Below are 72,089 nucleotides of genomic sequence, written 5' to 3' on the forward strand. Positions count from 1 at the left end.
ATCATGGTGTAAATTCCTGCACATTGTCTGTTGTGTGTGCTCACTGCGGTGACAAGACCCACACAATAGAAGACTGTGACAGTAATTACAAGAAATGCACCAATTGTTCAGGAGACCATTCCTCTTTTGGAAAAGAGTGTCCGATTTGGAAGTACCAGATGGAAATAAACAAGATAAAATTTACTAAAAATGTTAGCTTTGCCGAAGCGAAACAACTTGTTCAAAGATGCGACCCACAAGTAACATATGCTTCTAAAACCAAAATACCATCTGAACCATCCTCTAAAGCTTCTAAATCTTCTTCAGCTGTTCAGACAAATTTGACTCGGCTGCACACTGATTCCCCAGATAGTTTTTTCACCTAGTATATCCACTCAGACTGCTGCGCCGCTTCCTCGCATGTCACAAAGTCAGTCTGGGTCAGCTTCGGATCATGATTCATCATCACAGCCATCTGCAAGGTCTCAGTCGGTGTCAAATGTACAACAAGTTCCTAAAGGAAAAACTAAACCTATGCCTGATTCTTCAAAAAGGCAAAGTGGCAGAGCCACAAAAGTATCTGAAAACAGAATTAAGCTTTAAAGCAAATACGGATCACTTGAGGACACGGATGTGTTCAATTAAAGTCGCATAGCTTGTCGCCCCCAAACACCTGCCGGGTAGATCCACTATCAACCCGCCCAAACGGTAATCCATTCAAAAATATTGTACAGTGGAACTGTAGAGGATTAAGGACTAATTTCAGCGAGTTACAGCTACTTGTCCAGGATCGCACCATCGGCTTTCTGTCTCCAGGAAACCTATAAGAAGTAGATAGATACTTTTGATTTACGTCAGTTCATTGCATATAATTATTTTTCACCTCCAGGTGACAGAGCCACTGGAGGGTTTCAGTTCTTGTATAGCAGGATGTTATCCATAGTCCTGTAACACTCACAACTAGTCTCCAAGCTATTGTAGTGAGAATACACGTTCACGTTGCCTTTACACTATACTCTTTATATATTTCACCTTCTTCAGCACTCCAGCAGTCTGATCGTCAAGCTCTCTATGACCAACTTCCTAAACCTTGTATTATAATGTGTGATCTCAGTGGCCATAACCCGATTTGGGGTGGTACCAATACAAACTCTAAAGGTAAAATGCTGGAAGAATTTATAGCCAATTTGGGGTGGTACCAATACAAACTCTAAAGGTAAAATGCTGGAAGAATTTATAGCCAATAATGACTTGTGTTTATACAATGATGATTCAAGCACGTATCTGCACCTTGCAACTGGCACCTAATCTTCTCTGGGTCTGTCTCTTGCCTCTGTAGAAGTTACCACTTCCCAACTATATTATCAGAAATTAATCCATCTGATTCTCCTCTTAGACAAGATGGAATTTTTCAAAGGCAGACTGGTCGTTATATAAAACCTTATGTACATGTAAACTAAGGCTGCAGTGTTTCAGTGATGTAACTGACCCTATTCGGCTTTTTACTGACACTTTAAATGAAATAGCTGATGAGTGTATAGTGTATACCAAGGCCCTGTACTTCTCCACATGTACGGAAACCATGGTTCAGGTCCGACTGTAGGCAAGCCAGAAATGCGAGGAAAAAGGCAGAAAATTATTTCCGCCTTCATCCAACTGCCCACAACTTACTCAGTGCGGAAACCCGTCGTACCTTTAAGCAAAACAAACGGCAGTCTTGGAGAAACAATGTGTCCAGGATTAATTCACGCACGCCAGTGTCCAAGGTATGGAACATGGCTCAAAGAATTAAAGGCAAAGGTTCAAAATCTTCAGTTCACCATCTCAAAGATGGTGATAATGTAATTACTGACAAATCTCAAATTGCAAATAAAATTGGTGAAACACTTGCCAAATATTCTGCATCGGCAAAGTATGTCTCCGAGTTTCAGAAATAGAAAAAAGGAGAAGTAAAACCTAATTTTGAATCAAATAATGGTGAAGATTATAATGAAATCTTTCCAGTACATGAGTTATATACAGCTCTTGACCAAGCTCATGATATTGTAGCAGGTGATGACAATATTCATTATCAGCTACTGAAACATTTGCCTGAACCACGTCTTATGGCACTTTTAGATATATTTGACAAAATATGGACGTCTGGAAAGTTTCCTAATTCATGGCGTAATGCCATGATAGTCCCAATACCAATAACTGGCCGAGATCATACAGATCCGTCGAATTACAGACCGATATCTCTCACTAGTTGTGTCTGTAAACCATGGAATGTATGGCGAATAATAGATTAGTCTGGAACCTTGAAACCAATGAGGATATCACAAATATTTAATGTGGTTTCAGGAAAAATCTTAGTACCACTGATCATTTGGTACGTTTAGAATCCTTTGTTAAAATGCAATGGTAAATAAACAATGTGCTGTATCAAGTTCCTTTGATCTTGTGAAATCTTATGATACGACCTGGAAGCATGGTATTTTGAAGGGTTTACATGACTTTGGATTGCGAGGCTGTTTGCCTCTTTTTACATCAGAGTTTTGAAAAGTCCGAGTGGGTTCAACCCTGTCTGATCATTACAATCAGGATCAGGGTGTCCCTCAAGATAGTAGTTTGCCTGTCACTTTATATAGTATTAAGAGCAACAGTTTATCCAATGTTTTAAATGACTCAATAGATGGATCATTATTTTTTGGATGATTTTGATATTTCCTAAAGGCCTGAGACTTTGTCTTAGGTCTCGCAGAACCTCACCTGTTGCCAGTCTCTATGCTGGGTCCGATGAACCATCTCTTACACAACGCCGTATAAAATCGTCTTTGCAGTCCATTACCAAATTGTACGCTAATGATTGTGTGGTCAATCCCCTTCATGAGGATTTATACAACAAGAAATCTTCTCTTGTTCCGCCTCTGGGGCAGAGAATTTAACCATTTATTTCTGCTGCCGGCATTGAGCTGGAAAATATATCTCCTTCCTGTCTTCTTTCTTCTTCCCCTTGGCAGTTGGTTGGGCCATAGGTTGACCTAACATTGACTACATTAAAAAGTAAGAAACCAGTGAATAGCAATATAAACAAGAATCAATTGATCAATTGAAAAGAAAATATAGTAATTACAAATCATCATTTACAGATGGGTCCAAGGACGGTGGCGCAGTGGCTTGTGCCACTCCCGCTTGACCTAGGACAGTATCTAGTAGAGTACCAGCTCTAATTTAACTGCAGAGGCAAACGCCATTAACGGCTCTTAAATATATTCAAAGACACCTTAACATAAATAATATATAGTCTATTCAGACTCTCTTTCTTGCCTTCAGGCTATTAAGAATCTTTCTTGTAAACATCCACTTTTAATAGAAATTATAGAATTATATAATGATCTTGTTACTGACCAATACGACATCGTCTTTTGTTGGTTGCCCAGCCACGTTGGCATTTCTGGGAATATGATGGCCGACCCTGCTGCTGGCAACAACTCAACAAATCTGTGACAACGCGTCTTAATCCTTATTCTGACTACAAAGCTAGCATTAGAGCCTACACTGGTTATACCTACTTGGGTGTCAGTCCAGATTTGAAGAGGTCATTTTACGACGATGTCGTATTGGTCATACAAGATATACTCGTGCACACCTATTAAAAGGTGAGGATCCTCCGTTTTGTATCCCTTGTGATGAGACAGTCACGGTCAAGCATAATATGTCGAATTCTCCATCATAAGGAATAAGTATTTTACTGTAAAAACTGTTGAGTGCTCATTTAATTATTGGGTTTTTAAAGGAAATTGATTTCATGGATGCATTTTGAGTAATATGTTCTGTAGAGAGATGCATTTTAATGATTGGCATTATAGATTTGTAACTAGAATTGTTGGTGGCTGTACCCGCAAAGGGGTTTGAAATATTGTAAATTTATTGTCCTCCTGAGAGGGTACGTAAGTCCAAAAACTTTCAAGTCTATGTGAACTTACCAGGCTTTTTAAACGTAGTATTCTTGTTGTTTTAATTTTGGCTAACTTTTCCTACAATCGCAAGCAGCTGAAGGGATGGTGTAAATCCAACTGGGGTCCATGTATGTAGCAAGGTACTGTAAGTCCCCATGGTCCCTAGTGTGGTGATCTACCTTCAGTTGTTGGTGATCGATAGCCTGTTTTCATATTGTATTGTTGAAATAGTGATAATAGTTTTAACTTTCCATGCTAGTTTTAAATCAAATATTCTAATTGTTATTCTAACCTTCGTTGACAGATTTTTACAATATGCATATAAATTTATTTCATTTAAATGTTAAGTGTTCTCGTCACGATATGGCTGAGATATTGCTGATGTGACGTTAAATATTAACTCACTCACTCTCTCATTGCATGCATATTCACTAGCTTTAAAACCTTATCTTTTAGACCTCCCATAAAAGTACCGTTTTTGAGTTAACAAAATTAAAAACGGCTGATCATAGATTGAAACGGGACGATGGTAAAATGTCAGTCTGGAAAACAGAACATGTACAAGTTGTATAAAAAATGTTATGTATGACGAATTTCATGTTATTTTACCACGTACACATCTAAATTTTGACCGTAGGAAGATGCTTCCCACTTATTTTTGGTAATAACCCACACATGGACAAAATTATCTCACTTGAAACTAAACTGCTTAGAGTCATTTCTAAATGTTAATCAACATATTTCCTCATGGGCTACTGTATTATAAACGACTGTATATTCTTTATATCATTCTGTGTGACTTCCAAGAATAAAAGATTGTTCTGTTCACTGACGATTTGAGATTTCATCTGTACAGCTAAGTAAGTGTGTGTGTGTGTGTATGTGGGTGCGGGGGGGGGGGGGGGGGGGTGCAGAGGGTGAGATGAATGGTATGCTGACGTTTGTGCTGTTTGGTTCCGGAAGCATTGCGGTTTTAACTGGATACTAGCAGTATGGTACATAATTATTTCCACAATGCACACACCGTGCTCATTAGAAAATAAATCAGATTCATTCACGTAGGTGCACGGTTTTGATTGACATGTATGACAGAACAATGTTACCAAGAAAATGCCAGATGTCGTAGAATGAAATTTTAAGAGTGTCATGCTCATTACAATGGGTCTCGAAAAGCTCACTTTATTGCAAAATATAAACGAATCTTCTTGTGCTGTGCGATTGCAGCGTACTCACTATTACAGTATACACAATAATCCCTGTTCAACAAACGCATAACAGCAGAGTACATAGTCAAGCAGGAATATTTTACATATGCAAAAAGCAGTGTTCTCATCTTTTTCAGACTGAGGCAGTGACGATGCTGAAGTATCCCATGCTTGTATTACTAATTGGTGAGTTATTTGTTGTTCATAAATACATGCAATGGCTATCGCGTGATTAATTAGTTGGTTGCTTGGTCGTTTGTTTGGTTGATTTGTCGCCAACTGTTTGAACATCGTGAATATTTCTCTGTTTCAGCAATTGAAGGAAAGGGTGATGAGTGTCCCTTGGGTACATATGGCGAAAGCTGTAACAAAAAATGCAGCATTAATTGTGCCCCTTCTTCTTCTGACAAAGCCATCTACTGTGACAAACTAACTGGAAGATGTTCAGAAGGATGCAACAGAGGCTGGCATGGGGACCAGTGTAATTTCCGGTGTAGCAGGAACTGCTTCAACGATGTCTGTAACGTACAAATTGGAAGTTGCATACAGTGTAAAGCGAACTATTCAGGGGAATATTGTGAGACGTACGAAGGTGCGTGGACCGAAGAATGTGTATTTTTGTATGTGGCTTTGTTGATAATGTGTGCATTATTATTTGTCTAGCATATGAAGCCACTGTACAGTGATTACTGCATGTCACACGTTTGTAGTCATCTGAGCTTGGTTTATTCGCTTCTATGCACTGCTACTTTCGTGAAGACAACCGAGTTAGTAAGTCTCTTTAACAATACGTTATTGTTACGTCATGACTCGAAAGCTGAATCTAATGCACTAGGTTTAAAACCGGGAACAAACAACAAAGCGAGGCGGTATAATTAGCAATTCTATTCTAAAATTAACTACGATAACAACTATTGCAAAGGTATTGACATGGCAGGATAAGTTCATGGCTATAATGATACAAATATTCACATCAAAGAATGATAATATTCTATCAAAGGTAGTAAGGTGAAAAGGACAGAAATGATAATAATCACTTTTTTTAATAATTGTAGAAATCAGTCCAAGCACATGTGCACAGCAGACGGCACAAGATGTTACCTCAACACCACTGGCTGCGATACTTGTTCCAGTGATCATCTTCTTCCTCCTCATCATCATAACTCTCATCGTGTACATACATAGATTAAGGTATGAATTTCCCATGTTCATCTAAAATGTTATCATCACCGTCATCATCATCACCCTGATTATGTACATGCGTTGAAGAACTCATCACTTCATCATGTTCTCCAATTAACAAAGATGATTCATTCTCTCCCTTGAAACTTGCACACTGGCTTTAGGTATGGGTACACTGTAGGTATCTGCACATTGATGCCTCTGTGTTATATCTCCAGCTTGATACCTTGCACCATGTACCATACATCCTAGCTTAAGTGTGTGTTAAGTCGCCACCTTGACACCATTCTTCTTAGTTTTACGTGTGGAAATTCAACAGCTGTCATAATTTTTGTAACAGTGGTGACTTATCCTTTGGTAGGTGAACAACACAAATAGTTTCATCATGAACTTTCCATTCATGTCCAAATAAACTTGAAGTTGAAGTGAAATTAAAATGCCAGAAATGATTTCAAGTTTTGTTTAACATGCTTTGTGACGTTTACTTACTCCAGATCCAAATTGAACATGTTTTATGATGTTTATTTACCCCAGATGCAGGCTAAACATGTTTTGTGAAGATCAAGAACCTAGATTTCTCTTAGCGCTAAAGGGCACCCGTGGCGAGCCACCTCCTCGTGGTGGGTGCTGGGTAACGCCAAGAGCTCGCCAACACCCCCGTAGTGGACCCGGGGGGATATTTGGTCCACCAACCCGTTTGCCGTGGGTTGCGGCCCTGTGTCGGCGGAGGAGGGGATCCTGGTGGTTGAGGGCAATAGGGGCCTGCAATCGTGCTCCTGTTGCTCAATACACCACTTTGGCCCTGACTTCGCCTAGACGGGTGGTCGAATGGGCCCGGTTCGACCAATCGGCTGGTCATGCCAAGCCCTGTGCATGGAGTATTGTTATATTTTTCAATGCACACTTTAGAATTGTTATAACTTTGGACTTGGCTATATTATCTAAAACATTTTTGATTTTGACATATGTTGTTCTGAAATTTGCCTAGAGTCCTATGCCAGAAGGCGGTGGCTCATGGGCCAATCTGGTGGAACTATTAATCTTTTAATTTTTCTGCTGGAGTATATCATCCGGGTATCCTTGGTGCTGCAAGCTGGAGATCCGCTTGTTTTTAGCATTGTCCTTGTGATACTCCGTGGTGGGTGGGGAGCTCGGATGATGAAATCTCAACACTAAATATGGCTTATGAAATCCCCACAAAAAAAACCAAACGTCCTCTTGAAAATGATGTTGATGATAATGACCTTCGACCGTCCAGATCAATTGAGTTTTGGCCACGCTTTCTTGTGATCGAATCTGCTGATAAAACGCCTCTAAAATTGAACCCGTTCGCAGTTGCCAAAGGTATTCAGGGTATTGCCGGGGAAGTTAAGAGCATTAAACGGTTACGTTCAGGTGCACTGCAGGTTGAATGTGGGAAACGGCAGCAGTCAGTCAATTTGATGAGCATAGAATCGTTTGTTGGAATTCCGGTTACTGTATCTGCTCATAAGACGTTAAACACGAGCAAAGGGATCATCAGAGACCGTGATCGGTTGTTTTCTGACATGACAGAACTTGACATCATGACTGAAATGAAAGATCAAGGTGTGCTCGACGTCAAACGCTTTTCAGTCCGTAAGAACAATGAAAGTGTTCCAACCAATACGTATCTGTTCTCCTTTTCATCTCCGACAGCTCCAAAATCATTGAAGGCTGGTTACTGCAACATCAAGGTTGACGTGTACATTCCGAACCCACTGAGATGTTTTAAATGTCAGAAGTACGGCCATGGTGTAAATACTTGTACATTGTCCGTTGTGTGTGCCCACTGTGGTGAGAAGACACACACAACAGAAGATTGTACCAGTGACTTAAAAAAATGCACCAACTGCTCAGGCGACCATTCCTCATTTTCTAAACAATGTCCTGTTTGGAAAGAACAAATGGAAATAAATAAAATCAAATTCACTCAAAATATCTCTTTTTCTGAGGCCAAAAATATAGTAAAAAGAACTGATCATCCAGAAAGTTATGCTGCGGTGGCAAAAACAACATTGGAGTCACGCTCCAAAATAACAAAATCATCCACAGGCTGCCAAACTACTTTGACTTGGGTCAACTGCGATTCTCCACAGCTTTTGTACCCTGCTATATCATCACAGACTGAGGAACCACTCCCTAGTACCTCAAAGCCGTCTTCTGATCACAAATCATCATCATCTCAGTCACATTCAAGGTCTCAATCAACATCTGATAGTCAGCAAACGGTGAAAAGTAAACCAAAGCCAAAGCCTGATGCTTTAAAACAACACAGTAGCAGAGCTCCTAAGGGGTCACAAAATAAAATTCAATTGTACAATAAATATGGGTCTCTTGAAGATATGGACGTTTCTGAAAACGTCCATTCTAGGGCACATAGCTTGTCGCCCTCCAAAAGAGTGCGGGGTAGATCCCCAATAAATCCCCCAAAAGATAGTTTATACCAATAATATTGTACAGTGGAACTGCAGAGGATTGAGGACTAATTTACATGAACTACAGCTATTAGTCCAAGATTTTATACCTTCAGCGATATGTCTCCAAGAGACATATTTAAAACAAACAGATACATTTAATTTTCGTCAGTTTAATGCATATCATTGTTTTGCACCTCCGGGTGATAGAGACACTGGCGGATCATCCATTCTTGTCGGACAAAATGTTATTCAAAGCCCTGTTTCTCTTGTTACTAATATGCAGGCTGTTGCAGTAAGAATTACTTTACATGTAGCGTTTACACTTTGCTCTCTTTATATTTCGCCGTCTTCGGCGTTTGCCAAAACCGATCTTCAAGCTCTATATGATCAACTCCCGAAGCCCTGTATTATAATGGGAGATTTAAATGGGCACAACCCACTCTGGGGTAGTGTAAATACAAACACTAAAGGTAAATTGTTGGAGGACTTTTGTTCTGACAATGATTTATGTATTTATAATGATGGTTCCAACACATATTTACACCCTGGTACAGGGACTTATTCTGCTCTCGACTTGTCACTCACAAATTCAGAACTACTTAATGAATTCGAATGGTCAGTCCACGATGATCTCTGTGGAAGTGACCATTTTCCTACTATATTAAAAGCTGTTACTCCATCTGATGTTCCTCCATCATCAAGGCGGAATTTTAAAAAGGCTAACTGGGCTTTATATGAAACACTGTGTTCTGAAAAACTTAAACCCGAACGTTTTATTGACGTTCTCGATGCTATTAAATGTTTTTCTGATGAATTGAACTCCATAGCTGATGAGTGTATACCAAAGTCCTCTGCAGTTCCACATATTCGAAAACCATGGTTCAACGATGACTGCAAACAAGCTAGGAAGGCAAGGAAAAAAGCAGAACATTATTTCCGTCGCCATCCAATGGTGCATAATTTAAATAAATTTAAAATTTTAAATGCTAAAGCGCGGCGTACTTTTAAACAGAACAAACGCCAATCTTGGCAAAATTATGTATCTAAAATAAATTCTCGGACACCCATGTCCAAGGTATGGAACGTGGTCCAAAAAATTAAAGGTAAAGGTACTAAATCTACTGTCCATAATCTTAAACATGGAGATCAGTTACTTACGGATAAATCAGATATTGCAAATAGACTGGGCGAAACCCTCGCTAAACACTCTTCCTCCTCTAATTATTTACCTAAATTCCAGCAGTATCAAAAACAACAAGAAAAGAAAACTATTAATTTCAATTCTGATAACGGGGAAGATTATAATGAAACTTTTTCTATTCATGAACTCCATAGCGCTCTTGATCAGGCTCATGACACTGCTACAGGAGCTGATAACATACATTATCAACTCCTGAAGCACTTACCAGAATCCTGTTTGGAGACGCTGTTATCAATATTTGATGATATTTGGACTTCCGGGAAATTTCCTTCTTCATGGCGTGATGCCATAGTAGTACCAATACCTAAACCTGGACGTGATCATACCGATCCATCTAATTATCGTCCGATTTCATTAACTAGCTGTGTTTGCAAGACCATGGAACGCATGATAAATAATCGACTTGTTTGGTACTTGGAAACAAATAACCTTATAACAGATATACAATGTGGTTTCCGTAAAAACAGAAGTACTGTCGATCACTTAGTGCGTTTAGAATCATTTGTGAAAAATGCACTAGTCAATAAACAACATGCTGTGTCTATCTTTTTTGATCTCGAGAAGGCATATGACACAACCTGGAAGTATGGCATTCTGAGAGATTTACATGATTTCGGTTTGCGAGGTCGTTTGCCTGAATTCATAGGCAAATTTTTAAATAATAGACAATTTCAAGTCCGAGTGGGTTCTACCCTGTCTGATCATTACAATCAGGATCAGGGAGTTCCACAAGGTAGTATTTTGTCAGTCACACTTTTTAGTATAAAGATAAACAGTTTATCAAAAGTTTTAAACGATTCAATTGATGGATCGTTATTTGTGGATGATTTTAATATTTCTTGTCGTGGTAAAAATATGCATACCATTGAACGACAACTACAGTTGTGTTTAAACAAAATTAATAAATGGTGTCTTGAAAACGGCTTCAAATTTTCTAAATCGAAAACTAACTGTATACACTTTTGTCGTAAATATAAACCACATAAAGACCCTGAACTATCTCTAGATGGCACACCAATTAAAGTTGTGAAGGAAGCTAAGTTCTTGGGTCTCATTTTTGACTCACACTTAACGTTTTTACCGCATATTAAATCACTTAAGACTAAATGCCTGAAAGCACTTGACTTGTTGAAAGTGGTTTCTAATTCAAAATGGGGAGGGGATCAAGCTACCCTTCTACATCTATATCGATCTCTCGTGCGTTCGAAACTCGATTATGGCTCCATCGTCTATGGTGGAGCCTGCAAAAGCTACTTAAAACTATTAGATTCAGTCCATCATCAAGGTCTAAGACTTTGTCTTGGCTCCTTTCGAACTTCACCTGTTGACAGCCTGTATGTCGAGGCTGACGAACCATCTCTTGAGCAGCGACGTATAAAATTAGCTTTACAGTATGTAACAAAATTATATTCCAGTGAGTCAAACCCTGCATATAACTGTGTTTTCAGTCCTCTGTGTGAGGATTTATACAATATGAAATCTTCACTTGTACCGCCTCTTGGTTTAAGAATTAAACCATTCCTTGCTGCTGCGGGCATTGAGCTGGAAAATATAGCTCCTTCCCGTCTTCTTTCTTCTCCTCCTTGGCAGTTGGTTAGGCCCCAAGTGGACCTAACATTGACCACATTTAAAAAATCAGAAACTAATGAATTACAGTATAAACAAGAATATAATGAATTGAAACATAAATATAGCAGTTATAAATCCTTATTTACAGATGGGTCCAAGGACGGTGGTGCAGTAGCTTGTGCCACTGTCATTGGATCCAGAACAATATCTTCTAGATTACCAGATAACAGTTCTATTTTTACAGCAGAAGCTAACGCCATATTAACAGCTCTTAAATATATTCAAAGACGCCATAAACATAAACAATATATTATCTATTCCGACTCTCTTTCTTGCCTTCAGGCGATTAAAAATCTTTCTTGTAAACATCCACTTTTAATTGAAATATTTGAATTATATAATGATCTTGCTACTGGCCAGTACGACATCGTCTTCTGTTGGTTACCCAGCCACGTAGGCATTTCCGGTAACGCAATGGCCGATCTTGCTGCTAAGGCAGCACTCAACAAATCTGTGACACCACTTCTTATTCCTTATTCTGACTACAAAGCTAGCATTAGAGCTTACACTCGTAATCTGATGCAGAAGAAGTGGGACACCCAAGTAGGTATAAATAAACTACATGAAGTAAAACCCTACATTGGTTATACATACTTGGGTTGTCAGTCAAGATTTGAGGAAGTCATTTTGCGACGATGTCGTATTGGCCATACACGATACACTCATGCAAACCTTTTAAAAGGTGAGGATCCTCCATTTTGTATCCCTTGTGATGAGAGAGTCACGGTCAAACATATTCTGCTTGACTGTGTTGAATTCTCCATCACAAGGGATAAGTATTTTACAGTAAAAACAATGAAGGATCTTTTTACAGACATTAATTCTCATTTAATTATAGGTTTTTTAAAAGAACTTGATTTTTTGGTTGAATTTTGAATAACATATTCTGTAAATAGATGTATTTTAATTATTGGTTGTTTAGATTTGTAACTAGAATTGTTAGTGGCTGTACCCTCAAAGGGGGTTGAAGTATTGTAAAATTATTGTCCTCCTGAGAGGGTACATAAGTCCACAAACAGTGAAAGTAAATTCTCAATTTCCAGGTTTTTAATCGTAGAATAAATGTCTTTTTATTGTATGGCTAGATTTCACAAATTGCTGATGGCTGAGGGAATGATGTAAATCCAGCTAGGGTCCATGCAGGTAGCAAAGGTACTGTAAGTCCCCATGGTCCCTAGTATGGTGATCTACCTTCAGCTGTTAGCAATATATAGCCCATTTTTACATTGTATTGTCCTGTATAGATAAATTGTTTTAGGTATAGTTACTAGTTTTATATTCTAATCTGTGATATCCTAGTTGTTTTACTGTCCTTCGCTGACAGATTTTATAATAGATATATATTTCATTTTAGTATTAAATGTTCACGATATGGCTGAGATATTGCCGATGTGACGTTAAATATTAACTCACTCACTCACTCACTTAGCGCTAAAATAGTCCTAAGTGCCATACATAAACGTACAGGAGTGTGGAAATGCTTAAAATGTGTTCAAAATGCAATCATTATCAGACTGCCTATAAAGCTAGAACATTTATGAATACGAACTTACGAATACATTTAGCAAAACAAAATGACATTTGGCTTCTCGGATACAACTGATTCTTGCTCTGTTACAGATCAAGGAGTCGTAAAGACGGAATGAAACAGGGTAAGATATTAACAACAGATTAATGTAATCGGTTTTGACCTTTTTACCTATTAGTTACGTTTAAGTTGTCTTGGGTTCAAATTTACAGCAACACATTTATGTACAGTTGTGACGTTCCTGAATAGTAATTGATCATCTCTTTATTGCTTTGTTATTCACCTGAAGCTCATGTCATCAGGATGGATCAGTTTCCATACGATTTAGAGAATACTGGGGTTTTGTTTTTGTTAATTATCATTAATCAAAAAAGAAAGAAAAAAACATTAAGATTGCCTCTTTTTATCGCAATACATACACGTGGCGACATCATCACAGTTATCAGACAATGGCTTCAACTTAAACTCCTTTGTACGCTTAACCGGCATTGTGAACAACATGTTTCCATATTCGTTGAGTTAAAGTGAAATGAAGCATTATTAAAAACAGCGAAAATCAAGGATGCTGAAACAAGCCAGCACTATGTTTGATTCAAGGGTTCACGTCAAATAGCCTAATGCATGTGGAAAACAGAATTCACATGCAGCTTGTGCCATCGTTCCCTTTGAAAGAAGCTACTGACAGTATTGAAGTCTCACAACGTCTTCACCACGGCACAACGAAAATCGTTAAGTGCCCACAACATATGCAGGGCCATTGCATGGTTACATGATGGTGAATCCAAAGAAAGTGTTGCTCGTCGTCTTCAGATGTCTCCCTCTGTCATTCACAGACCGAGGAACAGGTTCCCGGCCACAAGTTGAACACGGAAGGTGTCGCTCTGGAAGGCCTAGAAAGGGGAAGATGAACGATATGTTGTGTTCCAAGCCCATCGGAACCGACTCACAACTGTGATCGACATGTACTAGGCTATATGGATTAGGCGTTTGACTAAAAGGTTTACTTCTGTGCAATGTAGCATTGTGTAGTCTAAATAGGCTGTGTTCAGAAATACTGCGATTGTCCTCAAGAGTTTCAGTTTTGAGGGCTTCCCCAAGGTAACAAGCTGAGCTACAGCATCACGGACGTTCCTCCAATAAGATGATGACACTCCATGGGCTGCACATAAACTAAACATAAAATCAATATGAACTCACAAACTGATATTTGCAGAGATTATATGGTTGAGGTGACGGAGAGTTTAAATCGGTTTATTTGATTGCAAATCTTTAAATGTGGAAAGATGAAACAGAGAAAAGAGTCCTGGTCAGTGCTAAACTTTCTGAAATGATCATAAACGTTCCTCAGACACACTTTCTCATTTCCAGACAAAGTGGATGGGAGTGAAAATGAAAATCTTATCTCTGTGGAATGTACCAACAGAGATGCAAGTAAGCTTTTCTAGCTCACCTAACTCTGAAATAACTATTTCTATCACAAACACGTTCAGGTGGTAGTAAGGACATAAGGAACAAGCAAGTGTTTAATTGAATGCTTCCATTATTCTGACCATGTGGATACTCCACCTCTAAGCAACACCCCCGTTTTCATGTGTGTCACTAAATCTGTGTAGGACATCTGTGACAAAGCAAATTACGTGGATTTTTCTGGTTTGTTTATCAACCATGTCCCATGGCAAGTGTGCTCCTTTCTGTTACAGTTCACACTAGTCACCAGATTCCGGACACTGACCTGATTGTAGCCTGCAACAAGGGGAATCTACAGACAGTCTATGATATTCTGAATGACAGCAAGGATGGTATCAACAAGAAAGATTCAAATGGTCTTACACCAGTTATGTGGGCTGCAAGGAAGGGACACATAGACGTCGTTGACTTGCTTGTCGGAAATGAAGCTGATGTGACACTTGTGGACGGTGGGGGTAACAACATCCTTCACTGGGCCTGTTATGGAGGACATATGGCAATGGTGAAACATGTCGTTTCAAAAATTAAGGTGGACATCAACAGAAAAGGACAGAATGGGAGAACTCCGCTCATGTTTTCAGCTCGGCAGGGGAAACTGGCCATGTTTCATTTTCTTGTAAGTGCTACAGGTCAACTTCCATCAGAAGTGGACAGAGATGGAAACAGCATCCTTCATCTCGCCTGTAAAGGGGGGAGTGTGACGATTGTAGACTACATCCTCTCGCACTGTGTTGACATCGATAATAGAGGAGAATCCGGGAGGACACCATTCATGGTGTCAGCATACAACGGACACAAAGAGCTGCTTGACCTGCTTGAGAGTAGAGGAGCTGATGTGACACAAACTGATGAGGATGATAACAACGCTCTCCATGTGGCCTGTCTGGGTGGACATGTGGATATAGTGAGCCATGTCACTGGGTTGGGCAAGGTAGACATAAACAGTCGCGGTCAGTTCAGGAGGACACCACTGATGATGGCAGCCAGGAATGGGGATAAAGAAATATTTCACTTACTTGTTAATGAAAAAAAAGCTGATGCAACAATAGTGGATGATGACAGAAACACCATCCTTCATCTTGCCTCTAAGGGAGGGAATCTACATATAGTGGAGTACGTCGTCGAGAGGATGAATGTACACATCAATGCCAGGAACAAGCGGAATGAAACAGCTACCATGCGTGCGACAACGGGAAGTGATGTAAGAATCTTCCTTGTGTCACGTGGTGGCCTCATACAGTAGCTGAAAGGAGAAGGACTGGTTAATGATTCTCAGCTGAAAATGGCAGAATTGTCCCGCTGCTTATCTGCCATATTGAGAGCCTTGTATTCCTCCCCATCATTTATAGGATACAGAGCAAATGAGCCAAAACTTTTCCATGACAGGCAAACATTACTGACAGGAATATAGTGCACGCATTAACAGCTGCAGCTGATTCGAGTCCATGATAGTCAAACCTTCGGCTCAAACACTGGAAAGATCCATAGATCAGATAAATGTGGAAAAGGAAGTACACCCTCCTTGTTTGTGGCATAGAACGATTTCTTATACCGTTGTCAAGCTGATTTATACATCATTACTTACTCATTGACTTCTAGAAACGTGATCAGACAACTGAAATATTTGGATTGTCAGAAAGTCATAAAATGGATACAACATTTGGAAACATCCTTTATGCAGGGGTGATGGAGGAATTCGGGGATGTACATGTGCATTCCCTCGAAATAAGAGGTGTTAAAAGACCAGGCATGAAGAGTCAAGTCCGGATAAGTACAGCCTGTAGTATGACTGGTATGTTTTGTTTTGATCCGAACATTCTGGAAACTACCTTTCATGCTCCAGATGATTAAATATCCCTTGCTCTAAATGCATTGCCCGCTAATTGAACATCCCTCAAACATAAAAACAGTTTCCAAGGTGTTGCAGAAGGGTAGATGCTGATGTCCACTGTATCAGTCGGTGCCAGGAACAGCAGGTGCTCCTCCTTCAGATGACAGTATTGCTGGTCCATCTGACCTGTATTCACTGAAAGGTTTCTCAGCTTGCATGTCCAAGCATGCATCATACCGTGTTCCATCCATGGAGACAGTTGGTGGTGTGCACATGAACACTTACAACGTGTAACGACAATGTTAGCCTGTAATGCTCCGTTACCGATTATGTAAATAGTATAGAAAATATTATATATAAAATATATATATATAACCAAAAGAAAAAAAATATATATATATATACATGGGCCACAATGTATATATATATATATATATATATATATATATATATATCCAAAAGAAAAAACAAACCAAAGAGAAAAACAAACAAAAGACTCTGTTTGCCGCCAGTTCGACAGGTAACTAGGCATTACTAACGGATGTGATAGACACATGTCAATGTGTTTAATGGTAATATTTTATAATATATATATATATATATATATATATATATATATATATATATATATATATATATATATATATCATCTATCATTCAGGAATTGGTTCCACAGCTCATTCTTTCACCGAAGTCTTTGTATATGTGTTTTAGCTCGTTAATTAGCGTGGAGACGAGTCTTCTGCTCTTCTCGGGCATTCTCGGGCACAAGTTCTCCAAGGTAGTCGACGCTCCGGGTGTCACTAGAACAGTGTTGAGCACTGTCACACTCCACTGCTTTTCGACAGTCCAGTTGTGTATTTCATAAAACAATCGACAATCCGGGTGTGAACCAAAAGAGGATACCACCATTCTCATCGGTGGATGAAATGGGATGAAGAAAACCCGCAAACTCTTCATCACATTGCTACACCATATTTACCATAACGAATGTTTAAATATCACTTTATGTAAATAGAGCATCAAAACAAGCTGAAACCATGTATTATAATAACATGGTACTAACTATAGTCGATTCGAATCACTGCTTTACAGTTCACTGACTGGATGCAGGCTTTTCCCACGTGGCGGGGTAAAACTTAATGATCTATTCTCCCTCGCAAGGCCACGTGAACCAATCAGAAATGGACATTCTTAAATGGGGTAAGAGAAATGTGCCCTGTACGTTCTTATGAACCTTGATCTTTCAGGTACATTTCATCAGCATTCTAAGTGTACTGTATATGTTGCTGGAAGTAAAGGGCTTCAACAACCCATGCTTGCCATAAAAGGCGACTATGCGTGTCGTAAGAGGCGACTAACGGGATCGGGTGGTCAGGCTCGCTGACTTGGTTGACCCATGTCATCAGTTCCCAATTGTGCATGTCGATGCTCATGCTGTTGATCACTGGATTGTCTGATCCAAACTCGATTATCTACAAGCCGCCGCCATATTGCTGGGATATTACTGAGTGCGACATAAAACTAAACTCACGAAATTAAACTGAATTGTCATTAGAATTTCATCTATTTTTAAGCCATATGTTTGCAAAATAAAGAAAACGAGCAAACGAAAATATTTTCGTCCACGAGAGACATTAGTCGAATTAAGACCGGAATGGTTTCATTTTTTGTCGTGATAATTATAAACACACTTACATTCATATATTTACAACCTCCAAGACAATAAAAAAGCTATGAAAATTTAAGTGGAAATCCAGATTCTTGTACTTGTTACAAATTAGCAGAATTAAGTCAAAATGAGTTGGATTTTGTGCCAAGATACATATAAATATATCCTCATTCATTTACAAAATTCAAAACACAGGAAAAGATGTATTTTGAGTAAAAGTGATTATTCTGGCATATTTTTAAAATCTTCCTGAACTCGCAAAAGTAAGTTGAATTTTGTGTCATGATACTCACAATGGCACTTTCATTCATTTACATCCTCCAAAACATTAGAAAAGATGTATTTGGAGTGAAAAGGAAATATTCTCGCTCATGGGCCCCAATGTTTTTCGCCCATGGGCGAGATGTTTTTGAAAATCGATCTCAAGTAGCAGAATTAAGTCATAATGAGTTGGATTTTGTGCCATGATACTCATAAATATATCCTCATTCATTTACAACCTCCAAACCACAGGAAAAGATGTATTTGGAGTGAAGGCAAATATTCTCGCCCATGGGCCAAAATATGTTTCTCCCATGGGCGAGAGTTTTGAAAATTGCTCTCATTTAGAGGAATTAAGTCAAAATGAGTTGAAATTTCTGTCATGATACTCATAAATGTACTTTCATTCGTTTACATCCTCCAAATATTGGAAAAGATGTGTTTGGGGTAAAAGGAAATATTCTCGCCCATGGGCCAAAATGTTTTTCGCCCATGGGTGAGATTTTGTTAAATAGCTCTAAATTAACGGAATTAATTCAAAATGAGTTGAATTTTGTGACATGATACTTATGAACATACTTTCATCCATTCACAACCTCCAAAACATGGGAAAAGGTGTATTTTGAGTAAAAGTAAATATTCTCACCCATGGGCGAAACTTTTTGAAAAAATCACTCTTAATTAGCCGAATTAAGTCAAAATAAGCTTAATTTCGTGTCACGACAATAATAAATACACGTTCATTTATTGAAAAACTGCATAGCCTGAAAAAAAAACAAAAAAAACCATATAATTTCAATGAAAGTAATTATTCTCGTCCATGGGCCAATATGTTTTTCACCCATGGGCGAGATTTTTTAGAATCGCTGTCAGTTAGCAGAGTCAAGTCAAAACAAGCTGAAATTTGTGTCATGATACTTATTAACATTTTTTCATTCATTTACAACCTCCAAAACATTTATTCTGGATGAAATGAAACACTTTCGCCCATGGGCCTGCCCATGGGCCTACCCATTGGCCACTGTTCGCCCATGGGCGTGCGAGTTTAAATTTTGAGTTTTGAGTTTTCGAAAAACATTTTTTTCATTTTTTCATCCTTAGCACACATACATAACAGCTGCCTGTTTAATTTTGCGAAATCGCTTGTGCGGGAGTGGCCACAGTGCTGAGAGTTTCTGGACTTTTGTGAGTCCAGAATTAAATTGTGACGTGTTCAGATATTTAGAGTTCCAAATATATATTATGGAATTACACGTCATTAATTAGTATCCTTAATATCAGTGTTTAGTTCAGCCGATTTTAGCTATATTCCAGCAGTTTCCTGTCGGGGTACATGGGTTTACTCATGTGGGAAATCGAATCCGGGTTATCGGCGTGACGAGCGAACTCTTTAACTACCGGGATACCCAACCGCCACAGTACCGGTGTTGAAGCAAGCCTAAATTCACCCCCAAGTCTACTCGGTGTCATTAATGAAAGGCCAAGCTATTGGTAACACCAATTCTCAAAAGTTGTAAAATTTTCGTTTTTGTTTGAAAAATATACAGCTGGATTTATCAAACATCGTCTTAACAGTATGGAAAAACACATTATCTCTTTAATGTCCAATACATTCTGTTTCAAAATCACATACTGTTTTTTCAAACTGTCGACGTGGAAATCCAGTTGTTGACACTTGCTAAAGAGGGGTCAGACCTAGACTAATGTCTCTGAATAGACATAATTTTCTGAATAGATTTGATGGGGAGTTCTGATATGGCTGCGAGGCAGTCCGTGCAGTGCTTGTGCCTCTCCTTGGTTTTCCAGACAGCAGTCGTCGGAGTTTGCCCACAGCGGGTCGAAATTGTTGGGCGGGTAGATGTAGACGAAATCAACTATTTTGCCATTTTCTACGAATTCGCAAAAGTACAGCAAATACAGTTCCGGAAACTGGCGAGGGACCTGGTAGCGCTCGTAGTAGGTGTGGCCGGATCGCTCCAGGATTTGTTTCTCTTGGTCGGAGAGCAGGCGCAGGAACACACCTCCAGCAGGGTCTCGATGACTTCTGTCATGTCGGAAGTTGTCTCTGTTTGTGGCCTGTGATCTGTACTACCTCTGAATCTCGTGTATTTGGCTTGCGATGTGGTATTTCCGCTCCTCTTCCCGATGGGACAAACGACCTGATCGGATCTCTGCTTATGTCTCGCGATAGCGTGTTTCCCGGCATTTCTATATATCCATGCACCTGCAATATCGCTAACTGGAGTGCACGGCCACCAGTGGAATTTGTAGATACACACTTTGTCTTCTTTAACCATCCCCGATATCTCCAGGGTATACGCTCCGATAAGTCTCCACTATACCCTGGACGCATCTACGGCTCTGCCAGATAAATTTATTACCCCCCTTTGCTGGCTCCGCCTTCTCACAGTAGCCAATCAGCTAGGCCGCTGTTGTAACAGAGCTTGCCAGTGTCAACAAAGGTAGCGGTCGCAACTGCGAAGGTTTGCCCACAGTGCGTCCCAGATTTTAGGGAAATCATACAAACAAATTGACAGGTCCGAAACTTTAAAACAACATATGCAAGAACGCCGTTTAACTCTTCCAGAGAACCTCTGCATGGTTTGTGTTGCCAAGTATAATCGGGTAGATAATTCAAAAAACGAAAGTGAGTTGTGATTGGTTCGCTCAACTTCCCAGCGTAGACACCTGACTGGATGAAAAGACAGTCAAGGGAGGTAATGAATTTATCTGGCAGAGCCGTAGATGCGTCCAGGGTATAGTGGAGACTTATCGGAACGTATACCCTGGAGATATCGAGGATGTCTTTAACTAGATTTGAACAAAAGTCTGTTTTTCGGGCTGTTTAGAGGCTCCTTGGCCTTGGTGCACGTCTGCGTCACAGAGCCACTATTGTGTATGCTACTCTGATGTCCAAAGTGCAAGACTACAGCTGAAAAGGAGGTAAAACATGCAGCACTCACTTCCCGTGCATCCTAGATAGATATGTGTGTGTGTGTGTTGTCAGTGTGGCTGTACATGTGCCGTCTCGTGAGATGTGGTTGAAGGAGTAGTCTCCCTTGTACTGTGCATGTCCTGACAGATAGTCAGTATGCTGATACAGGTTTGACTGCACTATCAATGACTTGCGCAGACCGTGTAGTCTCCCTTGTGTCGTTCATGACTAATGCACTCACTACAATGAGCTCATGAAACATCGATGACTTGTGTTCGCCACACACTGCATGTCTGTGTTTTCAGCAGTCTGTCGCGAGTACCTGAACCAGGTGGAGTTGTCTCCCTTCTACTGCTCACATATAGAGTGAGAGAGTGATTGAATTTAGTTTTACACTCACTTTACACTCACCAATATTGCAACTATATGGCCGCGGTCTGTATATAATCGAGTCTGGACCAGACAATCTAGTGATTAACTGCATGAACATCAACCTGCGCAACTGAAAACCTATGACACGTGTCAACCAAGTCAATCCCGTTAGTCGTCTCTTATGACAAGCATAGTCGCCTTTTGTGGGAAGCATGGGTTACTAAAGACCTATTCTATCCGAGATATTCACAGGCATACTTATAAATACCAGTGATCAGTCTAATATCAATATACTAGGCATAAAATCGAAGGATGACATGGTGGTACAAACTGTATACCGTAAACATGACAGAGTGTGACCAGTGTAATATCATGGTGCTATATACTGTGTATGCCGCACACATGCCAGTGTGTAGAGCATATAAATGTGGGGTTACACTATCTCAGTAGAGTACAGATTTGGGTACTTGAATTTGAATGAGTGCAATCCATGATTCGAACCCACAGTCTTATCACGAGTGGATCATATACGAACAAAATTCATCTCCTTTTTATACTTGAACAGCGAATCTCCACCACCGTCACACCGACAATGAATACTTACACTGACTGTGACTACAGGGAGTATGTGTATGAAGGACGTACTCCAGGGGTAACAGGTAGCTACATGTTGTATAGACATACAGATGTATCCTCTGCTACTTAAATTGGATGTCTTACAGTGACATACAGAGGTACCATGTCCTGCTCAGTTAGAGGTTACAGTAACACACCGCCTTGTAGTAGTGGTGTTGTGATACTCAATGCCGATAATGGACAATCGAGGTCTTTTCACTCAGATCCATTGTAAGCAAAGGGCTTTGAGTAACGGTAACAAATTAACATCACAAAGGAAATAGTGAAACCATTCATAACAGATTCATGACCAACAACTCCTCGTCCGGCTACACAGTTTGTTAAAGATAATTGTGCAGCAATGTGATCAAGTGTGTCCGCTATTCGAGGAAAGTGAAAAAGGCAAAGGAATATTTTGAACGTGAACGATTAAGGAATATTCAAATGTGTATGCATTTCCTACTCCGCAACGCACCTGCATAACAGACTGTCATGAAGGAACTAGAGTCACCGGTCTCGTTTGATGGGGAACCTCCATGGCCAGAATGTATCTAATGCATGTTAGTCACGATACCGTCTTCTGATATTGACACGATTAAGAAAGCTTGATACAAAATATCAAAATAGCAAGAAATTGCTAAATTTGGTATTATTCAATTAAAAATGTTACCCGAATCTAAGTACGTAATCAAGATAGCAAGTCATCACGTCATTTGTTTGACGAGTGGCGCCCCATTGTGGCACCGTCTGCAAAAAGTAATATGTCAATAAAACTTCTGTTGTAAAGTAAATTGTTCATTTTTTTTATTCCGTATGTGTTTATATAAAGCCTTTTCAGTACTGATATGAAATGAAGCAGGAAATTCAATTTTCAAGGCAGTATGTTGGATTTGACACACGAATCAACTTATGCGCACAGAAGTAGCCAACCTCGTTAAATGACATGAAGACAAACTTTGTCTGGTGCATTACATTATTATCAGAACAAATGAACAAAATTACGTTAATTGTATCGTATATGATATCACAGAAGAGGGAACACTGATCATCGTGCATATACACAAAGTAACACAATCAAGCAGTCCCAGTCTACACCACACACATATCCTGTAAGCAAACACTTGTGATCAGCACATCTTACATCAAGCAGTAACGCCTGAAAACACACATGCACACAAGCACCAAGGACGTCCACCGAATATCACCAAAAACTGAATCCTTCCTGGGTTTTGACTTCCTTGATTCATTCATGTTTCGCCGGCATACATCAGCACAACATTCAAAACGTATTGCTGGTCAGTGCCTCTTTTCACAAAGCACTAAGGTGATCGTACGTCACTAAGGCAGTCTTAGTGCAATGTTAAATAAGATAAATCTTAGTAAAGGTTCCTTCGTTGAAGGAGCCCCTGGTCACAATTCTGTTATGCATCACAGCATTTTACACCACATTCATCATAATTCACGGCACATTCATCATAACTCAAGTACATTCAACCAGATAAAATATGGACGTACTCTGTAAGCTACATAATAATCATATTTTTCTTGAATAATGTCAGCCCCCTGTTGTAAATTGCTATCACACTCATGATAACATGCACGATCCATGTAACACCATCACTCTTCCCCTACCAACACGCACCATCCAACACCATGACTCTTCCCCTACCAACAAGCACCATCCAACACCATGACTCTTCCCCTACCAACACGCACCATGCGACACCATCACTCTTCGACTACCAACACGCACCATCCAACACCATCACTCTTCGACTACCAGCAAGCACCAGTGCAACACCATCACTCTTCCCCTACCAACACGCACCATGCAACACCATCATTCTCCTCTTACCAACACGCACCATGCAACACCATCACTCTTCCCCTACCAACACGCACCATGTAACACCATGCCACTTCCCTTACCACCACGCACCATCCATCACCATCATTCTCCTCCTACCAACACGCCCCATGCAACATTATTTCTCTTCCCCTACCAACACGCTCTATCCAACACCGTCACTCTTCCCCTACCAACACGCACCATGCAAAACCATCCCTCTTCACCTACCAACGCGTACCACCCAATACATCATTCTTCCCCTACCAGCACGCCCCATCCAACACCATTCCTCTTCACCTACCAACACGCACCCCATCCGTCTTCTCCTACCAACACGCACCATTCAAATCAACACTCTTCCCTTAACAACACAAACCCCGCACCGTCCCACACCATCCCTCTTCCCCTACCAACACTCACCAGTCAACACCATCACTCTTCCACCACCCAGGGAACGGTCTGCACAAGACAACTTAGTACTGTCTTAATGCTTGCCCGGCGACGCATTCACTTTTTGCCACATGTATAGATGAGGAATAATCGACACCGTACTATGTCGTGCATCGCACAGGAAATCTAATCGTTGTCAAATGAATCTCTGCTGCGCTTGGTGAAGAAAGGATGTTAAGCCTCCAAATCATTGTGTCTATGTTCTTTGGTACAGATGTATGTTACTCTGTAGGAAGTATGAAGGGACTTGTAGGTGTAGCTACGTGTCACACAAAACAGTTACGTTACATGATTGTCACTGGTGCCAGTCTTGTGTGAGTTACTAAATATACTTATTATATTGTTTGATTTAGGATAGCTGAAATTATTTACTCATATAAAAGAAAACATAACGAAAATGCCTAAGTGATTGCAAATTATTTGTTTGTGTTAAAGAAGATATTTGTTCCGCGTCATGATAAATATTGCACGTGCATTCAAGTGTTACACGTGATGCTTTTGTAACAGTAGCGCTTGGATATCTGCAATAAAAATAATCATGCAGTCATGTATATATATATATATAGTTTTTGATCTGTGTCAATATATCTACGTCTGTGTATATATATTTATTATATTATTATTTATTATATTGATAAACTAGTGCTCAAACGAAACTATACACCGCAAAAAGTGGAATGAATATTAACAAAAATAGAAATGGAGTGAGGCTTCATGAATACTGAGGCAGATCATACACGCACAGATTAATCCTTTCCGGAAAAAACGATGAAACCAATTAGCGGGTCGCATAAACGTCTACAAATATTCAAAACGACTTTTGTCTGATGTAACGTGAAGTGCATACTAACGACATAACACAGCCTACGCAACAATACAGAACTAAATACACACACAAGTATGAGGCAAATCGAAAGGGGGAGCTGTCGGAATGGCCCGAGAAGGAGCAACTACACTCTTACTGCCAGGACCTTTGACTGCAACCGGTCAACTGTAGGCAAACTGATATAACGACTAAGCCAAACAGGCAATATGTCAGACAAGCCTATGAGAAATCGTTTCGTAAAAGGCGTCATCAACGACATCGACGTCACTAGGACACCGTATCAGTGGTGTATCATATGGTGTACAGGCGACTAAGCCATCGTCGACCGTACTGCGGAGCGCATCCGACTCTTCAGAACCGACGCCGTCGATTGGCATGGGCCAGGCGAGTTCAACGTTGGCGTGACTGACGACACGTGACGTTCATCGACTAGAGGAGGCCTTACCTGTACATTAATGACCGCCACGGTAGTGTTTGCAGGCGAGTAGGTGAACGTTCAATAGCGTTCTGCAAGTCCGATAACTTGATACAGAGAGCGTGATGGTATGGGGAGGGATGAGACTTGTAATTATTCATGGCATCCTGATTGCTCGAAAATACAAAGACGAAGTTTTGGGACCAGTTTTGTTTAGATGTTCAAACACTAGGTCATTGGTGGGTTAATAGCAGGTTGATCATGATTCGAGTCACTGGCTTGTTTGGTTTAGACACCAATCAACAGGTCACCACGATATAACTGTTTTGCAAGTGAGACCGTGGCGCTTTATGCCGTGTTTTGAAAAACCCTACATCACTGTTTCTAATGGACTAATGTTTCTTTAATAGTTGACAATATAATTTGATGCATTACATTGCACTGGATAATGTCACGATTTTACAGACCTTTTGATTTCTTGGAATGTTCCTTCCCATGTCGATATTTAAAGAATGTGAACTACGACGGAAACGCGCCAAAGCTGGTCTAAACCGGTCACAGTTTAGTGATAAAAAATAAAGTTCAACAATAAAAGCAGTCCTGAATTTAGAACATAAACACATCTTTGGACTATTTTAAAAAACAAAATGCCAATTTTGTTTGTAAATGGCTTTTAATCTAGATTCAAATTCTGCTAGAAAGGAGACAGGAAAATCTACCCTTTGGACTTCTCAGACATAGCCAAAACCATAAGTATAATACATGGCTTTAATTTTAGATGTGACATACGTCTTTCCACGAGAGGCCTCGAGTTTCATCTATTTCACTCAGTACTAGGAAACCGAAAATAGGGTATATTCTAAGGCTTAAATCAGTATGTCAAGCACCGTTTGAATACGGAAACAAAAGGCATATCTTTCACTCACCGCGAACGCTTAGGTCAATGGTAAAAGTTTTAGCTCCTAAAAATAACTTGTGATAAATGCAATGAATCTGTTTCGTCAATATTATTTAGTCCCCGTACTTCAGCCCAACACAAAAGCCAAATATCTTGAAAAAATGCATTATTATCTATTGGTTTATCATTATTATAAGTACTTCTGGCCTGCACTGAAGCATTAGCAAGATGCTTATTCCAACTTCCAACGAATTTAGCCCCCAGGGACTTGTGAGTAGGATCACACTCTCTCCATCGTACCAATTTTCATACATTGATAAAATTCCACCATTTTTTAAAACGATCACTTTCGTTTCCTCCAGATTTACAGAAAGTGAATATATCTGGCAACAATCATATGAAACGTCAGTACTAAATTTGTGAAACGTTTGAAGTTCAAAATGTTTTCGTTATGACAAGCTCAGGTTTAAGCTGCCTTGAACATGAACAGTTTAAGAGACCTCGATGCGATGTCTTTAGTGGGAAACCAAGTGTCACGAGCAGGGTGGATTTGAGTCTCAGGTTAGCGGATCCTGGCATGTGTCGCATTAGATAAACTATTTCAAAGATTAGTATTTTAAATACTGATGCTGTGAATAAGGGGTTTCACTATATTTGATATCACTGAATTTTACAATACAGGATCCTATTATACTGTTTTCACGTCAGCACAACTGTTCTGCTTCTGCACATTGTCTTTCTATATCATCATAACCGCTGTAATTGACAGGTACGGCATGCAAACAGGGCCAGCATTGTTCCGAGTGTGACACGGAGGGAGACTGCTTACAAGGTTGTGACAAGGGCTCTTTTGGAATGAAATGCAGGTCAAAATGTAACATCAGATGTAGATACAATACTTGTAAACTAGATCCGGGTACAGGTGCAGGCAAATGTACTGCAGGATGTGTAACAGGATACCAAGGCACAAGTTGTAACAGACCATGTGACAGTCACGTGGTCAACTGTACCCTGTGTCCAGGTGGATGTGACGAAGGATACTGTCAGCTGGGTGATGCTTGTTTTGCCGGATGTCGAGATTCCATGTACGGATCAGGATGCAAGACTTGTCCCAGTGGCTGCAGAACCTGCAACAGGATGACAGGAGTATGTGACGAGTGTGACCAGACACATTATGGAGTCAACTGTGAAAAGACGTGTGAGAACTGTGCAGGATCCTGTAAGCCTGACTGTGAATGCGTTCCTGGCTTCTATGGAGACTTCTGTGTCGAGACTTGCAGTAAAACATGCCGCCCCAAGTCAACCCTCAAATGTCTCACTGCTGTGACATCAGACAATGTGACAAACACAACGCCACGTGTCTCCATGGCTGTGTGGATGGCTGGTTCGGCCCGAGGTGTTCCTCTCAGTGTAATCCTGGATGTCGCCATCAAAGATGTAATGCAGCAGGTTCCTGTGTTGAAGGATGCAAAATTCATCATTTCGGGTCAGTCTGTGAACCTTGTCCTGAGAACTGCACCAACCGAACATGTCATTTCCAAAACGGTTCGTGTGTCGATGGGTGTAAAGATGGGTTCTATGGGCAAGACTGTAATGGAACATGTGCATTGTGTCCTCGAGGTGTTTGTGACCAGAACACTGGTATTTGTGTCGATGATAGCAGTGTCAGCGAAGAAGGAAGTGAGCTTAACTGTACACGGACCTGCTCTAGGCCAGGATGTTCTCCGGGTTATCGCAATCGCGGTGAGTATTTTCAGTTATATACACTGAACTACAAAAGAAACCTCGCTCTTTTCAAAGTCATCTTGCTCCCACCTGATATTGGAACTTGATGGGTTAACTCACAGTTTATGCTATTGTAACATTACAAATAGGGCATTGACCATTCATAACACATCATCCCAAAGAAATGAGATCTCTGTGTAGGATTCAAACTCATACTCTTTCCGTGAACATGGTAATGCTCTCGAACGCAGCTTTCAGAAAAGTATGATGCCCGTGAAAATCCCTGGTCCAGTGGGTACAAGGGAACCTCAAACCGTATTCCTGTCATTCGATTCTGATTCCTGATCACTGTCACCATGACACGTTTGACGTCTTCACGCTGGTCAACGTCCACGGGTCATTGCCAACAACTTCAACTGCAGTGTTCGGACAGTCGAGAGACTGCGGGAGCGTTATAATGCAACCAACAGCACCAACGATCGTCAGCGCAGTGGCCGTCCCAGGGTAACAACAGCACGCCAAGATCGCCATCTTCACCGGGAGCACTTGCAGGATCGCTTCCGCAGAGCAACGGAATTGGAACCCACAACAGACCCATTTCTGCAGCAACAGTTCGTCGTCGGCTGAGAACTTTCAACCTGGCCCGTCGACGTCCTGCTCAGGGTCCTGTCCTGACAGTTCGTCGGGAACGTCTTTTGTGGGCCCAACAACATCAGAACTGGCGCTATCATGCCACTTATCAGAACAATATATTATGTTTTATGTGCATGTAGCAGTTATCATCACGCTCATGTGTATAAGGCACTGGTCCCCAAACTAGTGTTCATGTGATAGTTGTCCCGAGACTAGTCTTCATGTGGCATTTACTCAAAGACTGATGTTTATTTCGCAGTTATCCCAAAAGTAGTGTTCATATGACTACAAGACTACTGTTCGTGTGGCAGTTGTACCAAGACTACTGTTCGTGTGGCAGTTGTACCAAGACTACTGTTCGTGTGGCAGTTGTACCAAGACTACTGTTCGTGTGGCAGTTGTACCAAGACTACTGTTCGTGTGGCAGTTGTACCAAGACTACTGTTCGTGTGGCAGTTGTAGCAAGACTGATGTTCATGTGGCAGATGTCACGTGACTGATGTTAATGTTGCAGTTATCCCGGGACTACTGTTCATGTGACAGTTCTCCCAAGGCTAGTCTTCACGTATCAGTTATTCCAACATTGATGTTCACGTGGTAGATATCCAAAGACTGATGTTCATGTGACAGTTGCACCGAGACTAGTGTTCATGTGGCAGTTAACCAAAGACTATTGGTCATGCAATAGATCTCCCAAGACTCCTTTTCTGTGACAGTTTGGTAAAAGCCATTCCCCAAGTCTAATGTTCATATAGTAGCTGTTTCAATGTAATATTCTTGTACCACCTCCTCCAAGATCCATTGTATGTTTGTTTTCCAGCTCGTCCTAACTGGCCTCATATCAGCTCAAACCACTGACGATCGCTGTGAGTGCAGTCATTTTTCTCCTTGTTGCAAGTTTTGTATGCTGTTTCTGTTTCCGCAAACGCACATGTGCACAAAGGTCAGTACAGTTGTATTCTAGTTAAGAGTCTCTGTGAGTCAGGTTGAGTCATTTGCGACAATATAGTACAGAGTGTTTTGTGGTATGCACGAATATACGGGCAATTTCAAAGTCAGAGCAATTGAGTCATAGCTAATGTACTTTAGTCTTCATATAGACATAAAGATATCATTAGTCTGATATGTGTCATCCACGGCAGCGAGCCTGGCCACCCTATCCCGTCAGTCGCCTATTACGACAAGCATGGATTACTGAAGACAGTTCTAGCCCGAGAAGGACATTACAAGAACATGTTGTATCCTGTAATTACGACTGGCCGAGACCGGTCAAGTGTACAGTCTCGGGACAGATTAGTTTCAAGAAACGTTATTGATCACATTGAACCTACTTTAGCTACCCTTAGCTAAATTCAAAACAAAAAATTCAAAACATTTTTTTTGACTCCATATCGTATCATTTACCAGAAATACTGCTTAAAGAAGGCATCAAACACAGTCTAAGTAAACTTATCCTCAGTACTTTTCGTTACACTCCACTACTGAGTCTAACAAAACCTTAGGGGAGGTCACGTCAGCTAACCTTTGAGACTGACCAATCAGAACACAGTTTACCAAATCGCGAAAGTGGACATTCGCACATACCTTTTGAACTTTTTATCTCGCAAAGGTTCGAACCCGAACGATTCTGAACGCTATTCAGTGTATGCTCGCTTCAGGGTGATACACGCGGCGTACATTCAACCATGACAACGGTGACTAAACAGTCGCTGAAAACAGTGTTTTGGGCAATATTCAAGGATGTTATCTAGAGGAAATGTTAGCTAACCCCTAAGCATATATACTGCAGGTCAATAACTGTGTTATATGCGAATTTTTCTTTGTGGAGAGATCTGTGTCAATGACCTGAGTATTTTGTAAGTCCCTCCGATCCCTAAATAGTAGCCGTTATCTGATTGGATAAATCTAATTAACCGTCTCGCGTTTGATTGGACGGTCATTGGTCGCTCAAAGGTTACCTGACGCGACCTTCTACTAGGGTTTGTTAGACTCAGTGATGGAGTGTAACGAAATACACTGACACTAAGTTTACTTAAACTGGCATCAAACAGAAAGCAGACAAGACACGTCGCTATATCGCAATATGTGTTTCGCTTTATCTCTTTCATTCCAACAGGTCAGCTGGTACACACAGCAGTGTATTAGATCAGGCAGGCCATAAGTACATGGACTGCCAGGACGTCACAAGTATTGGGAAATCGGAGAAGATGAAGCAGAACTGGGCGACGGGATACCGAATCAGAACCGCACAAGCGATGTCAGTAATGACGCACCTCCGGTGTTAGCAGATTACTTTCCAGGAGATGTCAACGTAGCGGTTGAAGATGGCGACGTTGTAGCTGGATATGGCGACATTCAAGCTGGTGTAGCTGAGGCTGAAGGTGGTGTCACTGAAGCCGAAGATGACGTTTCAGATGGTACAACAGACAGTTCAGTCTCCGACTCCTACACACACCTGACACGGGACGTTCCTGTTGCTGATCCCAGAACTGTCGCCTCATATATATCTCCACTTGAGGACTAATATGTTATATCAATTTCAATGAATGTATACCAATATATACCAAGCGGAGAATGGTGACTTCGAAGCAGAAGATGCTGACGCAGGAGCAACAGGCGGTGACATTAAAGAACGGATCGAACATCTCTCTCAGACAACCAGTCATATTCACACTTCATGAAGATGACTAACATTGCTGTGACCGGTCGTCACATGTGATGACACATCGTATTTTAGCATATATTGTTCAGATACATTGTATAGTAGAATATATTTTTTAGATACAATGTATATTAACAAACATTATTTAGATACTTCGTGTATTAGTACATACTGTTTAGATACAGTGTATGTTAGTATGTATTGTTTGGACATGTATTGAAAAACTGTTTTGTGTACCCAACATGGACACCGCCAGCTATATATATTTCACTTTTCATTGTGTTGATATGACTCTTTGCATAATGTTTTAGCACGTACTGGTGTTGACAATACCGTTTATTATGGTCATGTAGCTTTTGATCTTTCGTCGCTATCGAGCTTCAAACCGGTTGCCAAGTTTCTTTCAGACATTCGATTTAGTATAACCTCTACAGTGAGCGGGGACCACCACTTGACTTGATAAGGCTACAGAACTCAGCAGAATGACTAGTGTATATGAGTTTCATTGTCTAAAGCAGCTAATGGAGGCAAAAACAATATAAAACAAACGCTAACAAAATCGAATTAGTCATTTTGACAATTACCGTGACAAAAAGTATCGTGAGTTTTAAACAGGGAAATAGAACAGGGACAAGTCTATAATATTCAATAAGATATTCACCAATAATCAAGGTTACAACGAATGGCAGTACAGAGTCCTTATGCAATACAATTCAAGTACAAATATAAAACACTGGGTCAAAAACCTAAAAACTAGGATCACAAATCTAAGATATTAACGCACCAAAGTCATGATATTCCTGGTAAACAAACATATGTACTGTTTGATGATTGTTGACAGCCGTGGTAAGGTCGTTGAAACGTCCTTTCCTTGTCAGATTAAAACACAACAACAGCTTGAAATTACAAAACGGGCCACTACACAATCCGGATGCAAGCTGAATAATCCATTGTTTATTCCATTGGCCCAGGCCAAGTCACACTGAACACTAAGGTTTACATACAACACGTGAGCTTTATGTGTACGTTTTGGACATCTGTAAAGTGATATTTAGGTAGACATAATGCTGTTCTAAAGATTGACACAATTGATGAAAGGTCTATGTACCTTAACTTATTTTTAAAAGCCCTTAGGTAGAGGGAGAGAACACCAGTCATATAATGACTATGCTGGGATTGCGGGAAAATATCTTTTCTTTTACAAACATGTTTGATTAAAATACTTCACTTTGAGAAACATGTTTCATTACAGTACTTCACTGAGAAATATGTTTGATTAAAATACTCCACATTTAGACTCTTTACAGTGATATTTAGGCACATATATACTTTCTACTATAAATATGAACACAATTCAAGATACATCTGTGAGATTCAAATTTATGTGTTTGACAGCCCGGACAGTACACAGTCCAAACACTGTTGTTTGAAGCTATACTGGGAATGAAATCGACAAGGGCAGGTGGATATAATATTAGCATATGGATCCAAACAATTCAGTGTACATCATCATTTACGACCTCTAAAACATGACCTTCCCATGGTAGAGGCATTTTAAATTTAAATCTTTCAAAAAAATATTTATTTCATATAAAGCATAATATCATCATTACTGCATGTTGAATTTTGTCAAATCCTTTGACAGACACTTTTACACATTGGGGAGAGTGTCTGGACGTTTTGAGGTTCTATAATTAACTTGTGACGTGTTTCGACAACTTCGCTGTGCAGTTTCATATAGATGAAATATTTGCTAGGCGAGGTGTTAAACATGCAAACAAAAATAAACAAACAAACAAACAATGTTTCTGAGGCAGACGTGCTGTGTTGATAAATCATTATGGGAAAATCTTTATTTGTGTACAGTACATTGTTAGCCATTTCAATAAAGACATATCTCGCATTTAAGTTCTTTCTTATAATATTTGAAGATTACGGTCTTGAAGTATGTGACTTGTACTTGAATGAATTGAAAATTACTGCATAGTCAGTTTGTTAGAATGAACGTGTTACATGTATGAAATGATTGTGACCTATACAAGTGGAGTATCGTAAGATATATCAAGTACAGATGTAAAGATTCATTGATTTCTTGATTTCTACAAGATTTATGGCTATAACGACAGGGAGACGTTTTTTGACTGGCAGGTCAGCTACACCTAATTCATCAAGGTTCCGTGACTCACGGATGTGAGCTAATGAGTGTTATACCTTGATTTTCCCCTGTTGCCATACTATTCTCGAATTAACGCTGATTCTGTTTATTGTTTGTGTGCTTTGGGTATAGATGACTCAGCAGTACCGAGAACGCAGAAACCTGATCCAAACATTGAGACCTTCTATCCCACTGTGATCACGTGCTCACGCCCACTTGACCAGATGCCAGGATATTGACATAATTCACAAACTGCAAAACGTTTATCCTGCAACCTAGCTTGAACCCTGATACTCGGTAATGCTGAACAATGCATCTAGCAGTTCAGGTTCTTCGTCCCGTATACCAAACTACTTGCAGGGAAGCGTAAATATCTTAAAATAATACATACAACTCACATTTGAAATGTTCAACAAGTACACACTTGTCCTCTCAAACGCATTTGTACAAAAACAAACAACTTACAACCATGACTTTCAATATATCACTGCACAGTATCAGATCCACGTGTATACAACTGCTGTTCCATTTAACATATATCATATTTTGCATTTCACTTTCTTGGTAAAGTATGACAACACGATGCCATTTAGAATGTGGTCGCATGCAACATATGTCATATTTGGGATTTCACTTTCTTAATAAAGTACCAATTCTAGTACTTTTTTGGTTGAGTCCCTTCCGGGATTCGAACCCGCACCCTCAAAGTCAAGCACCTAATCGCCAGCACACAAAGTCAGTGAATGCTGTTCCATTCATGTACTCCATTAACGTGTACAGCGAAGTAACACAGGTTCACTTTCCATGCTCAAAACAATATTGTCTGGTTCAATGTTGCGTTTGCAAACTTTCTTCTATTGAGCTTTAAAGGAAGAAAGTTAAAGAAAGCGGGATAACGAGGCACATGATCGTTGACAACATCAAAACTATCTAGTACCTTACTAAAACCCCGTAGCTCAGAGATATATCTATATGCCCATGCTGTTAATAAGTAGATTGCCAGGTCCAGACTCGATTATGTACAGACTGCCGGCATATACTGGAATGTTGCTGAGTGCGGCGTGAAACTACAGATCAAACAAACCAACAGCCATGCAATGGTTCACCACAAAACATTTCTATGACGTTCCCAGAACACCATACAAAAGGTCCTTAGGAATCCCAGAGTGCGAAACTAAAGTCGCATCATCCAAAATGAGCACAAAATACGAATACAAAATGATATATATGTTCTCAGAAGACACATTGGAATGATTTCGTTATTGAAAGTGGGGGTTTGGGTGGCAAGCACTCCGTCGCCTTTGTCAAAGATTATCCGATTCACAATACGTCAAAGAAAGAAGATTGAGCTACATTTATATCATTGCCTAATGTGCATGCACTACTACATCTGTTCGATTCAACGATTCCGACTTTCTTGTCACGTCTACTTAAGTTGTGCCCCCTGTTTCACATACCGAAAGTAGCGATTCATGGCAGATCGGTCGTTCATGGCAGACATGTTATTACGAGGAGAGTAGTTTTCCACAGCGGACTTCGTTTTGTGAGTTAGTCTTGATTTTACCTTTCATAAAGTATATTTAAATGTACTTGATATCATTTAAATTTATAAACACACCTTGGACTTTGTACGGATCAGATAATTAGTGAACTAGTCCGAAACCGGACCGCTTTACTTTGTACTTCCCGTTTCACATGAAAGATAATCAACCCCTAATTACTGCATAGAATCTTTATGCACAGAATTTATGCCACGTGCAAATGGCTGACCCAATTTAAAATCGAAATTACCCCGCTGGCAATAAATTATGAGCGGGAGCACATAATTATACAAAGCACCCGTACCAACAACGACGCCCTTCTGTAGTTATGTTCCAAGATCCCGTAATTGCCAAATACAAACTTCATTGTGGCTTACCCCGCGCCCCCACACCCCCACCCCTAACCACAATCAAAAGAAACACGGACTGCCATATGCCTTATGTGCTCGGCGTACAGAAGAGACAGGAAGGAGATCGGTGGTGGAGAAGGGACACTAGGGGTGTTGTCCGTGTCAATGTCTGAAGATACCCCAATCATTGCCTGTGGAATAAGATGTTTTATTTGTGAATGATTATCACTGCTATTATTAATATTCATAATGTAAGAATGGCGAACATTATTTGTGCACTCTCAACTAAACAATTACCTCGCTAAAGCGCCCCGCCCTCTGTACACCGCTAACCCGTTTCACACTCCAGTGCACTTGTGGGCTGGGGAAAAGCTGATTCTTCCGAGGAGCACGATAAAACAACCACAGTGTATTTTTAACTCGCAAACGAAACAAACAACAACAACAGGACCTTGTCACATTTTATATGAACAATTTATAACAGTTGCGTACAGACAATAAGAGAATTAGCTTGCATTTACACATCAGTGGGCGCGGCTTCAGAATTCGTGCAAATCAGCACGTAACGAATCACATACAATTAATTAAAAAGGGACCTTACGACTAGTTCATCTTGACCTCATCAAGTGAGTACTAATGCATTGCGTGGCCGTGTCACAACTGGTTGGGTCTGTTATTGTGAAGCGCTGCGCCTTTAATTGTCAGTTGATTGCAAAGACCCGAACAGCCAAGACAAGGTCGCTGCTTGACATATCATTGTCGAGAAATCGTCAGCAATGCATTTACTTTCATTAAAAGTGGTTTAATGTTTCTGATGTATGCATGTTTCGCATGAACATTAATAACATTCGCTGCTCCCCTATTCAATGAAGTTAACTCGACCTGACGTTTGTGACATCTCCTGGGTCATGCATATGTAGAGTAGCTCAGGTAAAACTGTTAAAGGTGTAATATGATAACAATGAGCATTTACAAAACGTTGCATCCATCAACGTTCAAAGCACATATTTGGTGTGAGCACCTCGTCTTCGGTGATCGAAACTCATAAGAACATTATCAGGGATCCGACGTCATTTCTTCTGTAGGGTCAACACCAATGTATTCCTGTATTCCTGGTCAACAGCGGCTGTTACTGTTTTCCAACACGACTTCCCAGATCATTCTAGAGATGCTCCTGTCAGGTGTGAGTGGGTGAGTGAGTTAAGTTTTACGTCGCACTCGACAATAATCCAGCTATATGGCGGCGGTCTGTAAGTAATCGAGTCTGGACCAGACAATCCAATGATCAACAAAGTGAGCATCTGGGAACCGATGACATGTGTCAACCAAGTCAGCGAGTCTGACCACTCGATCCCGTTAGTCGCCTCTTACAAGTATAGTCGCGCTCATGTCAGGAGCTCCTGCTGGACACGACAGGTATACTAATTAGTATACTAATCAAAACATCCATCAAAAGTATAGCCTCACTTAAAGCTCTCACTCTATGTTACATATGATTATATTGTAGATGGACTTCTCCACTATCTTGAGGGAACCAAATGCAAATCTTATGCAGATGAAACGCCTCGTTGTCAGGCATAAAATTGCTGAGAAGGAAATGCATGTGTACATATCGTGCATGTGAGCAGCTACGTTTCGGTAAAAATCTTTTGTTAAGAATCCGCCAATTTTCACAGAGTTTTATCATTTACTAGACTCATGTCAATAATATTTTCAACTTTACAAATGTGTTTTACAATATATCATTCCATTTGTAGACGCGAAACGTCCTTGAAACAGTATGGACCTTTTTGCAGAATCTAAGTTAGAACACGTGTCTGAAGTATGTTGCTACACTTACACTAATGAGTCTACACTTTTGATGGTAACATATGTTTTCTGTCCAAAACATATCATTACGGAAACAAAGTGTTTTGCTGGTGGATAACTCTGTCTTATAGAGAGACATATGTTTTACTAACGTGTAAAATTGTGTTACATTACATTTATCATCCAAAACTGTGTTCCACAGAAGATGTGTGAGGTCATATATCTCCTAGAAGGTTTCGTTATGATTCTGTACATAGCATACGATGCTATGACTTCACGAACTTGGTGACGTCACATTGCTATGACATCGCTACAGTTCAAGTCTAACGGTAGTACAGTGTTGAGAGACGTACATTTTTCCTTGACAACTAATGAATAATGATTAAGGATGATCAATAGAATCTCATCCTTGCATCTACTGATATCAGTTATATCAACACTTCAGTCTAAATAAATTTAGCCTCAGTACTTTTCGTAACACTCCTCTACTGAATCTAGCAAAACTTTATGTTTGGAGATCGCGTCAGGTAACCTTTGACATTGCCCAATCAGAACACAGCTTACCAAATCGAGAAAGTGGACATTCACAAATACCTTTTGAAATTTTCATCTCGAAAAGGTTCGTAACCGAACGATTCCAAATCAGTAAATATCAGTCGATGTCTGACTGGATAAATCTGTTTAACCGTCTTGTGTTTGATTGGACGGTCAAAGGTCGCTCAAAGATTACCTGACGCGACCTTCTACTAGGGTTTGTCTGACTCAGTGGTAGAGTGAAACAAATAACACTGAGACTAAGATTACTTAGACTGATCAACGCTCATTTATAAAGGTAAAAATATTCTCGGCAAGCCTTGGATATCTGTAATTTGCATCGTTAGAATTGATATCAATAGAAACTTGGATGAGATTATCTATATATACAGTTTAATTAATATATACTCTTATAACCAATAAAACGTTTTTAAAATCTAAATGGGTAAAATATAAATATAGCGATATAGACACCTAAATATACTCTTCAAAAAAGTCAGGGGAACTTCATTTTTTTTATTTACGATTAAAAATATTAAGGAGATTTATCGAAGTCAATCAATGTTGATATGATAATATTCAATGTTTTGAGAGAGCATCACCAATTGCCCTTCCTAGCAACTACAGCTATTTGGAATGTAGTCGCTGTTGAAAGATGATTGGTGTATGGCATGTCATTTGCATCTGTGCGATTAGAAACAATCAATATTCTAAGTGATGTTTCGACCTTCTTGAAAGACGTCAAAGAATGGGACCCCAAGCACATGTATGGGGCTACTTTGTTGTGCACGTGCATATCATATTTAAGGGTGGAATGTTAACCCTGAGCCATGACGTTGCAGAAAAGAAATTGCCACAGGTCGAAGAATCTGATCCCTGTATCCCACACCAGTTACGTTGCCCTGAACAATCACCAAAGGAGTTCTTTGAGGTGCTGTTATTCCACCCCAAATCATCACGGAATCACAACCAACGCGATTCCTCTCCAAGACACAGGCCGGTGCATAACGTTCACCCAAGCGTCTACAGGCACGTTGACGTCCATCACTATGGGAAATGTTAAAGCCGGACTTATCTGTTAAAAACAACAATTCTCCACCAAAACAAGGGTCGGCGGACATGAGTTTGGCATCACATTCGGCGAGCTAGTCGATGACGTTGTGTCAAGATAGGTGGCGGGACGTTGTCGACTGTGTAAGGGTGAATACAGCGAAGTCCTGGGATGGTTCGGGCAGTCATCACTGCAGTCTGAGGGAAATATGTGTCACCCTTCTCCATCTGTCCTGTCTTGGCTTTGTTACACGTGGACGTTCAGAACGCGGCCGATCGATGACGTCATTTGTGTTCTGGTAGCGTCTGGTAGCAATGGTGTTCCGTTGGAAGTGGAAATGCGCAGCCACATGTCGTTGAGACATTCCCCCAAGGACAAACACAGTGGCCTCATGGCGTTGTGCAGACGTTAACCTTGGCATACTATGCATTTCAATAGCCGTTTAATTTTTTGAACGATCGGAAGGGCAGGGGTTGAGCTTTCCAAAGTGACAGTATTGTGTGGCATTCATCTGCTCTGTTTCTCGTTCCAGGAATGCACGTGCAAGAGCGTATTGCACGTCTTAAGGACGAAACCAGTAACGTCACCAGTGACGGAACGTGGCACGTGCATGCATGATGGATACATGTCCCTAATCTCTGAGTTTAAATCCTTAAGTGCCTACACATGTTTGATAAATGATAAAAATAAATTTGTATGTGCACAGTTTCTTTATGTGGCTAGTATACTAACAATATGTGTGTTACTGACTCGCGTGATGTCATTCGGACCACCCACATTGTTGCTGGAGTAAGAAAGCCACGAGGTTCAGGTAGTTTTCCGACGGTCGTTAGCTGGAATTAATTGGTTTAACTGTAACGAATATTTGGGTTAGAAGCTTTTAATTTCCTGACATTCCTGTACAAAAATGAAACAAAGACAGGGCTGTGATAAACCAGCATTTCCTATCCATTTTCACATGAGGTGTGATGTCTTCAACAGGAACGAAATTAAAGCGATAATATTAACGTGTAGTTGTTGTTGTTTTTTTCTATTTAACACCCAGGAGCTACACTATAACGCTTGTTGTCCCGGTTCGTCTGCCTCCGTACGCGTGACGCTCCCGTGTTCTCGGTCACCATTACATCCGTACGGTTGGTTCTTGTTTGCGCGTTCATTATGCTCCCGCTTATTTCCTTGTCCTCGCGCGTTTTTCACGTTGCAATCACGAGCGCTGAATGATGAACTTTAAGCCTCTTTACGCACTGCTGATTTTACAATGTTTCTTAATATGAGGCCATCTTTCACTTTCGTGTCTATGTTTTCATGTTGGCCTTCAGTCAAGTCCACTGTAACGAAGTTCAGTTCTCGTGAAGAATTTCTTATCTTCGGCGACGTTAGGTCACTACACTGAGTCTATAACGAGACCAAATCACTCATCTCTGTCCGAATCCCAGAAACTTTTTTTGTCAATAACTTTGTGTAAATATTCCATTATCTTATCTCCCATGACTGTCGATTCTGTGAGAAAATTACGTGAATAGAGCATTCTGAGTACGTGCATAGCTGCTGAAAGTTTTGCGACGGCAGAACACTCAGTGTAACTGCAAGCCAGCCTGCCGTTGTAAGATTTCTTGACCATAACTTTGTCCACCTCCTCCTCCTGCTCATCACGTCCAAGCTTCTGTCCTCATTGGTATTGGGAAACGTTTCCATGTCATCAACATTTTTAATCTGGAATCCCGTCATCAAAGTGGATGTTTGGGTCATGGAACTTCATTCATTACAATACAATGCTGTCATCAGCATTTAAGAGTTCGTAATTTTGACCTAGATAACACATAGTTGTTATTTTCATAATGCACACACAGCGTTTGGGGTCATCGGATATCGGTCATGAGGGTGCGCCGTTTCGTTTGACATCACAACAGAACAATGTCAATAATAATACGTCAGATGTCATTGGAGGGCAATTCAAGAGCGTTATATACAATAAGATTTTGAAATCTCCCTGTGCTATGCTTTGCATTGATGTACTATTGCATGACAGTCATTGTAACAGAATACACATGTTCTATATCACAAGAGAAGTCATAATGAAACAGTAACATTATACTATAAATTCAAAAGTTCTCGTATGTTTCAGGCGGAGCCAGTGGAGCCTCCAAACATGATGAAGTATTTCCTGCTTATAATAATAACTGGTGAGTTATTTGTTGTTGTTCATAAATATATACAGAGGACATCGTGTTGTTTGATGGCGAATATCTTGTAGTCGGAATTGATTGATTGATTGGTGAGTGGGGTAAAGCTGGCTGGTTGGTTGGCTGGCTGGTTGGTTCGTTCGTTGAACACGGTGAATATTTCTGTTTCAGCCACTCAAGGGAAGGGTGATGAGTGTCCCTTGGGCACATATGGTGAAAACTGTGATACAAACTGCAGCGCTAACTGTGCCCCATCCGCTGACAAGAAAGTCCACTGCCACAAACAAACTGGACGATGTTCAGAAGGATGCAACAAGGGCTGGCATGGGGACCAGTGTAATCTGGGCTGTAGCACGAACTGCCACAACAATGTCTGTAACGTACAAACTGGAAATTGCATCCGATGTAAAGCCAAATATTCAGGGGAATATTGTGAGACATACAAAGGTACGTGGACTGAAAATATGGATTTTTTCTCTTCTTTTGTTTTCTTTATTTCTTTGTTTTGTTTGTTTGTTAGTGTGTTCATGTGGTTTATGGAAGCATGAAGCATTGCTTTGCAAATGCTGCCACGTTCTGCTGTTTGTTTATTATCATGGTCTTTAGTAGACGATACATGCGTTAAGAAGCACCTAATCGGGTCAGGCGACACCTTGTATCATTACTTCATTGCGGGCTATCAATATACACGCTCTGTCACATCATATACACTGGATTGTCTGGTCCTGGCTCGATTTGTTCACAAACAACAAACTACAACCTGATGAAACAAATATGTACCCATGATATTGTCACAATTGCAAAGTCGACTCTGCTTTTAGCACAGATATCTTAGGGAAAAGGGCTTGTTAAGTTGAAGTTATAAATTAACTTCAAATCCGCCCATGAAGGAGCTTGGATATTGATAAACCCCTTCGGTTAGAGAGCAATTAGTTACTTTATTTTTCTCATTATCAAAGCTTTGGTAAAGTTCTTCATTATTTATGGTTTGCCTGATACTTTACAATCAGTGAGCGAGTTAAAATTTATAGTCACTTTGGCAATATTGTGCCATGCCGTGACTGACTTAAATAATGTATAATGTTTTATCTTAAAATCTGTCTACGAAGGACAGTAAAAGAACCACAATATCACAGTGAAGGATTTAAAACTAGCATGTGGCTTAAAAGTACATACTATTTACGGCATGACAATATAAACAGGCTGTATATCAACAACTGCAGCAACTGATGATAGATCACCATACAAGGAACCATGGGAACTTACACGCTACCTGCATGAATCCTAGCTGGATTTACACCATCCCTTCAGCCACTGGTGTTTTGGTGAAGCCTTTATTTAAAACAACAAATATTCTACGAGTTAAATTGTGTAGTGAAAACTGACGTAAGTGTTGGGACTTTTATAATACTCTAACCCTTTCGACCATCTAAGTTGCAACGTAAATCCTACTAGTATTAGAAATCAACTATATACACGATATCAAAATCTATGAACTAATTCAATTTCTCCGAATATTGAATGAGGTGCACCATGATTTCATGAAATGACTATAGATTTCATTCATTTCGTGAAATGACTGAGAGGGTCAGCCTTTTCATTTTATATAACAATAATCTATATGATTTATTCATTTTGTGGAATTTCAGTTAATACCTTTATCTACAAAAGTGGATCACAATTTCGATGTATACTTAACAGAGAGCAGAAGGGGACGAGAAAGGGATGTTGGGCAAAAACATATCACCGCAACCTCTCCATGTGCTGGATTGGTTATAAAAACATCCATGTCCCTGATGAATGGATTCTGAAGTCTCTTCAGTGTATTTTATTTGAGTTTTCTACTCAATAGGGAGGAGGGTTACCATCCTGGACCTCCACAGCACAGATCCCCAACACCTCTTACGCATCTCCTCTACATGGATGACATCGAGCTCCATGCCAAAGGAGATACCAGTTTGACAGAACAGGTTCTCCTTGTCGAGTCTTTTTTTTCTAATGATATTGGCATGACGTCTGGCCTCTCTTGGCGCAGATCAGGAGAGTGCCCGGGTTCTTCATCGGGAGAACATCCCTTCCGGGTAATGCAGAAGGCTGCAGTGTTGGGGAGCCTCCATATTCTCCGGAAAGTACTTGGTGGGTTCGACTAGGCAGTGTTTCCTAGGAGAAGTCCCATTCGCTGTCTGGGCTGCGTGAAGAGGGGGTGAGGGCCCTGAGCTGGTGATGAGCCTTACCAGGCTGACTGTGCCAGGATCACCAGAACCCTCTCTGCTGCATACTATCTTTAATCTATAAAACATAATAATAATGCTACTTTGTGCGCCTAGAATCCAACGCGTTCTTGCTTGTCGTTCGACCATGTCTCTTATTTCATTATACAGCTTCTGTTGTCAATCTAAAACGCGCGTCCCTCGAAGTCATTTCGCAAGATAATGAGGTGCTCGGTCTCGTGGTCTCGTGACGGCATACCCGAGTGGCGCTACATCAAGACAAGACAAGTTTATTTTTCTCAAAACCACCCACGGTGGTACAAGAGAATACATATATATACATATACTAGATAAACAGACAAGAATGGTGATACTTTTAGGAATTCAGATGAATATTTTATTTTAACTTTTTATAAACAATCTTAAAAATTTTGACAGATGCTTCAATTCTGACATTTTTCTTGTGCAGATTAAACTTTTATATTTGTGCATATTTGGCCATTTGCAATTACACACGGAAAACACAATGGTACCGAGCTTGTTCGTATCAAACATCACTTTTATTACATTTCCATGCGCGTGTAAAACATCGGTTATATATCGTGATATGTAGTCACAAAAATCTGCCAAATATAGAATAAATGTAAAATGATAAAGACCTGTAACTTCCCTAACAGCTGATAGCAGATAAAATGAAAAATTCATATGCAATAAATACTTACAAATCCTTACTGAATCGTTATCCTCAACATTGTGTTCTGGTATTAATGTGTAAAGTGTGATAAGCCCCAACGATAGATCAGCAATCAAATCAAGAAACTAGCTGCTCACAAAAATTAAAGTAAATAATTTATCTGCATACATACTGTTTATGACAAAGTAATGAATACACAGTGTACACCAATATCATGACTGCAAAGACTTGAGTGCACATTATCCAGTCATAAGCCTAAGAAAACAAGATTGCTCTCCAATAGCATGTGACACAGTGGTGACTGCAAACATTTACCATCTGAACAAGTAACAGGATTCAAACAGTGAAAAACAAAAGACCGTAAGATATCAGGAACAATTTGTTTCTGTTCACACCCTAGACACAGCCTAAAAACAGCCAGTTGTGCCCTGCAATCATGCTGGAAGGAAAAATGTTTCTTCTCGAGAATGCAGGAATTCCACATAACTCTGTGAATACATTTACATTCAGTTAGATACATTGTTACACAATCACAGTATATTTTGTTTTGACTACCAATAATTTTCTTTTAAAATGCACTAATAAGGTAATAAAGTTACTTCTGTCTTAACAGACGCAGAGAGGAAAAATAAATATGAGGATAAAAAACAAAGTGTTTTTCCAAACAAGACTTAGTGTTAAGTCAGTAGCTGGAGAAAAACATGCAGTAGTAGAGTCAGTGTTTTGGCGGAGTTTTTGATTGTTTGTTTGTTTTGTTTTTGGCTTGTTTGTTTGTTTTTGGCTGGTTTGTTTGTTGGTTGGTTTGTTTGTTTGTTTTTGGTTTGTTCTTGTTTTGTATTGTTTTTGGTTGGTTTGTTTGTTTGTTTGTTTGTTTGTTTGTTTGTTTTTGTTTTGTTTGTTTGTTTGGTTGGTTGGTTTGTGTTTTGTTTTGGTTTGTTTGTTTGTTTGTTTGTGTTTCTGTAACTGGAGTGCAACCGTTCAACACAAACGAGCAAAGAAATGTTGAAAATATTGATTGCCGGAAGTATATTTACCACTGTTGGTCTCTTGTTCACTGCCTTGGCCTCTTGGTTTAGGCTTAGGAGTTAAGGGTAGCTGATTGCCCTCTCGGGTTCTCCAGCCTTGGTTACTGCCTTGGCACTCAGACTGTTTTCATTGATGTGAAATGCTGCCATGTGCATCATACAAATAGCACTAAAGAAGCATTTTCACATTAAGCAAAAAGAAAAAAAAGATCTCATTCAGGTCCAATACCGTGATGAAATCATCAGGTCTCATGTCCTTCCTTTCATCAGCCGCCAGAACGTCACTTTTCAGAATGAGAACGCTCGCCCGCATACAGCAAGAACAGACAGGGATTTCCTTGCCCAGAACAACGTTCAGGTTCTTGATTCGCCCTCACGATAACCGGATCTTAACCTTATTAAATATTTGTGGGACGAATTGGATCATCGCGTGCGACAGCGTGACCCTTAGCCACAGGCGTTACCTGTTGTATTTGTAGCCTTGAGGGAAGAGTACCAACTCATTCCCAGGCACTTTATCCGGAATCTGGGACGGCGATGCCAAGCAACCATTGCTGCTAATGGTGGCCACACAAGATACTGACCGCTCTGCCATTTTTGGCGTACAGTTTCTCGCAGTTTCTTGGGTAGTATATAAATGTGCATACGAGTGGCCGGGAGTAAAGTTGGTTTGGTTTATATTTATACCTCTTAGGACTTTTTCATAAATGGATGGTGCAGATATGGTGTATATTCATGTTTGAAGGGCATTATGTAATAAAAATGCATGGTGTTTAGCGTTTAAGATCCTTTGAATGAACATTTATATCAGCAAACAGTGCGTTAGACATTATACATGCATATCTAACATTGTGACTGCATGTTTGGTGATCTGCTTCAGCCGCCCCTGTCTGTCTGCTTGTCTGCATGTTAGTAATCAATGCTGATATAGATGCCTCCCTTATATATTTAATACCCATTGATACATAATGTGTAATTGGTACCTTATAAGTATCCCACGAGTTGATTTAATCTGTAAATTTACTTATTCAATTACTTACTAATGTTTGTGTCCAGCCTATCCAAAACAGCTAGTATGAACTGATACAACAATCTAAATATGTTGTTTTGACACATGGGTGAATAAAATACTGAAACAATTTTACAGTTGATGATAAGCACATATTCCCTACGCCACTTACTCACCTCCTTTACATGGATGCCACCGTGTTCCTTGCCAATGGCGATACCTATCTGATAGATCAGGTTCTTCTTGTCGATTCCTCTTATAATGACAAGGGCGTGATATCTGGACTCAACAAATGTAACACACGTCATCTTAAGAGGTAATTAATGATGGGATAGTCAAGTTACAAGGGGGAAGTGTTGAGCATCTTGTAGAAGATCACTCCTAACCCTATCTTGTATTGCAATTCAAGCTCCCGAATGCTCAGATTCAAGAAAAACGTCTGGGTCGAGTAAATGTAGAGTTCAAAACTAAATGTTCGAAACAAGGTTAAAGCCACCAATGGATTTGCTGGCAACTCTTTTCCTATTCCTTTGGTGTAGTTGATTGGACAAAACAGGACAAAACAGAGTGTATTTCCTGTGAATTATATTATTGATTAAGTGATAATTATTGAGGGTCACTGTTCGTATCATAAATGTTCAGTGCTGTTAGTATTTTATTTGCAGGCCTTTAAGGCAGTTCCCTAGCGTTACAACCCTTTGATAACGTTTTGAGGTAAACACGAGACTGGCCGAGAGATTTCTACGTCAGTGGCGATGGTCGTATGTGCTCGAATGTTCACGAATTAGTGACTTTGTATATAAAGGCTCGTCGTGTTGACGACACGGGGACTTACACAGATTAACTGGAGTATATATATCTGCCTGCCTCTATCAACGCTTGACCTACATAACCGCTTCCTGACCGCTCGCTATGTTACTTTCAGTATAACTGTTTCTCACTCTCTCAAGATTTTGGTGAGTTGATATTGTATTTGTGACCCATTACTTTAGATTTGACTAATTTGCATTGTACATGAAACCTACGATCAAACTGCGCAATTGGGAACCGATGACATGTGTGAAGCAAGTCAGCGAGCCTGACCACTCGGTCCCATTACTCGCCTCTTACAGCAAGCATAGTGGCCTCTTATGGCAATCATGGGTTGCCGAAGGCCTATTCTACCCCGGGACCTTCACGGGTCTACTACGTTTAAAATCGGGTAAGCAATACTGTGAAAGCTTAGGGACTTGCATACCCTCTCAGGAGAATAATGATTTTACGATACTTTAACACCCTTTGAGGATACAGTCACTAACAATACCACTTGATAATTTATTCTACCAATCTACACACATTTGGATGATTCAATTATTTTACAGAAAGTGATCAAAAGGAATGTCCTCAGCAGTCGGCACAAGTGCTTTGCTCAACACAACTGGCTGCAATACTTGTTCCAGTGTTCATCATACTGATCGGCATAATCATTGCTCTAATTGCGTACATACTTTGGAGAAGGTATGAATATATTTCACTCTAACATGATCATCCGAAAGTTTGCCTTTAAAATAACACACAGGTTTAGGATTAGGCGCATTATGTATGGGTTGTCAGAAGAAGAGTATTGCTTCAATAAAATAGCACTTCCACCACCTTCGATCGATGTGATCAAGTCATAAACACAAAAACTGAAATTAGCTATTAGGTAGTGGTATTTCTTGAGTTTTGTTTAGGTTAGAGCCCACTCGTGTTGTAACTGACGACTAGCGGGTTAGTATGGTTAGTGCAAGACACTTACTTGATGTCTGTCATCGTATTCCTGGATTGTGATCTAGATGTAATTATTACCAAACTGCCTTATAGCTAAATCATTGATGAATCCGAACTTACAAATTAGCAAACAAGCATGACATTTTGCTGTTCTCTGTTGCAGGCGTAACGAAAGAGTGAAAAGGGGTAAGATATCAACTACAGATTACTGACATAGCCTGGAGTTGGTTTTCAAATGGTAGATACTGGACTTGGTATTGATGTGATAATGCAGAAATAGGTCGACTGTTGTATTTCAACTGTACCATAGGAATGTGATGATGAATAGAACAATACATATTTGAACGGAAGCACTCGTCACAAAAGTGTAAAGACTGGTAAATCTTTCCAAGAATAGTGTGTGCGGGCGTGTGTGCGCGCGATCGGTTCACATGCTATTTGAAATACGAATACTGAACTATTGTGATGTGCATGCGATCGATTCACATGCTATTTGAAATACGAATACTGAACTATTGTGATGTGCATCTCAAACGTTCCACCCACACTATGTTGACTCTCCAAGGGTTAAACATATAAACCGATTAATATCAACTGACCAACTGTTAGCTGTAGAGGTAAAATGTTTAAGGTGGCGGAGAGGTTAAATCGGCTTATAGGACTGCAGGACGTAAAGCTGAAAATTTCGTTATGTTGCTCATAATCCTGTCTAGAGTATGTACTTTTTCTGAGACACACTTTATTATTTTCAGACTCTGATGATGAAGACGACAGAAAAAGGCTTACCTCTCCGGGACGTAGCAACACAGATGCAGGTAAGACTTAATGTACATTGTTTTCAAATCAGTTTCAAATCAGTTTCGCAAATATGTTCAGATCATATCATGAAAGCCATGTGAATGTTCCCTAGCTGAAAAAAAATGTTGTTTTTTTTTTAATGTTTATCATCATGTTAACATTGCAGGAATTGTTCTGTCTCCCAAATTTGATATTTTACAATTTTCCCTAATGTAACTCGAACATTGCAAAATACATTTTAGGAAACTAAATAAAATACTTTTAACAATTCACTTAACAGAGTGTAGTATACATAAATTAGAACAAAAACGAGAAACCGCGTATGTGGGATTTTAGTCACGGAAACAATTCTCAATTTTTGTTGACGGTGCAATCGAGTCGACCCATCTCCTCAACGCTTATGTTGCGGCGTTCCATTCCTTAATAAGAAGTTCACGATCACGTATATTGTTACCAGTTGGGTGATTTTTACGCGCAAGAATGCCCACTGCATGTTTTTGGTGATCAAGCAGGAGGCTTGAATATGCTGGCATTAGAGAAGAGCGGTTTTCTTGCTGCAAGCAGAAATTGCTTGCAATGTTTGCTGACGGTATTCGTCGCATGCTACAAACGAGGCGACCCATCTCTGCAAAGCTTAGATTACGGATTTCATGCTAGAAGAAATCCACTGTGTTACTTTTGCTTGTAAAATGAATTCACTCCAACACCACTGATCTTCAGTAACGTTGCTAGCCTCATGCCGTTATCCGTTCAAAAGTTTCTCAGTTGTGAACGGCACTCACTTTGATGACTTTGTCCTCTTGTTTCAGTATATGTGAAAATTGTCTGTTTAATGAATTCAGCAATCATTCTGGGTATCCCCTCTAATAATAAAACCGACCTCCGTATAGTCAATGAACACCTATTTACGTTAGTTCATCTTACGTGTGTTCATGTGCATGCGTCAGTGGTCCACAGTACCCAATCGCTGGTCCTAGGAACGAATTGTGCACCCTGTTTGCCGCGGCTTGCACCCCTATGTCGGTGGGGTAATGTAGCCTGGTGGTTGGGCGCAATAGGAGAGTGGAACCGCGTCGGTCCTTACTTCACCTAGACGGGTGGTAGAATTTGCCTGATTCTATCAATCGGCTGGTCACGCAAAGCCCTGTGCGTGTTGACTATTTTTGCACACTTATATTTCTATTCCGTCTTGGCCACGTCTATGTCACGAAAACATTTTTCATGCACTGTGTTGCCCAGAGTCCTATGTCAGAAGTCCATGCCACATGGACCAATCTGATGAACAATGTATTTCTCGACGTCTTGGTCTTGGAAATTCAGCCATCACAACTAACACACAATCGACAGTTTCACGAGCCTCTTCAAAGCTAGCAACCAAACAACCCCAAGAGAAGAAAGGAAAATATACATAGAAAGTTGTCATTATTGTTAAATATAATTTCAGTGAAATAGATGTATTATTTCAAGATTTTCAACTGCCAGCAATGTCTCTTCAAGACACTTTGATTTACGACAGTACAATTATTACCACTCCTTCTCTACTGCGGGTGATAATTCAAGTGGATATGCTTCTATTCTGGCACGGCAGGTCATAATGCATAAGCCCTGTTTCACTTACCACATATCTCCAGACTGTAACTGCTCGTCTATCTCTGCACATTGCGTTGTACCTCTGCATCTTGTACATTCCTCCTCCGTCTATTATTCGACAAGCGGATCTTCAAAATCTCTATGATGAACTTCCAAAGCTATGTGTTATCATGTACGACCTGAACGGGCACAAGCTGTTTTAGGGAATGTGTCAGTGCTAATAAGAAGGTAAAATCATTGAGGAGTTCATTTCCGATAATAATTTATGCATTTTCCAATGATGGTTCTGCCACTTACCTTCATACAACTACGGGAACACATCCTTCCCTGCATCTATCTCGCACTGATTCAACCTCATATAATGGATTTGAATGGACCTAAATAGTGTTCAATCATGAATAGTTATCAGGATTAACTATGAACTTTATTAAAAATATAAGTGTTCACTTGTCAATTATTTTCGTAACATGAGCTCAATACTGCCCTTGAGCATGGTAGAGGAAGATGTGCTGATATCCACCATCAGCTACTGAAGCATTTCCATATTTGGACACGCCAGTAAACATAATTGATGCGATATGGACAACATGAAGTTTACACTCCTTCGTGGCTTAATGCCGTTGTAGTCCCTATATCGAAGCCTGTCCGGGATCACACTGATTAACCTTTTTAACGGGTTGTGTCTGTAAAGCCATGAAACGAATGGTAAACATCAGATTAACATGGTATCTAGCCACCAATATCCTTATAACAAATATACAATGTGGTTACAGTAAAAATCGTAGCACTATTGATCATTTTGTACGATTAGAATCCTTTGTTTAGAATACTCTAGTAAATAAATATCATGCTGTATCGATATCCTTTGAGCTCGAGAAAACACACGACGTGGAAGCATAGCATCTTAAAGTATATACATGACTTCAGTTTAAAGGGTCGTTTACCTCTTTTTATCTCACAGTTTTAAAGGACAAACAATTTCAAGCCGGTAGGTTCTACCCTGTCTGATCATTACAATCAGGTTCAGGGTGTCCCACCAGGAAGCATTTTGTCTGTCACATTTTTTGGTATCAAGATAAACAGTTCATCCAAGGTTTTAAATATTCAATCGATGGATAACTGGGGATGATTGTAATATTTCTTGTCGAGGTAAAAATAGGCATACAATAAACGGCAACCTCAATTGTGCTTAAGCAAAATAGATACATGGTGTCTTGAAAACGGCTTTAAATTTTCGAAATTGTTGTAAACCAGTCGCACACATTTGTGTAGAAAATACAAGTCGCATAAAAACCCAGAAATGGGGTCTCCCATCAAAGTTGTTCTTGGGAGATTTTCAACTCCCGTTTGACTTTTCTGCCCCATATGTGTGAGTGAGTGAGTGAGTGAGTTTAGTTTAGTTTTACGCCGCGCTCAGCAATATTACAGCTATATGGAAATCATACCCATATGAAATCCCGAAAACCTAAATGCATAATTCAAAGGACCCGTGAAGATCCGGGGCAGAATAGATCTTCAGCGTCCTAACTTGCCACAAAAGGTCACTGTGCCTGTCTAAGACTCGACTAACGGGATCGGGTGGTCAGACTCGCTGACTTGGTTGACATGTGTCATCGGTTCCCAATTGCGCAGATCGATGCTCATGCCGTTAATCACTGACTGTCTGGTACAGAATCGATTATTTGCTGACTGCTGCCATATTGCTGGAATAGTACGGCATAAAACTCAATTCACACACTCACTCATTCTAAGGAGGAGGGGAGGGGATCAAGCTGACCTCATACACCCATAATCGAAGCTTGATTATCGCTCCTAAACTAAAACTGGTAGATTCTGTCCACCACCAAGGACTGAGACTTCGCCTTGGGATCATTTTGGAGTACTGTTCATAGTCCATACGTCGAGACAGACGAGCCCTCTCTTACCAAACGCTGTATAAAATTATCCCTACAATATATTGCAAAGCTGTATTCTAACGAGTCTAATCCTGCATTTAACTGTGTCTTTAATCCTTTTCATGGGGACTTGTACAACAAGACATCTTCTCTTGTTCAGTCTCTTGGGCTCAAAATTAGGAAACTCACTCTTTGGCAACTGGTTAGGCCACAGGTTGACCTAAGATTAATTGCATTTAAAATCGGAACTAATGAATTATAATGTAATATATATTATATATATATATTATAGTCAGTTAAATAGTATACATAGCAGTTACAAGTCTGCGTTTACGGATAGGTCCAACCACGGTGGAGCAGTAGCTCATGTCACTGTTTGTGGATCCTGAACAATCTTCTAGATTAACGGATAGCAGTTCTACTTTTACAGCTGAAGCAAACGCCATATTAACAGCTCAGAGTTATTCAAAAACATCCTAACATAAACAATATATAATATACTGTGACGCTTTCTTGTCTTCAGACTATTCAAAAGTTATCTTGTAAACAACCACTTTTAATAGAAATTATTGAATTATGTAATGATCTCGCTACTGGCCAGTTTGACATTGTATTTTGTGTGTTACCCAGCCACTTTGGTATATCTGCAAAGACCATGGCCGATATTGCTGCTAATTCAGCACTCATCAAATCTGTGTCACCACTTCTTATGCCACACTCAGGTTATAAAGTTATAATGCATAAGAAGTGGGACACTCATGTAGATATTAATACATTTCATGAAATAAAATCTATATTGGTTACACTCACATATGTTGTAAGTAAACAGTTGAAGACAATCATATCTTGCTTCGCTGTATTGAATATTCCATCACAAGGGATAACTAGTTTCAGTCGCGAACTACAAAGAACGTTTTTAATAATGTTTAATCCCGTTTAATCAATCGATATTCTGTAAACAGATAAATATTTTATGATTATCAGTTTGAAATATTAGGTCAGGTTGTCAGTGGCTGTATCCTCGACGGGGTACATTCAAACTTCCCACTTGTTTGGTTAGATTTGTCTAACAGACATGATGGCATGATTCGCTACTTGTTGTATCGTCTCCGCCATGCCAGTGGCTTTGACCCCGAGGTAACTCCATGGTACGACCCTGAAGATGTCCAGGGCGTCCTGGAAAATGATGCTTTCAAACTTCTCTGGGATAGGCCAATATACAGCTTGAGACGAATTCCCGCCAACAAACCTGATCTCTTTTTTTTCGATAAAAAGGAAATGGAAAAACAAAGAACACTTTGGATAAGTTAAATAAACAAACGTGGATCTGCAGACATTAAACGATCTAAGTTTTCTGAGAAAGTACAGGCGTTGTTGGCACTTAGCATTGATTGTGTCTGTATTCTTGTTCCAGTTGAGCTTACCGTCTATAACATGTCCAGTTCCCAAATACTTATAGTCTGACACGATTCCTATATCACAGTCGTGAATAGTCACAGGCAGTAGATCTTCCTTTTTCATCACAGTTGGTAATGAGTCCAGCAATAGCTGCTTCATCAGCAAATTTACTGTCTTGTCCGCATTAGAAACCAAACTTTAGATAGATACTGGTTTTACTTCTAAATTACTGTGATATTCTAATCAGTTTTACTCTCCTTCGTTCATAGGTTTTATGATTTAAATGTGTTTAAGGAAAATTTTGTTTCAGTCACGATATGGCTCAGATAGTGACTTTTAATTTTAACTCACTCATTCACTCACTCTCAATCTTAAACGACAAATAATGCAGTTGCAGATCAGGCAAGGTTGCACGGTAAGGTGTGATACATGTGACCACCTGTTTAGTTTAGACAAAATTACTTGATATACCTGTTGAATGACGTTTTGCTCATTTGTGTCATACATATGGCCACCAGTATCACCTTTGTGTTACAGAGGTCAGCCACCAGGACTCTGACCTCCATGACGACTGCAAGAAAAGGAATCTAGAGAAAGTCAGAGACATCCTCAATCAGAGTCTGAACGACATCGACAAGCCAGGGAAAGACGGAATGACACCAGTGATGTGGGCAGCAAGAAGGGGACACAAAGAAATCCTGGACCTGCTTGTGAAGAAAGGCGCTGACCTGCAACTTGTGGATGTTGTCAGGGACAACATCCTTCACTGGGCCTGTCGCGGAGGAAATATTTCAATGGTGAAACACATCATGTCAGTTAGTGCGGTGGACATCAACACTAAAGGGCGGGATGGGAGAACACCATTGATGTACGCTGCTCTGAACGGGCAAAATAAAATATTTCAGTTACTCGTAAGTAAAGGGGGTCTACCTTCACAAGTGGAAAATGATGGAAACAGCATTCTTCAACTAGCTTGTTGGGGTGGGAATGTGGAAATAGATGACTACATCCTTTCACATAAAGTAGACATCAATGGTAGAGGACAGTCTGGGAGGACTCCATTGACGGCGGCAGCATACAGAGGACACTTGAAGATACTTGACCTACTTGTGAATAAAGGGGCTGATCCTACATGTTTTGATGATGCTGGTGACAACGTCCTCCATTCGGGCTGTCTGGGAGGACATATGGATATTGTGAAGCGTGTCCTCGAGCTGGACACGGTGGACATAAACAGTCGCGGTCACTCCGGTAGGACACCGCTGATGATGGCAGCAAGCAATGGGGACAAAGAAATATTTTATTTACTTTTTAATAAAAACGCTGATGCAACACTAGTGGATGATGACGGTAACACCATTCTTCATCTTGCCTCTGAGGGAGGGAATGTTAATATAGTGAAGTATGTGCTCTCCCTAGAGATAATGGACATCAACACTAGGAACGAACACCAGGAAACACCAACCATGATGGCGACAAGGGGAAGTGAGGTGTGCTACCTGCTTGTGGAGCGTGGTGGCTTCATACAGTAACTGAAAGGAAAAGTTTTGATCTCTGTCTGAAGGTGAAATAAAATGGTGTGAGTGAGTTAGAACGTCACATTAGCAATATTCCTTGAATATTAGAATAAAAACGCTATATAATAATATTAAGTATAATAAGACTGTATAAACAACTTAAGGAAATGAATGAGGTTTTCACATATTATATTTAGCACAAGTTTGAAGTTTGAGACTGGCTTCTGTTAGATTTTCGACAACGCTTTTTCGGTATAGTACAGATTAGAACCCCTTCTCTCAGAGTAAGGATCTTAATCGCCAGCACATATAGAGGACGATCTACCCAATCAGCCACTGTGGATGGCAGATTTCGATCACTCTCTGAAAAAGGCATTCGTATTCCAAGATAATGTTAAATGAATATATTTATATTCAGCAAACACAATGGAGAAATGGGACTATAGTTGACCAGCAACCTAAACTAGGTAAACCTACTGGGGACATACGCACTATACTTCTGTTCCCATTTTCAAACGATGTAACCAAGGAAAAAACGACGTCGTATGGCCAGTGGCAAGACAGTGATGTCAAGTGAACCTGAATGATGTCATCCAGCATGACTTGTATTGTTTTAATGGCATGAGGACAGGACTGGGTGTCTGTGTAACATTCCATCTGTTCAAGTCGACTGATGCATCTGCGGGCTGTTAAAGTCAAGTTTGATTCGGAAGTGAAAATGGACAAATTATCTAGCAATCTGGTTCATAAAGTTCTGGATCTTTGGCGACCGCGCTACCACCCGCTCGTACAATGAAAGGTTTAACTGGATCCAACTATAGATCTGTAAGTTTTATATCTAGTCGATGATTATTGCTTTGTGGATACTGTTGGTGATTTGTTTCCGATAGCGTTACGTCAGTTTTAGGTCTACCTGTGACTTCACACATTGTCAAGGTGGACAAGAAATGTAGCTTGGTGCCAAACAAACAAACATCAAAGAAATGGGGCGTGATTAGTACTTGTATTCTAAAACACTAAACATCAAGATAACAAACCAATACCAAATTACCACAGTGGCACTACAAAACAGATAGGCAGTTCCCAGGTATTGCAACTTGCAAAATAGGCCTGACTGGGTATGATGATCGCCATAGTGCTGGTCTTTGGGTAACCTGATATATTATAAGAATGAGATGCTTGGATATTTTGCAACCAAATTTAGTACCACTCGATATACAATATCACTTGGAAAATGTCTACATCAGGAATGACGCTGCCACATTACCAGAAGGTTTAATTCTTACTCCAAGAGAAACTGTAACACAGGCAATAATAAAAGGGATTACACGCAAAGTGAATTGTCTGCAGGGTTGTATTTATTGGAACTTAGATCTATGACATATTATAAGCAGAGTTGAATACAGCGCTGTTTAAGAGATGATTCATTATTAGCGTAAAGATTGTCAATAGGAGACGTAATATATTCTACCAATGACAAAAGAATACCCTGTCTTGATTTTCCTCAGAAACTGATTCAATTTACTGCAGAGGTCGAAATAGTTTTGAAAATAATGTCTATGATAGCATCAACTATCCGTTTTTGTTCACGAAAAGGGTACAAACATGTTTCGTGTATATGCGTATTTCTATAGGATTTCGGTATAAGTCTTATCGGAAATTTCATTCTAACCGTCGACGTCATAATAAACCTTGGTAGTATTAGCGTCATCTCTTTGGCAAGGGTCTAGTCTATTGGTCCGATGAAACCAGTTAAGCGTTGTAATATTTTATCTTGTTCAAGGATGGGTTTACTGTTGTGAAACTGTCTCAACCACAAAGGCCATTGTAGATTGACCACTCAGAGGCGTTAAATATGTTAGCGTCTGTAAGAGAGGGAAAATATGTAGTTGAGAGTAGGTGCCTGTTATATGATGTTTTTGGGGTTGTTCAGGTCAATATAGGCTATGAAGTCCAATATTTCCTTTAGTCACTGTTAAAAAATTACCGTGACAAAAGGTATAAGAAATCACCTCAGAACCAGCAAAATATAACACTGACAAGTCTAAGATTTTCAATATTTTTTGTATTTAGCAAAAGCAAAGGCAGGATACAAAAGATTCACAAGAGAGGTTCCATGTACAATACAACTGAGTCAATTCCAAATTAGTTGGTTTCAACTATAATGTCAACTCACCGAAATCTTGATGAGAGAGTGAGAAACAGTTATGCAGAATGTAACACAGCGAGCGGTCAGGCAGCGGTTATCTAGGTCTAGCGTTGACGGAGATTGACAGATATGTATATACTTCAGTAATCTGTATCCGTGTCGACAACACGGCCACTAACCTTTATATATACAGTCATTGAATCAAGAACTTTCGAGCACTTACGACCATCGTCACTAACGTAGAATTCTCTCAGTGAGCCTCCTGTTTATTTCAAAACATGAAAGGGAGGTAACTCTAGAGAACTACCTGAAAGGCTTGCTGATTAAATTCTAATAGCACTGACACTTATGATACAATTTACAGAAAATACACACTCGTAACACTTTAGTGTTTGTAGCTGTACCACCCCCTTGTCGACTATGGCCATGCACAATCACCTGTAACTACACAGTTTATGAGTTGAAGATCAGACTCTCGTGGAGCTGAGATACACTGAGTACCTGCGTCGAGCAAAATAGTTCTGCACCGCTCTTTGAGATTTGTTGGAAGTGTAACAGACTGTGCATAACATCATTTCTGACTGGGATTGGCGCTCATAGTGTGGGGCTTCCCCGGTAGATGGAATATAACGGTTTACATAGCCTTGACAAGTAGAACGCATCCATTGCTTTAGATACGTTTCTAGTAAGCAGAATGTAGATAGTGTTGAATAATCGATTAAAAGTTGAAATTCATGTATATTTATCTACATTCAGTTCCAGTGTACTACCGGTCACGCCCACTTACTGACTGCTGTTTCCTGACTGGCTGATAATGGGCGGATTGTATTGCATTGTTCAACTGAACAAAGTTACCAATCTTGTATCTGTGTAAGTCTTTGGTATTTTCAATTTATGACCATATATACATACTTGTGTGTGTGCGTATATACATACATACGCCCTCACACACACACACACACACACACTCTCTCTCTCTCTCTCTCTCACACACACACACACACACACACACACATGTGGAACTCTCATACTCATGGCTGAACTCAAATACTCATGGCTGAAATATATATATATTTTTAACCAGTTTTCATCATTTTGTCATATTTGTACTTATCCCTCTGAGATGTGTGCTTTCATCCATTGCTTGATGTACATTTTCGGCTATGTTTAAAATGTTTTAGCAGTATGTAACAGGTTTTATTTTCCTACAGATTATTCGACACACCTTTATTATTTATGAACCTGAATTAATTATTATCTACTATCTCTCCCATATCTATTGTTAAGTTTGTATTGAAACAGATTCACCTTCCGTTGTTGGCCATCTTTACGTTGTACTGTTTTCTATAGTGATATCCTGTTATGCGTACACGCTATGTTTACATTGTCTGGATATTCTGAATTTTTACTGTTCATCGTCAGTGGTTTCTTAACTTCTCATGTAATGTATTTATAACATGGTTTGTGCACTTTGTCATAAGCAATATACTGTTTGTTGCATGTAAATATCTCATGTCATTTCCATTTACATCACACCTCATCCCCTTTATGTGGCGGTTGTACTTTTTTATGGGAAGTCTACGTGTCTACTTTTTATATTACGAAAGTAAACGTGAATATATAAAATCTGTCTGTCCGTCCGTCTGTTTGGCTGGTTGGCTCTCTCTCTCTCCATCTGTCTGGCTGGCTGTCAGTCTGTTTGACTGGCTGGCTGGTTAGCTGTCTTTCTGTTGTCTGTCTGTCTGGTTGGCTGCCTGTCTGTCTGTCTGTCTGTCTGTTGGCTGGTTGCCTGTCTGGCTGGCTGGTTGGCTGTGTGTCTGTCTGTTGGCTGTCTGTTGGCTGACTGGCTAGCTGATTACCTGTCTATCTTTTGGTTGGCTGCCTCTCTGTCTGTCTGTTGGTTGTCTGTCCGTCTGACTGTTGGTTGGTTGTATCTGCCTGTCTATCTGCTGTCTGTCTGTCTGTCTGTCTGTTGACTGATTGTTCGTCTGCCTGTCTGTCTGTCTACTGGCTCGCCGACCGGAGACTTCGCTGCTCACTACACATATAGAGTCAGCTTGCTATTTCAGTTTATTTGAGTTTAAATTATTCATATTCATTCAAACTCATGGCGTGTTTCAACATTTATTTCAGCATGAACGTGCAAGATGTTGATCTGCGGCTGTAGTTCAAATATACCATTTTATGCTGATAGTATCCATTATGAGTATCCATGTCACGGTGATCTGTACAGTTATATATCATAGACGATGGCATTAATCATTACAGAATCACTTGACTTACAGCTGATGGTAAGATGTAACGAAAGGATTATCTATAAACCCTGCACAAGTAATGATCGAATTAGGGGCTTAGGGCTCCGTACAGATTAACCCACAATACTGTCACTGGGTCTTCTAATATATTTGTTCTACGTCGTCCGTGTCCGTCCGTCGTCTGTTGAACCCCGCCTCCAAACATCGATCTTCACCTTTTTCATCTGTTTCCTCGAGCCTTGTCAACAAGGATTTCCCTTAACGTCCTCTCTATTCGTATTCAGGTAACCCATCCTTTGGGATTTTCCCTTTTCTGTTTATAGGTCACATCAAAGAATTGCTTTCATATCTTACCTACTTAATTCCTGATTGGCTATTATGTCCTCTGACCTTACTTCCTTTGGCCACCTGTTTTCCACCTCACTCCACTTGCTGTTGTTGAGCTGGAAGAAACTTTTCCCTTTATCAGGTATAGCCATTTTCCTACTCTGTTTCCATCTGCCTCGTGTGGTGATCTACCTTCATTTGTTGGCAATCTATAGCCCATTTTGATATTGTACTATCCTCAGTAGTTAATTTTTTTTACATCTAATTACTAGTTTTACATTCTTCTACATAACATTCTAGTTAGTTTCATTGTCTTTCGTTGACAGGTTTTTTTAAAGTGTGCCATTAATGACAATATGCTTTAATAATTAATGGTTCTCGTCACGATATGGCTGAAATATTGCTGATATCACGATACATTTTAACTCACTCACTTCACAACATTCCCTAAGGTGCAAAATGTTATTGAAATAATGTTAGTACAGCATTAAGAGTAATATTCAATTGTTAACAAATAAATTTAATTAACTAAATCAGTTTTAGAATTACTGTAATTTCTAAACATGTCTGAGACCATGTGCTTCCCAAAGTGCAATATCTTTAACCTGATGTCTAAATTAATAACCTTTTATTGATAACAATATATTTAGTATTAGCTACTCTGATCTTAAACGTATTCAACAGTTGTTAAAATTATTTACTTGATTAAATATGTTTATGACTCCACTTGATGTTTGCTGACCATCGTTCGTTTTGTCGGGATGGACAGTCAGCAGCAGTGTCATTCAATGCCTCGTCCACAGGTGCTTGTAACGCTAAAAACTGAAATCAAGGTATGTTCTGTCACTAACGGGGTCTTAGCACTATATAAACGGAAAGGGATGTAACGAAGTCAACACACCAAGTCCGTTTTAGGGCGAATTCAACAATGGTCACTGAATATATCCTACTTAAAGTATGCACACGTTTCAAGCCAAAAATGTCCCTACAGAATGAGATATACAGCACAAATTTCTCGATCCGAATACAAAATTGCTGCTCTGAATTAGTATAGATAGCACACTTATTTTCTCGTTTATTTCACACTACACATGCATGACGTGCACCAAAACATGTTGAAATGATCAGCGCGCTAATCGCACTTCCTTCGGAATCATAATGAGGCTTTGAGTACATTTATTCATCGCAAACATCATTGTTGCAGTGTCTATTTACCATTGACGAACACGATCTTGACCTTGATGGCAATTTTTAGCGTTACAAGCCCCTGTGGCCTCGCCGTCATGAACAGCAGACTATAGCCGGACTACAGAAACAAGGCTACATGTTACTGTTGAGGAGACATCGTTCACTTGTGTTCCCCTCGTGTGTACCTGAACATGGTGGAGTTGTCTCCCCTCTGCAGTTTACAGAGAGCAATGGTTACTCGGGTGGCGGTGTTTGTGTGCCATATGTGACTCACTACTGCTACTGCTGTGAAAGGCTGCCGTGTATCATAGGACATAGGATGACATGGTGGTTTAGTCTGTATACCGTATACATGACAGTGTATGACCAGTGTAATATCATTATACTATACATACCAACATGGGATTAAATGATGATTCAGTCTGTATACCGTATACATGACAGGGTATGACCGGTGTGATATCATTATACTATATATACAAACATAGGATGACATGGTGATTCAGTCTGTATACCGTATACATGACAGTACATGAACGGTGTAATAGCATTATGCTATATAGACAAACATGCGATAACATGGTGATTCAGTCTGTATACCGTATACATGACAGTTTGTGAACAGTGGAATACAATTATACTATATAAACAAACGCTGGATAACATGGTGATCCTGTCTGTGTACCGTATACATGACAGTTTGTGACCAGTGATATATACAGAATCTTACCCAAGTGTCTACTGATATCAAATATATCAACACGGTTTGCCGAGGATATTTTTAATTTTATCAACAAGTGTTCATATAACTGATATCCGTAGACACGAGGGTGAGATTCTGTTTATCATGCAAATCATTCTTCATTAGTGGGAACTGTACACCTCTGAACACAGCAGTGACATTAGATTTGCGGTGCAGCGATGTCATAGCATTGTGACGTCATCAGTTTCAGGACGTCATAGCATTGTCAGGCCATTGTGCAAAATCTACTGTCAAAACGATATCTAGGAGATGGAACACAGTTTTGGATGATAAATCATTACATTATACATACAAACGTGGGAAGACATGGTGATCCAATGTGTATACTGTATGCATGACAGTGTGTGACCAGTGTAATATCATTATACTATATATACAAACGTGGGATGACATGGTGGTCGAGTCTGTATACTGTATACCTGACAGTGTGTGACCAGTGTAATATCATTATACTATATCTACAAAAGTGGAGTGACATGGTAGCCGAGCTTGTTTCCCGTATACATGACAGTGTGTGCCCAGTCCAGACGAGGGGTGACGTGGGCTTGAATCTGTATACCGTATGTATGACAATTTTGGATGGATGTGATATTATCACTGGGTAGACAAAGGTGGGATGACCCAATTGTAGTTTACATCCGAATTCGAGCCAAGTACGTACCTACTATCTATACGTTAGTCAGCAAGACCATTCCACACAACGCTTTCCAATATGCGTTAAACTCGTGAGCCCTTGTCCCGCATAAGTGGAAGATGACACGCCGCCTCGCTATGCCAGTGTTGCGTGACATTTTGTTTGATACTCCATGTTAATAAGGGATAATAAGATTCTTTTCACGCATGTTTACTGTAAGCAATAGTCACTACACCATTGTTTTGAATAACATTAACAAAAAAGCCCACCATAAGGCAATAACGAAAGCAGCTATATAGCTCCACGTGCAGCTGTGCACCTCTCAATACCTTCACTCTCCTCAACGTGTTATAACAGAAAACATTACAGAAAGAGTTTTGTGACATGTGACTTGGCGCTGAACAAAAGAATTGCTGTCGACATGCAAGAGCATTATGCCCCGATAATCTGCTCCTGTCGTGTACAAGTGCTGAAGTTTATGGAGGTTTGCATACGGTCAAGAATGATTCAGATTTACACGATTCTTACTGTCGATGGAATACATCTAAGAGCAAATTCCACAAATTTGACTAAACAGTCCATTACACCGCACAACGAAATACTCTAAATGGGACTAACACAAATATTTTACATTTGGGTTTACACTATCTCAGTAGTGAAGATTCTGGTATTTTTATTAGTTTGTGCCCCATCCGAGATTCGAGTGAGTGAGAGTTAATGTTTAACGTGACATCGGCAATATCACAGGCATATCGTAACGAGAACATTTAACATTTAAATGGAATATATGCATATTGTAAAAAAGGTCTGTCACCGAAGGACAGTAAACCAACTATAATATCACAATTTGAATTAAAACTGGCATGGAAAATTTTAACTGATATCACTATTAATTTAGACAATACAATATAAAAACAAGCTATAGATCGCCAACAACCGAAATTCGATCCAACATCCTCAGAGTTGGTTACCTTATCGCCAGCACACCACGTCAGCTAAACTAACAGCTAGTCTCTGAAATGAACATATTTTACTGAAAAAACGTTCATAGTGAAAAGAAATAATATAATGAAACGGAGCCCTGAGACTTTCTTCATTTTCAGCTAAGGAAATCTAGACTTGCCACATTTTCTAGACTTGCGTTGGCTTTCTTGCATATATATACTTCAGGGTCTGTACGACTACACGTCAGCCGTCTAACCCAGTTAGTCACTGCGGTTTCCACAGTGGATCATAAGTGGATCATGTACGAATAAAACACATTGTCCTTTTAACTGACCACGAACTTCATTCGACATTGAACTGAATAGCTCCGCTGACAGTGACAGCAGCGAGCATAACAGAAAACATCAGAGAAAGAGTTTTGTGCACGTGTGACTTGCGGCTGAACAAAAGAACTGCTGTCGCCATGCAAGACCATTATGCCCAGATCATCATCAAGCTACTACTACAAGAGCAACGAACACAGACATTCCAACGGGACTGTGTCAGCTGACAGTTGAGTTCAGGCATGTAGTGAAGTATGCTGCATACCAATATCAGCAGAGGAGAATTAAGTGTGAATTAACAGGGAAACGAAAATGCTGTCGTGTATGGATGTGTGCAGGAGTAAGTTACAAAATGATCAAAATTTTCCAGAATAACCGAACGCCTCAGTGAACACGTGCCACTATGTTGTTGTATATTTAATTTACCACATCCTAACTTATAACTCACAATGTATTCTTGTCATACACCGTTTCGTCAATACGGATGAGGTACAAAAAGATACAAAGAAGAGGTCTCCTGGTGACTTGATTCAGAGTATTGTACAGCAGCATGTCAGCATGAAACATGTGATTACAGGGACCTTGAACAAAACTGTTTGTGTATGATTTTCTTAGATCACGCCTCTTTGCATGATATGTGTGAGTGCTTGCAAAGTACATATGGGTTGGATTTTAATATACAAAACAAGGATATCGTGTATTTGAAAGGTAGCATAAAACTGTGTATACGAGTGAATCTTCATCAGAATTCGTCACTCCAGAATGATCGTTAACTCCTAACTACTGCATTTGTGTTGCGTGTTTCATGAAATAAAAATGGACACTGATAGACCTCACATGCGGAAAAATTCAGATCGCACAGTCAGCATCGCACAGCACCTGGATGTGTTACAGCAGGTTCCAACGAACCATTTGTTCCAACGAACCTTTGTTCATCTAACATTTAACAAGCATTGGATAATTACTTCCATAAGCGTGCTTATGAAATACTACTACTAATGAAATAGAACTCAGGTGATTTAAAAAAAAACAATGTTCTCAAGTACACCATGAATGTAGGGCGTACGCCACATGAACATAGATGTGTGCCATTCTGTTATCGTTCAGGTGAAATGAAAAGTATTGTTATTTGATTGCTGTGTCCTTCCAGGTACAATGTTAATGCCTCATCCGGAACTTGACACTGATAAAACTGTTAAAACAACAGAAGTCAGTAAACGTGGACAAAAAAACCTACCGGAAGTCGTCTTCAACGAGAGCTTCTTCATGTTCTTGAAAGGTTTGAGGTTGATTCATTCGTATTCACACCTTCAGTCAAGTTGCTGCGTGTGTTATAAGACCATCCTGTCTCTATGAATGTGTCATTGATGGATATGACTGTTTGTATTATGCAAGTCCTTTATGCAGTGTGTGATTCCCACGCTAAAGCGTATTTGCAAAGACCTCACACAGGTAACATGTTTGATGGCATCCACTATACTGCCACATGTATGCCAAGTCAGGGCTGCAAGGTTCAGTTATTTAGTCAGCAAAACACACAGGAAGACAGCTCGAGGACACGTGTTTTTGTCAAAAATACCCTGCAATATGGCTGACAATTCCTTTCGGCATTTTTAGCATTCTTTGAACAACATCTAACTTTACAATGTATGACGTTTTCAGTAATTTTGCCATATCATCGATCAGTGGATATGATATGGAATATTTTGTAAACGTATTTGAAACGCCAACGTCAACACAGCACGGAACAGAGGGGCACTCGAATGTAGCAGGCGCGGAGCAAAATGAGGTTTAAAACAGTTGCCTTCTCTTCAAGACACAACCATCCTCACTTCACGGGAAAGGGTTTCGGAAGTCCAATAACTTCATTCGTTTTCCGCTTGGCACCAGTGGCATCATATATGGACATAAGTACCGGTGTGTTTATTGTGAACATGAAACTCTCGGTAGATATCCAAAATATGAACTTTCAATCGATATGATACAGAAACTTTCTGGGTTCTAGTTATAACCACAGTAGTGTCTAAGAAACTACTAAATGAATACTGTTTGTTTTGAAACACGGCAAAACAAAAGGGTGTATTTTCGAATCAATGTGCCCTTTTGCTGTCAGTTGCTGCCTGCAACTTTAGTCAAGCTTCCCTTGAGCTTGCCAGTTTACAGCGCCGAGTCTGTCACCAAAGCAGGAAAACGAAACGGAAAACGCGAATCAGTTTCTAAAAGTATTAAAGCAATGACAGGCGACATACACGGTGCGGCAATCATGGATTAAACATTGGACAGTTGTTAAAGAGTACGTGTATTTTTTTCTATACTGCACTAACTGCTTTTACCAACTGTATTTCGTATTATTTTGATAAACATCATATGTTCCTAATGGTTCGATGCTTTGTCACAATGAGAATATATTACATACATAGGTGTACACAGTGTATATCTCGTTTTCAGGTAACTATGAAAGTGTTGTTTATCATCATGTTGATCTGTCTGGCTGATTCCACACAAGGTAAGAAAGACGTTTCTCCGTCCTGGTCTGATCACAGAAGTAGTTTCACTTGATGACGCAGCTTGTCCTCGTGATCTCTGTGATGTTTGTACATCAAATGCGCCTTCAGTTGTGAATGTATACATAATCTCTGACATATGAGTGTACTATATTAGACAGAAGCTCTGACATATTAGAATATGGGCATGACACAAGCGTGGGAAACGTTAGTGAATGGAATTTGCGGAAGGGCAAATACCTTTTTCAAGACGTCAGTAATAAGTATGTAGTCGTGAGCTGTGATGCGTGTATCATTCCTCGTTTCTTTTCTGTAAAACGATCAAACAATTGTCAAACAATATGTTATTCATTTCAGCAATTACCGTGTTTATATCTTTATTTGTGGGCACCACATGGGTGCAATGTGTGAAGCCCATTTCTGGTGTTCCCCTCCGTGATATTGTTCGAATGTTGCCAAAAGCAAACCCTTCATTCACCTGATTTGTGCATGCATTCAGAGTTCCTATGTGCACAGTTTCTTTCCCTAACAGCGGTAATGGTAGGTTTAGATCGGAAAGATATCCGTTTAAAAGCACTACCATACAGTGTATAGTTGCCGGACCGGAGGCTCAGAGCCGGTTGTTATTGTATAGGACCAGCAGTTTCCATGCTGGTCCATGTGGCCTTGGGTAAATTATCTGTCGTTTTTTCAGCTGGATTCTTCCCCATATTTATTTAACAACGTTCGGAAATCATCCATGTTGAACCACATTCTGAAAACTCTGCAGTACCAGTACTTTCTGATATTTCAGCGCTTCAGGCACAGGAATGTCAAACACCAGTTTGTTCGCTAACTGATTCTCTTTCAGGGCCTGTCAAGTCTGCAGGCGGTAGCAGGTCATAATGTCCAGCTGTCAAATTTAATTATGTCCAAACACTGCTGCCATATCAGTTTATTTGACAGGTGCGGACTGTATGGAGGGACAGCGTTGTTATGACTGCGATAAGAAGGGCAACTGCTTACACAGTTGTGAGAGAGGCTATTTTGGAAAGAAATGCAAGTCCGTTTGTAGCAGCACATGCAGATATAAAACATGCCAACTAGATTCAGGTAAAGGTACAAGCATGTGCACTGATGGCTGTGTACCAGGATACCAGGGCGTACGTTGCGAGAGACCATGTGACAGTCACGTGGTCAACTGTACCCTGTGTCCAGGTGGATGTCACGGGGAGTACTGTCAGCTGGGTGGTGCTTGTTTTGCCGGATGTAGAGATTCCATGTACGGATCAGGATGCAAGACGTGTCCCAGTAGCTGTAGAATCTGCAACAGGATGACAGGAGTATGTGACGAGTGTGACCAAGCACATTATGGAGTCAACTGTGAGAAGACGTGTGAGAACTGTGCAGGATCCTGTGAGGCTGACTGTGAATGTGTTCCTGGCTTCTATGGGGACTTCTGTGCTGAGACTTGCAGTAAAACATGCCGCCCCAAGTCATATCACAAGTGTCTTCCCGCTGAGACAGCAGGCAGCTGTACAGGTGAATGTGACAAACACAACGCCACGTGTCTCCATGGCTGCGTGGATGGCTGGTTCGGTCCGAGGTGTTCCTCTCCGTGTAATCCTGGATGTCGACATCAAAGATGTAATGGTGCAGGTTCCTGTGCCGAAGGCTGCGAACTTCATCATTTCGGGTCAGCCTGTGAACCATGTCCTGAGAACTGCGCCAAACGAACATGTGACTTTAAAAACGGTTCATGTGTGGATGGATGTAGAGGTGGATTCTACGGTGAATACTGTAATGAAACATGTACATTGTGTCCTCGAGGTGCTTGTGATCAGAACACTGGTACTTGTGTGAAGGATTGCGGTGTCAGCAAGAACGGTAGTGAGCCTGAGTGTACACAGACCTGCTCCACTCCAGGATGCTCTTCAGGTCGTCGTAACGCGAGTGAGTTATTCTTTAATCATAAATAGGTATTTTCGGGAAAAAAGGTGACAAAACCTTTCCCACATCTATAAGATATTTGTACTAAACTCAGAGTCGACTCTACAATTTCACATCAAACAGCCCGTCTTAATGAATAAAATTACACAAACATTTACGCATGAGGAAGTCAGCATCAATGTGTAAGTTCAGCATTCCACAAAATTTCAATTTAGTGAAGTTTGCTTTCATTGTTTTGTTGTCTCCCGAACCTCTGAAAAAAAGACTTGCAAACATATCAAATGTTTGATAGCGGTAGACGAGTCCATACCGAAACGTCACTTCATAATCAGTATACTCACGACAACTTACAAGCAAACTGTTGTATGTACATTAAATGAAGCACCACCTTCTTTGTTTAATGTGATTATTTTATGAAAACTTATTAAACTGGTATACGAAACATATATAACTCTGAACTAAACAAATATAGCCAGCAATTGAAATTTGTTAATTTACACACAGTCCATGTGGAATACATATGAATATCATCATTGACATCACCATGACTAAGCCAACAATTGAATTATGTCACAAATATTCTGGTGAAGATCATAATCAGGAATATTGTAAGATACACACTCAAAAGAAGGGAAATATATTTGTTTATATTTTTGGATGACTGATGGCAAAAAGCATTTGTATAACCTTACAGGTCAACTGTGAACAATAAACATGACTCAAAGAGGAGTGATAAATATGTGTCACTGGACGAATGTCGCCTTACCTTATCGTCTCCCCACACCTTACTTGTTTTCGGTAATGGTAAAAAAAGTAAGAGGGTATATTAGGTCCTTAAATGTGACATGACATTAGAAATGGGTACAAATGCCTGTGAAATTTAATTGTAGACAAGTTTTATTACCACTTGTCACTGTATACGATGGAGATTTTGTCGCATTTAATCACGATCAAATGCCAATGATTCCATGAAAGGCTCGATGTGATTCCTTGTCACCAGGTCAATGTCCATTTGTATGTTTTGTTTTGCCAGCTCTACCGGAGGTGCCTTCTGCGAGCTCAGCCACTCTCATATGGGTTGTGTGTGCAACAGTCCTTTTCGTCCTGGTTGCAAGTTCCGTATGCTGTGTCTGTTTCCGCAAAGGTCCGTGTGTACAATGGTATGTTTACAGCATTGTGCATTACAGTGGCCTGTGAGGCTGTTCTTACCAGGTGTTAAATGTATGTGTGAGTGAGTGAGGAAGTGCTACGTGTTTAGCACGTATTTGCCGAGTACAGTTGCACTGTCAGTTAAGATCAAGACGAGGTAATTCCCATCACGTTTGATTTTGGCAGTCGGCAAAATAGGATTTGTAGATTTGAATGCAGAATGCTGTCGATAATATTTCAAACATATCACAGAGCGAGATCACACTGTTCACAATGGGAATACATGAGACAAAATTCGAGTTATTATTCGAGTTAATTAATCGCTTTAGAGAAAACGTAATGCATAATCTCTCTCTAAGTAAACTATTTGTCGAGAAAATCACTTCTTTGTGGTCGGTCTAAGTCATGGTATTAACCAAATTCATCATTCCCACATATACTAACCACAAGAGAAATGTCGCACCCATAGGGGCTTCTTAAAGCACACAAATGGCTAACTGTCAGTCAAAACGGAGTATTGAGTTCAAACTTGACAATTAAGGTTTAACAACTTTTTTGGGAATCACATTTAGATTTCACACAAACGAAATCACCAAAACTTGTGCCATTAGGATATCAAAAGGCAGTATTGTGTTTGGCATCGTTGAAGGCGTTGTACATGGAATGAATTTGCCGGTTGAAGAAGGTCATAGGCACTTGGGTCCATACTTTACGAAATGCCTGATTGGGTCCAGCAGCAGCTGTCGGTCTTGCTTTGAGGTCATTCAGCCTTCTTTGAATCTCGTCCCAATCCGGACTAAGTGCAGGCTATTGTAGGCTATGAATGTCACGTTGTCTTAGGAAGTGTACCAAAATTATCAAAATGTGGTACAACGTGGAGCCTTATGACTTAATTGGTTAAAATACCGAGCAGCTGCCACGTCATTTCCCCATCCTGGAGCAAGATTCTGGAACATCACGGTGTCAGCTACCTGGTTCAGACCGATTGCACCCCACACCATGATGTGTGGACCACCCCACGGGCCTCTTTCAACAGTATACTCTTTGGAAAACAGTTTCCACGCATTCAACGTACTCCGGTTCTGCCATGGACTGTCAAAACACAATATCGGCTTTCATGAGCCAGAAGCACATATCTCCAGTGTCGCCATCTATAATGTCAATTTCAATGGCACTTGCCCATTACAGTCTGTTTTAATATGCAATTAAGTCTTAAAATGTGATTGTTTTCTGCAACATTGCATTCCTTAAGACTGTATTGTACCAGTGTTTTGTCACATGACATTTGTATAATTCACATGCCATCTGATGCACACATGGTACCGTTGAGAAATTGAGGACAGGAGTACGATATGGTCTCTCACAGCAGAGAAACAACACGGGTAATAACACAGGTTACCCGCGCAGACGTCCACGCAGTGTGTCGGCACTGGGTCTGTTGCCCCAATGATCTAGCGTACTGTTTCCGTCGCTTTGAAGAAGCGATCATGCAGATGGTTGCGCACAATCTGTGGGTCTTGACGTTGTGATGTCACTGAAGGTCGCTCACTTCGTGGACTGTCTTGGATGCTTGTAGTGGCCTGATACCACTCCTGCAGTCGGTAGATTGTCCTAACACGAACATTAAAATGATTGATACTCCAGACAATCTGCAATCGTCCAAAGACTTGGTTCTTCGGATCTCTCGTCAATCGTGGCATAGTGACTGCGCCTAAACAAAAATGGTTTCCCTTTCATTTGTAGGGTTGTCACAACATGCAGGCGCATTTACATTTTCGTGAATGCCATACGGAACCTTTTACCATGTCTGCCCTCTTCGGTGCGTTTGGTCTATATGCGTTTTCTTCAAAAAAACTCACTGGTGTTGGTAATAACTGCCAATTTGGTTTGAAAGCCATATTAACAATGCAATCATAATAAAATCACCGCCTGGCAAGAACCAAATTTTGCATTTGCTTTTGACATGTGACGTTTTTTAGTGGTTCCGTATAGTAATGCAATAATGATGAAAAACAAGGTAAATCTTTTTACGTGTCTTAAAACACATGCGTGAAATGTTGTATGTGTCAAAGTAATCCATATCGTTGTATCACAGTTGTATTTAAAATTTGCTGACAACATATATTTGAAATGCTGGACTCCCTCATGGATAACTTCTGTCCTCATAACTTTTTTTAGGGAATTTTAGAAGTTGTATGGGTGAAGGAAAACCACGTTCAGTGGATAGTAAACTTCTTTCCGGCAGTAATTGCAATTTGTCGTTGTAGGTGGTAACACTGTTATCGGACAAGTGATACAAAGGGTTGTAGCAAGAAAAAATATTGACATATATGCATAATGAGTCTATGCAATTAACAAGGTTGATAATTATACTTTGTATTGCTAATTTGTGATTTGAGCAGAGTAGGTTCATATACAGGGTGATAGTGATAAGCGGGATGACTTTATACAGATTATTTCACGTAAACTGAGATCTTAATTACTAACTTGAAGATATCAAGTTTATGTACATATTGACTGACTGTAATTACAAAAATGAAGCGCGGAAACCATATGGGCGAGCGAGGGATGGGTGGATTACTGGTTTGTCCTTAATAACCTTGATCATGGTTCCTGGTGGGGTGGAAGTGTTGAATTTTTATGGCTTCAAGGAGTTTCCTAATGTTGTAGTCTGCTCGGTAGTGTCCGGTAGTTGACTTTG

The 72,089-nt window shown here is 40.1% G+C and overlaps 4 protein-coding genes across 4 annotated transcripts in view; all 4 read left to right on the top strand.

The window, feature by feature from the left end:
• The first annotated feature begins 5,268 nt into the window (after positions 1-5,268).
• LOC137282153 (uncharacterized) lies at positions 5,269-14,058 on the top strand. The gene is made up of 5 exons (XM_067813884.1): positions 5,269-5,311; positions 5,439-5,717; positions 6,181-6,316; positions 13,196-13,227; positions 13,937-14,058. Exons 1-5 carry the CDS (start codon positions 5,278-5,280, stop codon positions 14,056-14,058), a joined length of 603 nt encoding a protein of 200 aa, XP_067669985.1. The 5' UTR covers positions 5,269-5,277.
• A 717-nt stretch (positions 14,059-14,775) lies between these two features.
• Positions 14,776-15,813, top strand: LOC137282154 (ankyrin repeat and death domain-containing protein 1B-like). Its single transcript, XM_067813885.1, has one exon. The coding sequence runs from the start codon at positions 14,776-14,778 to the stop codon at positions 15,811-15,813; it is 1,038 nt and encodes a 345-aa protein (XP_067669986.1).
• A 19,494-nt stretch (positions 15,814-35,307) lies between these two features.
• Positions 35,308-59,010, top strand: LOC137280867 (putative ankyrin repeat protein RF_0381). Its single transcript, XM_067812064.1, has 7 exons — positions 35,308-35,412; positions 41,280-41,337; positions 41,509-41,784; positions 47,637-47,772; positions 48,188-48,210; positions 48,777-48,839; positions 54,243-59,010. The coding sequence occupies exons 2-7, from the start codon at positions 41,304-41,306 to the stop codon at positions 55,235-55,237; spliced, it is 1,527 nt and encodes a 508-aa protein (XP_067668165.1). The 5' UTR covers positions 35,308-35,412; positions 41,280-41,303; the 3' UTR covers positions 55,238-59,010.
• Positions 59,011-66,242: 7,232 nt separating this feature from the next.
• LOC137280869 (cell death abnormality protein 1-like) overlaps positions 66,243-72,089 on the top strand; it is a 10,851-nt gene continuing 5,004 nt past the window's right edge. Inside the window, exons 1-3 of the mRNA XM_067812066.1 lie at positions 66,243-66,312; positions 67,256-68,242; positions 69,273-69,399. Of these exons, the coding sequence (XP_067668167.1) occupies positions 66,261-66,312; positions 67,256-68,242; positions 69,273-69,399 (1,166 nt within the window). The 5' untranslated portion in view covers positions 66,243-66,260. The remainder of the gene's footprint in view (positions 66,313-67,255; positions 68,243-69,272; positions 69,400-72,089) is intronic.

This window comes from Haliotis asinina, chromosome 4 (genome assembly GCF_037392515.1).
Source record: "Haliotis asinina isolate JCU_RB_2024 chromosome 4, JCU_Hal_asi_v2, whole genome shotgun sequence".
Lineage (NCBI taxonomy): Eukaryota > Metazoa > Mollusca > Gastropoda > Lepetellida > Haliotidae > Haliotis > Haliotis asinina.

Coding starts and splice junctions, on each gene's coding strand:
- LOC137282153 (XM_067813884.1), top strand. CDS start 5,278: ATGCTGAAGTATCCCATGCTTGTATTACTAATTG. Junction 5,312..5,438: donor CATGCTTGTATTACTAATTG/GTGAGTTATTTG, acceptor TCTCTGTTTCAG/CAATTGAAGGAAAGGGTGAT. Junction 13,228..13,936: donor TAAAGACGGAATGAAACAGG/GTAAGATATTAA, acceptor TGTCATTCACAG/ACCGAGGAACAGGTTCCCGG.
- LOC137280867 (XM_067812064.1), top strand. CDS start 41,304: ATGATGAAGTATTTCCTGCTTATAATAATAACTG. Junction 41,338..41,508: donor CCTGCTTATAATAATAACTG/GTGAGTTATTTG, acceptor TTTCTGTTTCAG/CCACTCAAGGGAAGGGTGAT. Junction 41,785..47,636: donor ATATTGTGAGACATACAAAG/GTACGTGGACTG, acceptor ATTATTTTACAG/AAAGTGATCAAAAGGAATGT.
- LOC137282154 (XM_067813885.1), top strand. CDS start 14,776: ATGGCAAGTGTGCTCCTTTCTGTTACAGTTCACACTAGTCACCAGATT.